The 72,089-nt window shown below is 44.5% G+C and overlaps 2 protein-coding genes across 3 annotated transcripts; one reads left to right on the forward strand and one right to left on the reverse strand.

Annotated features, from left to right (window-relative positions):
- Positions 1-18,683: 18,683 nt before the first annotated feature.
- On the reverse strand, positions 18,684-25,719 carry lig4 (ligase IV, DNA, ATP-dependent). Its single transcript, XM_055637406.1, is given in 4 exon segments — positions 18,684-20,726; positions 20,728-22,857; positions 25,072-25,215; positions 25,513-25,719. Coding segments are annotated over 2 exon segments (2,739 nt in total). The 5' UTR covers positions 22,819-22,857; positions 25,072-25,215; positions 25,513-25,719; the 3' UTR covers positions 18,684-20,078.
- Positions 25,720-26,136: 417 nt separating this feature from the next.
- On the forward strand, positions 26,137-49,719 carry abhd13 (abhydrolase domain containing 13). Of its 2 annotated transcripts, none has more exons than XM_055637407.1 (2): positions 26,137-26,259; positions 48,379-49,719. In XM_055637407.1, exon 2 carries the CDS (start codon positions 48,401-48,403, stop codon positions 49,430-49,432), a length of 1,032 nt encoding a protein of 343 aa, XP_055493382.1. In that variant the 5' UTR covers positions 26,137-26,259; positions 48,379-48,400; the 3' UTR covers positions 49,433-49,719. The 2 variants fall into 2 exon arrangements, with proteins under 2 accessions (XP_055493382.1, XP_055493383.1); XM_055637408.1 differs by having other exon boundaries at positions 26,161-26,259; positions 48,384-49,719.
- Positions 49,720-72,089: the final 22,370 nt, after the last annotated feature.

A 72,089-nucleotide genomic window follows, 5' to 3' on the forward strand; every position in this document is an offset into this window, starting at 1 on the left:
TTTCATTTTCCAATAATATCAAGCATTACAAAACGACCAAATCCCATTGTTTTGTTACATCTGATGGAAAGAGAGGAAAACACACTTGTGGTGTTTTTTCTCCGTGGTACTTTAATTATTTTAACTGCTGCCTATAGGATGGGGATAAGGCCACTGGACAGATGGCTAAAAATATTATTATAAAGTTTAGCAGAAATATCCATCCGACGGAATTTTCTTTTACTGATGTGTCTTAACTATGAAATGCAACTTTACTATTCATGGTAGCCCTGTCTTGTTTATGGTCTCCCCATCTTTAAATCCCCTGCAGGTTTACCCTTGCATGCACTTACTTCCATAACAATGGGTCATGGACTGACTTAAGACTTTGAGGAATTTTCTTCTCATGTGCTTGCAGCTGAATAATCTTCCATTCCTGGAGATTTCAGAACAAACTTCATTGGTTGCATTTTTTTATTATTTCAATTGCTTACGGTTACATGCATAAATATTCAATCCCAATTTATGTAAACGAGATGCAAATAGAACCATAGAGTCCTTCAGCCTGCAAACATCTTGCCAACGTGTCCCATCTCCACTAGTCCCACCTGCCTGCGTTTTGCCCATATCCCTCAAAACTTGTCCTATCCATGTACTTGTCTAATTGTTTCTTAAACGTTCCAATAGTACTTGCCTCAACTACCCCCACCAGCAACTTGTTCCATACACCCATCTCTGTGAAATAGTTACCCCTCAGGTTTCTATTAAATCTCCCCCCCACTCCTCACCTTAAACCAATGTCCTCTGGTTCATAATTCCCCTACTCTGGGCAAGAGGTTTAACCAATCTATTCCTCTCATAATTTTGTACACCTCTAAAAGATTACCTCTCCTCCGCCTACACTCGAAGGAATAGGGTCCCAACCTGCACAACCTCTCCTTCAGAATAGGGGAATCAGGGACCAGAGGACATCAGTTTAAGGTGAAGGGGAAAAGATTTAATAGGAATCTGAGGGGGTCATTTTTTCACACAAAAGGTGGTGGGTGTATGGGACAAGCTGCCAGAGGAGGTAGTTGAGCCAGGTACTATTGCAACATTTAAGAAACAGTTATACAGGTCCATGGATAGGACAGGTTTGGGGGGATATGGGCCAAACGCAGGCAGGTGGGACTAGCATAGCTGGGACATGTTGGTCGATGTGGATAAGTTGGGCTGAAGGGCCTGTTTCCATGCTGTATCACTATGACTTTAAATGTAGAGGAAAATGTTAATTCCATTTGTAGAGACACCAGTTTTATTATTAGTGAAACTAGTGCCTGAAGCAATGGAAATAACTGTCAATTTGCTGGTGCTAAAAGCACAGGAGCTAAGTTCACATAGTGGTTATTTTTTGAATGAATTCTGCTGAAGCTGTTTGGTACACAATCACTTTCGAAGGTCCCTGGTCATCACCCAGGACACACTACTGAACTCCACACTAACAAAAAAACAATCCTTAGAAAAGCACATTGCTCAAAAACGTATCTACGCCACTGAAAAATTACACAATCCTGCAGCTCTATCCTTTGTGTAACAATTAAGATAGCCTTCGAAGATAAATGACTGCTACAATTCTGCAAATGACTGTGCCATTATATATTTGCAATGCACTGCTCCAAAGGCCATGTTTAATAGATGATTCCAGATGTAAAAAGAATAAGCCTCATTACTCCTTAACAAAGGGTTGTAGATTTTCTTTCAGTTGCAAATACTGATGGATCATTCAAATTGATACCATTTCAATGTTAAATGATTAGAGATACAATGCAAAAACAGTTCCTTCAGCCCTTCAGTTCCTTCAGCGATTCTGCACTGATCAAAGATCACCCCATACACTAGCATGACCCTATGCATGAGGGACAATGTACAATTTACAGAAGGCAATTAACTTACAAACCTATATATATTTGGAGTGTGGGATGAAACCGGAGCACCTGGAGCAAACCCACACGGTCACAGAGAGAATGTATGGACAGCACCCATAGTCAGGATCGAACCCGCATATCTGCTGCTTCTTCTTCTTGCGTATGGCGTGTACAGCCGAAAGTTGTAAGACAACTGGTTCTGTTTGATCTTCTGTTTGTGCACGCCAGGTTCAGTGCATTCATTGAAACAGGGTAGACCACATGAAGGTTGCAATCTCCCACCCCGTATCTGGCGCTGTAAGGCAGCAACTCTACCACTGCGCCATCATTCTGCTCTGGCACTGTGCCATCCTTAAGGGCCTGTCTCACTTAGGCCATTTTTTCAGCGAATGTCACAGTCGTATAAGGTCGCCGAAAAGGCGGCGACTGGACCCCCACTACGGCAATGTCTACGGCAATGTCTACAACAAGCTATGACAACCTACCAACTAGTCGACGTCAAGCTACAGCAAGCTACCGACAATTGGCGACCCATTAGGACATCCACCTATGACCACACCTATGACAACCTACGACAACCAAAGTCAACCTATGTCCACCAGAACCAGCTACAACAAGCAATGACCCTGTCAGACACAACTGAAGTCGCCGATACCTGTCGCCGGTTGTCGTAGGTTGACATATGTAGTCGCCAATGGACTTCTGCAATGTCAGCTCCCAGCGACAACCAACATCACCTGCCGACAACCTGCATCATCCTGGTGGCAACCTACGACAGCACCCACGACGGGAGAAGACAAGTTACGTCAAACCCACAGTTGCCGAAAAGTTTTGAACATTTCAAAATCCAGCAGCGACCAGAAAAACGTTACGACTCTTTAGGCGACTTGAAAAGACAACTCATGACCATACAGGCGTCACCCCGCCCGCGAGCATGTGGTGATAGCCTAGTCACCTGTAGTCGCCGAAAAAAATCGCAAAAGTGGGACATGGGCTTTACTGTGTGTGTAACGACCTGGCGAAAATAAAACGAGCCTTCTGGATTCACAGTATGTGCTGTTGACCTGCAAGCCTGCAGTAGATAATGATAAAAAGATCTCAAAGTGAGTTTGAATTTACAGATGTGCAAAGTACGAGCCACACAATTTAAATCAATTGAACAGCGCACAGCAGATAGAGTTGCTGCCTCACAGCGCCAATGACCCCGGTTTGATCCTGACCAGATATTAATCCATGGTATTAATCCAGGGATCTGCAAAATGACGATTCTTTGTGAAACGGAGGCACAAGAGACTGTAGATCGTGAAATCTTGAACAAAAAACATTCTCAATGAAATCTGTGAAAATACATGACTGCATCATGGCAACAATGCTTCTCTCAATCTTTGTTGCTGGAATGTTGCATCTCAACCCCAACACTCTTCAGAACAAATGGGAAGCTGTTTGGTGATTGTCGTGACTCGTGAATTAAAGGACGAAGCTGGTTGAGATAAATGTCTTTATTAATCTGGAGAAACGGACATTCTCTTGAAGACTCACACTACATCGTTTTTATACTCTGAAGATCAAAAGGTAACAACAGGTGATTCAATACAACTTAAATGTCATTGATATTTAAGTCTGTCATTGATATTGTTTACTTCAAAAGTCTGGCAAAAGGCTCAGTTAAAGTATACTTTTACACTTTTGCTGCCAACACACCTTTAACCTGTTCCATGCCACCTGCAAGTATACTTGAGTCATGGCCAATAGTGAAAATACAAACACCAATGAACAGGTTAAATGTTCCAACATCTTTGCTGGTTCAAGGTTCAAATGCATGGTCTAAAAGCTTCAGAGGACAGAGAACCCAGATGCCCACATTAGTGTTGTGAGGGATAACTCTCTTGAGAACACAGATACCACAATTATTCATAGACGGACAGAAATGCTGATGACCATGCTTGCTGTCCAAAGTGACAAAATAAGTCTGGTCTGGAAGCCTCCTTCATCTTCATCACATTGGTGTAAGTAACTTAAACGGAATAATTTCTGGTTTGATGCAGGCTAATGAACATACCCCATTGTCTTACACTCAGCTGATTATATGAGAACAGACTGTTTGCAAAACTTTTAACTTCAGACCAATGACTGCTTTTAAGCCCACTTGTGGGAGAGAGGCATGTAGTGTGGACGATCTCCGCAGAGGCATAGATGTGGCACTGGTTGTAGCAAAGCGATGGCAGAACGTCGTCTGACACACGAGCGACCAAACTGCTTTTAATGAACATTAGAACAGATATTGTGAAAAATGGTAGACACAAAATGCTGTAGTAATTCAATGGGACAGACAACATCTCTGGATAGAAGGAATGGGTGACACCTCCTCAAGCCCCTTTTGTTTCACACATGGTCTTCAACCTCACAATGTGGAGCACTTGCGAGCAAACACATTGCTCTGGAACACCAGCGAGTATCTTCCACTGCTTTGCTCAGCTACATCGTCCTGGAATGAGAGAGGATTTTGTGCCAAAACTTCGAGCATGTGGACCACTTCACAAATCTCATAAATCACCACTCAGAGAAGGGCAACATTACAGCCATAGAAATGTGCAGCGCAGAAACCAGCCTTTTGGCCAAACTCGCCCATACCAACCATGTCTCTTCTATTGGAAAAGCCCACACGGTCACAGGAGAGAACGTACAAACTCCGTACACAGCACCTATACTCAGGATCGAACCCAGGTCTCTGGTGCTACAAGGTAGCAACTACAGCTGAGCCACCATGCTGCCCTGATGCATCAGTGGAAGAGTATTTTGGGAACAATGAACACAACTCCATATGTTTTCTGATAGTTATGACTAAGTATATGTGGACCTTGGGGAAAGGCACTAAATTGGGGTAGATTAGAGCATTATTATGCAGGTGCTACGGAGAGTAAATTAAGTACAGTAATTATTGGGTAAATCCACATCTGGCAGATGGGAATCGTTTAAGGCTGAGCTGATCAGCATTCAAGCAAAGAATGGCAAGATAAGGAACCTTGGCTGATCAAAGAGTTTATAAATTTGGTCAAATAGAACAAAGGTAAGGAAAGATTTAGGACAATAAAGTCAGACAGAGCCTTTGAGGAATCTAAAGCAAGCAAGAGAGAAAGCATTAAATCGAGATGCAACACAGCTTGGTTTGGGAACTCCATCCAGGACTGCAAGAAATCGCAGAGAATTGTGGAAGCAGCCCAGACCATCACACAAACCAACCTCCCTTCCGTTGATTCCATTTATACCTCACTCTGCCTCGGCAAGGCCAGCAGCATAATCAAGGATGTCGGACCCAGGCCACTCCATCTTCTCCCCTCTCCCATCGAACAAAACTTATAAAAGTGTGAAAACGCACACCACCAGATTCAGGGACAGTTTCTTCCCAGCTGTTATCAGGCAACTGAATCATCCTACCACAACCAGAGAGCAGTGCTGAACTACTATCTACCTCTTTGGTGACCCTCAGACTATCCTTGATCGGACTTTACTGGCTTTACCTTACACTAAACGTTATTCCCTTATTATGTATCTATACACTAGGTATGTTACAAAACCTACCTGAATCGTGGCTGAGCATCTGCCCCACCCCTTGTGTGTGATTTTGGCGCTGTTTAGAGGGGGCGGGTTTAAAACGCGATTTTTACTAGGCTGTTCCAATCGAAAATGTTCAGCCTAGTAAATCATTAACGGAAAATCGCTGAAAGACCCCGTCGCAAAAGGTATTACTTTTTATGGCCTTGTATAATATTTATAGTAGTTTAAAAATCACTCTCTCACTCCGCAACCTCTCGCAGCCCCAGGGTTTTATAAAGCAAACAATTAAAGGTATGTACCTTATTTTTACATTAAATGGGGCATGTATATAACCCTGTAAATAAAGTTTTCTATAGCGAGTAGTTCATTTTGGGCTCTTTATATCCCGCAGTATTTTTCTGGGCAGTTGAGGGCACAAATCCAGCGCAATGTGAACGTTCTAAACCAGCGCGTTCACAGGAACCCACTAGAAAGCAGATTTAAATTGACTTTAATTTACAGCAATTGAACACTAAATTCCTTCCATTTGGCCTATAAATTGATGTAAATTAGATTTAAAAATCATGTTTTATTGTGAATTATTTGTGAATATTATTTGGACACTTGGGCTATTTAAAAATGTTAATCATTTATTAAGAAATGGATAGATGTTTAGATCTAGTAAGTGAAGTTTGAAATTAGCTACAATTGGGCAACTAACTAATTATATGCTTTAATTTCAGGTCATCCAAGTAAGATTATTTTATATTTGTTTCAGAATGCTTCAATCTATGATAACTGAAAATTTCATTCAGTTCTCTTAATTTTTAAAAAGGTTATGGGCTTTTGACAGCACACGATCACAGCTTTTTTTGTTATGTCCATAGAAAATCAATAGGGAACAAGATGCTAATTTCCGAGTATGAAAATGGCCATAACTTTTTTATTACTTGAGATATGAAAGTGAATTAGGTGTCAAATTAAACTTATTGTTGTGCTTTATCTGATGGGATAAATTGCAGACTTGATTTTTTAAATCTCAAAATTTTGTAACATTGCTATATACACTGTAAATGGCTCGATTGTAATCATGTATTGTCTATCTGCTGGCTGGATGGCATGTAATAAAAGCTTTACACTGAACCTCGGTACACGTGATGTCTATGCTAATCCCATTTGCCAACATGAGGCCTGTATCACTCTGCACCTTTCCTATCTATGCACCTGTCCAGATATCTTTTAAAGTTTATAATTCTAACTTTCCCTACCAATTTACCATTATACCAACCACGCTCTGTGCGAAAAATGTGTCCATTTAGATCTCCATTAAATTTCTCCATTCTAGCTTTAAATCTATGCCATCAAGGTTCAGACACCCCTACCCCAGAAAGAAGACTGACATTCTACCCTCCCTATACCAGGGAATGGTCTGCAGCTTCCTCAATGGTCTCCTCAGAACTCACAACACCACAGTGTGAGTCAATTACCCTTCATGCTGAGGGCAGTGATGAAGAAGATTTATATACATGTGCAGTACTGAAGGAGGGTGATACATTAGTTCTGTATTGAGATTAGGTGATACAGCCAGAGCAGGCACATTGGGCGGCATGGTGGTAGACCTACTGCCTTACAGCACCAGAAACCCAGGTTCGATCCTGACTACGGGTGCTGTCTGTACAGAGTTTGTACGCTCTCCCCGTAACCTGCGTGGGTTTTCTCAGAGATTTTCGGTTTCCTCCCACACTCTAAGGATGTACAGGTTTGTACATTTATTGGCTTGGTATACATGTAAAAAAATGTCCCTGGTGTGTGTAGAACAATGTTAATGTGTAGGGATCGCTGGTCAGTGGGGACTCAGTGGGCCAAAGGGGCCTGTATCACTAAACTAAACTAGGCAGCAACCTTTTGGAGAAAATACTGTGGCAGAACACCAGTTCCCTTCATATTTATGGAATTTATTTGAGAGTACTATTTTAGGGGGTTGTTTTTGGTATGCTGCCAAATATTTATCTCCCATTCCAACAAATTATCAAATAGTTTGCATTTAGGATCCCTTTCATGCATTGCCAAGTTATTTCCCTGCACTTTTTACACTTTTTCTTGCGGCAATGCTACATCTCAATTCTACTCGTCCGAGGTGGGTGATCCGCATTGCCAAGAACAAAGGGGGACCCAACGTGAGGGGGATCAGTGGTAGAGTTGCTGCCCTACAGCGAATGCAGCGCCGGAGACCCGTGTTCGATCCCGACTACGGGTGCTGTCTGTACGGAGTTTGCACGTTCTCCCCGTGACCTGCGTGGGTTTTGTCCGAGATCTTTGGTTTCCTCCCACACTTCAAAAACATACAGGTTTGTTGGTTAATTGGCTTTGTAAATGTAAAAAAGAAAATTGTCCCTAGTGGATATAGGATAGTGTTAATGTGCGGGGATCGCTGGTCAGGGCGGACATGGTGGCTGAAAGGGCCTGTTTCTGCACTGTATCTCTAACCAAACTAAACTAAACTAAGGGGACCTGGCGTGCGGGGTCCGCTAAGAACAAAGGGGGACCTGGCATTGGAACTCCACCGAGAACTAAAGTGGAGCCGGCGTGGGGGGCTGAGAACTAAGAGGGAGCTGCGTGGGGGCAAAGAATGGGCGAGTACATTTTGTAACTTAGTTGGCGCCTTTGTGGCCACTCTTTTGTGTAATTTGTGTGCAGAAACAAAGAATTTCACTGCACCTAGCTGGGGCAAGAGACCATAAAGTATCATCATCATCATCATCATCATCATCCTGCTGATGTGAATCTAATCAACAAGAGTAATGGAAACCATTGAACCTCTGTCACCTCCATTCCAGAACTAATGTCACTCCAACCTCGGAAGTGGGTTGTATAGTAAAAGTTTCAACTGAGCCCATTCCTTGATGCTGAAGAAGGGTCTTGACCCAAACCATCGCCCATTCCTTCTCTCTGGAGATGCTAACTGCCCCACAGTGCTACATCAGCATTTTGTGTCTATCTTCGGTTTAAACCAGCATCTGCAGTTCCTCCCCACACATGTCTTGCTTTGTCCTGGCTGCATGTCCTACAGCAATCATAGTCCCTGACATCTGTTTCAGTATTTTTTACAATTTCATAAACGTACTTTTGCCTAGATTCATTAACATTCTGTAGCCTCCTCATATTTCACATTGACGTTATTCACGTGGTATTAATTTGGAAAGAAATGTCAATGAAATAAATTGTGATCATTTGTTAGAATTCCTGACCATTTAAAGACTGCAGTGAGATCGATGTGATCTTGTGCTCTTGAGCTCAGTGCCGTTTATTCCACTGAATGCAATGTGCTGCTTAAGTATTATGGACATCTTTTCAGTAGTCAATGAGGGTTGAATCTGTCATTTTACATTATATTCTCATCAAATGACTGGAAATTTGTTTTTCCTCTCTTTTTTGGCAAAGAGGGTGGCACTATGGTACAGTTAGTAGAATTGCTGCCTCACAGTGCTTAGAGACAAAATACACTGCCTCTTCAGTTCTTAGATAGACAAAAAGATTGAGTAACTCAGCAGGTCAGGCAGCATCTCTGGCGAAAAGGAATAGGGAACATTTCTGGTCGAGACCTTTCTTCGTCTGGAGAAGGGTCTCGACCCAAAATGTCACCTACTCCTTTTGTCCAGAGATCCTGAGTTACTCCAGCTTTTTGTGCCTACCTTTGGTTTAAACTTAGCATCTGCAGTTCCTTCCTTCACTTCAGTTCTTAGGTTGAATCCTGACCTTGCTTGCTCACTGGGACCACAAAGGTTTCCTCAGGAGCTCTGGTGTTCTCCCACATCCCAAAGACGAGAGGGTTAGCAGTTAATTGCCCACTGTAAGTAAATCGGTGGTGAAGTACTTTTTTGTACTAAGAAGTATAAAGGATAACTTACATCTGGGACCTTGCGGCGCACAAATTGGCCACCACATTCCCAATTTTAGAATAACAATGTTTTGAAATGTACAAATGTAATTGAAGCTCTTGCTAAGGCATTAATTCAGTCCTGGTTAAATCATCTGTCCCATATACACTACACTTTGTCAATTCTAAAGGGCTTTGCGAAATTCTAACATTGTGGAAGTTTTGATAGGCACAAAGTGCTGGAGTAACGCAACGGGTCAGGCAGCATCTCCAGAGAGAAGGAATGGTTGAGGTTTCAGATCGAGACCCTTCTGCAGCCTCAGGTCTTCTTTGGGTCTCGACCCGAAATGTCATCCATTCCATCTCTCCAGAGATGTTGTCTGTCCCGCTGAGTTACTCCAGCATTTTGTGTCTCCAGCATCTTCGGTGTAAACCAGCATCTGCTGTTCTTTCCTACACATTGTGGAAGCCTTTTTCTTTTTATTTAAATTGAAAGAATACCACACCAAACTCATGGTATACAATGAAGCTTTGATGGACCAGTTGCTAAAAGACAGGTTCACAGCTTCTTAGGAAATTCAGGACAGATATCAGTCGTGTCTGTGTCCATCACCCACACAACAAAAGCACATTATAAAAATCGTGGGTTCGAAATCCCATCAGGCAGACCAGAGTTTTGTGCACCACACAATGGCATTTAATTTAAAATGTCTTTATTGAACGCAAACATTTGCTTCATGCACAGGTTGCACACTTCTTAAATTTTGCTCCAAGACCTCCAGCAATTTGTCAGACAATCCATGAGGAGCACGTAAAATAAATGTGTGCATCCATGTCCATTTGTAAACAGCATTTACCATTCTCACATTATCAAGCTTAAATGAAGAACTGGCTTCTGCACGAAGGGCCTGTCCCACTTTCGTGTCCTTGGCAGGCAAATTACACGACCTCGTGGTCGCGTTGAGGCGCACGGGCATCGTATGGCCGCGCGGGGCTGGTCCCACTTAGAAGAGCGGAGGGGTATGTAGTTGTGCGCGACATCGCGCGGGGCTCCGAAATTTTTGTAGTGAACAAAATCTTTACGAGCCAACGACCTGTCATGGAACTGATGGCCAAAGTGGGACAGGCCCAAGACCCAGCGCGACGCAAAGTCTCACCTTCAACAGCAGCAGAAGCAGACAAACGATCGCCGAGCTCGGCCTGGGGCTCACGGCCGTTGCAGTCCGGATCCGCCCCCACTTCTACTCCCAGAGCGGGGCAAGAAAATTGAAGATAACACACAAAATGCAGGAGTAACTCTGCGGGACCGGCAGCATCTCTGGAGAGAGGGAATGGATGACGTTTCGGGTCAAGACCCTTCTTTTCAGACTGAAGACGAGTCTCGACACAAAACGTCACCCATTGCTTCTCTCCAGAGATGCTGCCGGTCCCGCTGAGTTACTTCAGCTTTGTGTCCATCTTCAAATGACGTCACATGCCCAAGACGGCTGTGCGTACGCATGAAATTGCGCCCGACCTTCGCGGGACCGTCTCTGCTCAACGCGACTATGAGGTTGCGTAATTTGCGTCCCACGGACACGGAAGTGGGACAGGCACACTTTAGTTACAGCTTTCCTGGGTCAGTGACTGGTTATCAATGTTCCAATGTAGCTTGTGTGGGAAGGAACTCCGATGGCGCTGTTACTAGCTGCCTCCGCCCACGGTCTGGCTGCCTTTTTTTATTTTGTTATGTTTAGAGTGTGTTTTTTTGGTGTTTTCTTCGGTATTTTATGTGGGGGGAAGCGGGTACGACAAGTGGGAAACCGTCCTTCAGTCGCTTCCTGGCGAGGATGCGGCTATTATCCGAGTCGCATCCTCGCCCTCGCCCTCGCCCGCCCCCCCTCGCGGCCTACCTGCTGGATTGGCGCGGCCTTTCCTGCCGGGACCGGACCAGAGCTTCAGCAGTGGCGGCGAGGCACTGGAAACATCGCGGAGCGGGCGAGACCTTCCTGCGATCGCCGTTTGGAGCTCCGGAGTGTTGGGCCGCTGCTCCAACATCGCGGAGCTGTGGGTGCGGAGCTCCCAATGCGGGCGGCGCTGACTTTAATATCGCGGAGTCCGGGCACCCTTTGCCTGGGATCGCCAGCGCGAATCTCCGCCCAGCGCGGCCTGTGGACATCGGGAGCCGCGGACTCCGGTGGAAGGTGGCCGACGAGAGGTTCCCGGCTTGAGGGCCTGAACATCCCGTAGTGGTGACTACGGGGTGCTCAGGAGGCCCCGACCACGGGTGAACATTGGGGAACATCGGCGAGGAGGTTGACTGGACATTGGTTCCTCCCTCACAGTGGGGAACTTTGGTGCTGCTGTGGGGATGTTTGTGTTGGGCACTACTGTGTTCTGTGTTTTGTGGGGTTTTTTTGTACGACTAAGGGGAAAATAATTTTGTTGTCTCTTCATTGAAGACAATGACAATAAATTAAATCAAATCTAAATTAAAATCAACTGCAGATGCTGGTTTAAACAAAATGCTGGAGTAACTCAACGGGTTGTACAGCATCTCTGGAGAGAACAATGGGTGACATTTCGCGCTGAGTCCTTCCTTCAAACCTGAAGAAGATCACCAGGTGGTGCCCATAATGGCTGACCCGCCAACAGCTTGTCGTGTCCCTTCTCTGATTTTATTATTTTAAATATGTCTTAAATGTATGTTTCAATGTTTCTTGGTTAGTTTATGTGGGGGAGGGGGATTGGGGGAAACTTTTTTCAGTCACTTACCTCGATGAGATGTGAGATTCTCCATTTTGCATATCTGCCCTCCCTGCGGTCTAACAACTTGGATTGGTGTAGCCTTTCCTGGAGACCGGCCCGGAGCTTCAAGCTGCGGGCGCGGCTCGGACTTACCATCTCAGAGGGGGCGGTCCTTTGCCGAGGGTCGCCAGAAGAAGAGCTCCGACTGTGGACTTCAACACCGTGAAGCCCGCGGTCTCCGGTAAGAAGAAGCCGACTCGGGAGTTCCATGCCGCAGTGTTCCGATCCGTCCCGACGTCGCAGTTTCGATCATCCCGATGAGAGGGTCTGGACATCGAACCATCAGCAACGGCAAGTGCGGAGGGTTCAAGACCCCGACCACGGTGAAAAAAGAGGAAGATGACTGAACGTTATTGCCTTCCATCACAGTGAGGAATGTTGATTCCACTGTGGTCGATTATTATGTTACATTTTATTTTATGTGAGTATTGTGTTCTTTTCACTTAGTATGGCTGTATGGTAACTCAAATTTCTCTGTACCAGTTGGTTAAGGGACAATAAACGCAAACTTGAACTTGACCCGAAAAGTCACCTATTCCTTTTCTCCAGAGATGCTGTCTGACCTACTGAGTTACTCAAGCATTTTGTGTCTGTCTTCCAAAGTAGTTTGCGAATTATGTTATTTGACCTCAATCATAACTCTGCAGTCACTTTACTCCACCTGATGCAAACATGGATCGGATTATTAATTTCACCATCTCCGCCGACCCTGCTGTCTTTCTGACCATGGCATTCTGATCCTTGATATTGCTACATGATGACAGTGACCTGAAAAAGAATCTCAACCCGAAAGTCACCCATTCCTTCTCTCCAGAGACGCTGCCTGTCCTACTGTGTTACTCCAGCTTTTTGAGTCTATCTTCGGTGTAAACCAGCATCCACATTTCCTTCCTCCCTATTTTCCTCCCCGGTCCCTGGCCACCCCTGACCCTCCCACAACCAACCCCTACCTCTTGATGTGATCCACAGCTGAGCTGATTCACTGTTCCACGATGGTGTAGAGCATGGAGGAACGGCTACTTACACTTGCTCTCATGCATCAGCTCTTTCTCTTGTCTGCAGTTGTGCAAAACTGGTGGGACTTCCAACTGCTCCAGTTTAATGAGGAATTTCAGGAACTTGAAGAACATTTCATGAATCGCTGCAGGCAGGACTCCAGCCAGAAACCATCCTGGATTTAATAGGAATCTGAGAGGTAACTTTTTCACACAAAGGGTGATGGGTGTATGAAATGAGCTGCCAGAGGAGGTAGTTGAGGCAGGGACTATCCCAACATTTAAGAAACAGTTAGACAGGTACATAGAGAGGACAGGTCTGGAGGGATGTGGACCAAACGCAGGCAGGTGGGACAAGTGTAGCTGGGACATGTTGGCCGTGTGGGCGAGTTGGGCTGAAGGGCCTGTTTCCACACTGTATCACTCTATGACAATAAGATAACTGTGGAGTTCGGTGGAAACTTTTTTTTTCAGTCTCTTACCTTGCCGGAGATGCGATTATTTTCCAGACTGTATCTCCGGCCGCTCTGCTACTTAACATCGATGGAGCTGGTTTTCATTGTTGATGCACAGAGCAGCAATAATTTTGATTTAACTTCAAGAGGCACAATCTATTTCTACAAATTGCCATTTTGGAAATTAAACTTTTCTTTTAAGGTTGAATGCTTCAGCAGAACTTCAGCTATATGTTGTGCACTTGATTGCTTACAGATTTACCTCCCCAAATATAAAATCCATGGCCTCTCTTTACAGATCCCCTTGAACATACTAGAAAGAGATTATGAGGTGGAGCAGATCATATCAATAGCTGTTTACTAAGAATTTACTCAATAGCTACTGTCAATTTAGAATTCCCGCGAGAGAAATTGGATCACAAAGCCTCAGAATGGCTGCAGCATTTGATGTATATTGCAGTCTTCTTGTGACATTGGTGCAGTACAGTGCTTTACGCACAAGAAATGGGGTCTGAGCAATGGACATTCAGCCACACCAGTGCTATTTCGGGCTGTCCCAAGTAAACTTGCAGCATTGTTGGAGGCTTGCATTGGGCATCATTGTAGGTAGCTTTTCCAAAATGATGTGAAGGCTTGCTGAAGATGTCCTGGATGTGATTCTTCCAAGCCTTCAGCTTGAGCTGGAACACTTGGAGCAGGTGAGGTCATTATATCTATGCCAGGGAGGATGGGCAAGGGACTGGTCTTTGCGAACAGCCATCTGCTGCAGGCAGGACACCAGCCAGGGAGTATCCTGGAGTAGTCTGCCTGCAAAGGAACATGGTACAGTAACCCTGAACCTCTTAACCTCTGGGTTATTCCAGAAAATAGTTGATATCTAGCTCATATCACAGAAATCAGCCCACTGTGATCTGTGCTCTGACAAAGGCTCAGTAGGAAAGAAACAATTAATTTAATTTGTTCTTGAGTCCAGAACTTAAGGCAACACAGATAAACACACAGTGTAGTAAACTCATAATTCCACTGGAGAACAGATACTTGTTTGATTGTGCAGCGTGGAGCTAACAAGCCCAGGCTCGGCCACCGGCAGAGCGAGGAGAGACGTCAGTGAGTGAGGGGGACGTCGGTGAGTGAGGGGGACGTTGGTGAGGGAGAGGGACGTCGGTGAGGGAGAAGGATGTGGTGAGGGAGAGGGATGTGGTGAGGAAGAAAGACGTCAGAGAGCCGTTGTAAGTGCTAGCGGTTGTCCGAGGACTGGTGTGCGCCACCAAGAACAAAGAGGGAGTCAGCGTGGGGTAGTGAGTTGGGCTAGCAGGAAAAGGATCTATATTGAATACTTTGTTTAAGATGGAACTGCAGATGCTGGACAATCGAAGGTAGACAAAAATGCTGTAGAATCTCAGCAGGTGAGGCAGCATATTGAATATTTTACGTGGCAACTCTTGCATACTTCTATCTGCAAAACAAAGAAGCTCACTGAACCGGATAATAAAGTATCTAATCAATCAATATTTGAGCTGCCATGTAGGATGGCCAGATGGTTTGGGTGAGTAAGGGCAGACCAATGAATCCAAGTGCTAGAGATCACAATTACAAATTGAGCTGTTATTCATCAGAAATAATCGGAGACAATCATAAGATCCTCAAACAGAAAACGTCAGTGATGTTCCAAGGTGAGTCTTTCACTCTGCAGGCATTATGGAATTTTCCATAACGATGCCATGTTGCAGATACAGTGTATACGACTCCAGAATGTGGTAGGGTACCAATTACATCAGGAGATAGAAAACACATGTAAGAAAGGCAATGTTACTGTGGTCATGGAGGAGCTCAATATGCAGGTAGACTGAGGAAATCTAGGTTGGTGCTGGATCCCAAGAGAAGGAATATGTAGAGTGCCTACAAGATGGCTTCTTAGAGCAGCTTGTGATCAAGCCCATTAGGGAAAAGGTAATTCTGAATTTGGTGTTGTATATTGAACCAGATTTGATTAGGGAGAATAAGGTGAGGAAACATCTAGGAGGCAGTGATCATAATATGATAGAATTCACCTACAGTTTGAGAGGGAGAAGCTGAAATCGGTTTTATCAGTATTACTTTAGAGTAAAGGCAACTACAGAGTGAACTGGCTAAAGTTGATTAGAAGCAGGAATGATGGTGGAACAGCAATGGCACGTTTCTGTGAGTAATTTGGAAAACGCAGGAATTTTTCATCCCAAAGAGGAAGATTATAAGGATAGAATGAGGTGACCGTGAACATCCTTATGCATCTGTAGTTCCTTCCAAGACATAGCTGTGGGAAAGTAAGGGTCAGCATTCAGGAATCGTTTGCCATCATCTTCATCTGTGCACTGTGGACCGCTTGTCTGCATTCATATATAGTCTTTGACTGGATAGCACACAAACAAAAACTTGTCATTGTACCTTGCTGCATGTGACAATAATAAACTAAATTAAACAAATTAAATCTGTTAATTGGATCTACCTAGCAATGAGTGCATGACGAGCATTCTCTTGTTGTATCACTGTAAAGTGTGAGGGAAGTTGATTGTGTCTCTGTTAGAGAAAGAAATGAAGTTCCTTGAAACCTTCCTGGTGTAGGATGGAGGTGTAAAGGGACTGGACCTCCATGATGTTCTCAAAACCGACTGAGGTTTTTGCCAAAATCTTCACCCTCTTATTACTAAGGTCCAAGGTTCCCACTTGGTTTAAAAGGGCATCAAATGTACCAGTGCTAAAGATGAGTAAGGTGACATTACTCAATGACTACCGACTGGTGTTGATGAAATGCTTTAAGAGGTTGTGTGTGGCGCATGTCAACTCCTCCCTCGCAAGAACCTGGATCCACTATCATTTGTCTACCGTCACTATCAAAAAATGGGAAATGTAATGTTCTCCACTCTGCACTGGGTCACTGGGACAACAAGATCACATATGTCAGGCTCTGTCAGTGTTCAACATTATCATCAGTTGTTCAACATCATCATCCCCACCAAAGAACTGAAGCCCAAGGACCTGGATCTCTGAGCATCCTTGTGCAACTGGATCCTCGACTTCCCCATCAACAGAGTACAATCAGTATGACTTGGCAACAACATTCTTCATTAGAGTCATAGAGTGATACCGTGTGAAAATAGGTCCATGCCCACACCGGCCAACATGTCCCAGCTAGACCAGTCCCACCTGCCTGTGTCTGGTCCGTATCCCTCCAAACCTGTTGTATCCATGTACCTGTCCAACTGCTTTTTAAACTTTGGGATAGTCCCTGCCTCAACTACTTCTTCTGGCAGCTTTTTCCATACACCCACCACCCTTTGTGTGAAAACGTTACCCCTCAGATTCGTATTAAATCTTTTCCCCTTCACCTTAAACCTATGTCCTCTGGTCATTGATTCACCTACTCTGGGCAAGAGACTGTGCATCTACCCAATCTATTCCTCTCATGAATTTATACACCATTATAAGATCACCCCTCATCCTCCTGCACTCCAAGGGTTCGAGTCCCAGCCTACTCAGCCTCTGCTTATAGCTCAGACATCTTTGTCAATCTTCTCAGTACCCTTTTCCAGCTTGGCTCCTTGATAACCATGGCCACAGATTGCACCTTAGGGTGTGTGTTCAGTCCCTGCTCTACTCACCGCATATTCATTTCAGACACAGTTCCAATGCCATTTAAATTTTGTTGATGACACAACCATTATTGGGCTGATTATGGGTAATGAAGAGTATAGAAGTGAGATTGATAATCTGATGGAATAATACCAGAATAACATTGCTCTTAACGTAAGCAAGGTGGCACGGTACTGCAGTGGTAGAGTTGCTGCTTTACAGTGCTTGCAGCGCAGGAGACTTGGGTTCGATCCCGACTACGGGTGCTGTCTGTACGGAGTTTATACGTACTCCCCGAGATCTTCAGTTTCCTCCCGCACTCCAAAGACGTACAGGTTTGTAGGTAAATTGGCTTGGTAAATGTAAAAATTGTCCCTTTTGTGTGTGGGATAGTGTTAATATGCGGGGATCGCAGGTCGGTGCAGAGCCGTTCCACATTGTATCTCGAAACTAAACTAAACTAAAGACTTTGGAGCTGATTGCTGATTTTAGAAGAGGGAAGTTAAGGATCCACAAATTTGTTTTCATCGAGGCATCTGTGGTGGAGTGGGACAACAACTTCATGTTTCTGGGTGGCATTGAGGGCATGTGCAACAGTTTATTTTTAATTAGACCAAGTGCAGACCCGTTGGGTCTGTTCCCCCAACGTGCGGTTGTGTGGGGGGTGGGGCGGCATGCAGCGTCACACACACTAACTATCCCCCCCCCCCCACACACACGCTAATTACCCCCCTTGATATTATATTAATATTAATTTGCTCCTTTAGCCCCATGACCACCCCATCTACTGAGGCATAGCCCCCAACTTGCAGTCACATCTAGAGAGGGGGGGCGGGGGTAGAGAATGAGGGCAGAGAGAGAAGGGGCAGAGACAGAGAGAGAGGCAGAGACAGAGAGAGAGGGGCAAGAGGGAGAGGGGGGTGGAGGGGAGGAGAAGAGGGAGGGTGGGTGAGTGGGTGAATTTTTGTTTAATTCCTGTAAATGAATAGCCATTTAAATCATCTTGCGAGTGGGTTTTTCAGGGACGCGATCGTTTGGAACGTTGCGGTTGCGGTGAATTTAAACTCCATATTGGAAGGAAAAATACTGAAGGTTCATTTGGGGGAAAAAAATCACATTTTCGCAACGTAAAATGTGAATTAAAGGCATCTTAAGGAGCACTTTTATACATAAAATAAACGGCTTTCCTTTACCTGTCCTGTACGTGAAATCCGTCCCTGTTGTCGACGTTGATGGCTTTAGAGAATGATTTTTAAATTACTCCAGCGCTGAACTTGCCGGGCGATTAAAACAAAAAAATTCACAGAACGGCCGTCGGAACAATTCTTCAGCAAAAGCTTGCACTCCGAGAAAACATAATCCAGGCCAGGTAGGAAAAAACTGCATTTTAACTCCGCCCCCCCCCCCCCCCCCCCCCCCCCCCCCCCAAAGGCGCTAAAATTGCGCACACGACCAGTGGCAGAACTGCACCGCAACTGGAGGTAAGTTTTGTAACATACCTAATTATTATAGTGCAAAATAAGTAATTCATACACATGTCATATTTTAAACAAGTTCTTTATTGAATTATTTCAAAATACAAGTTCTTTAAACTTAGATAAAATCAGCACAAATATATATAGACTAGCATGCATACAAGTTTGAAATTCACTCACTATAATTTAATCACATACTCAATATATTCATCTTAATATTAATTTTCTCCCTTTGGAAAGAGAGGCAATCCATTATACTTAAAAATATATATTTTCAATATTTTTGGTGATGCACAACCACGATTCTGTTCACTCCTCTTTAGAAATTAGATTTCCAAGTAAAAAAGGACAGGGATAACATTTTATGAATGACCCGAGTTTTGAAAATACACTATTTATATATGTATTGGATACATTCTCAAATCATGACATTTATTTCAGAAATTAATTGGTGTGAGAATTGTCATTAGATATTTGCTGTGAAGAGTTTGTGGCCTGCCATGCTCATGTTAGAATAAACGTGATTTAGTTTGAAGGCAAAATTGAAGAAGTGCTGCTTTATGTCCTTGTGGCATTGAAGAAAATCAAATATTCTGATGATACTTAGCCTCATGGCTAAGAACCGCAGTAAGGCAGCACAACTCGGAAATCAAGTTCCATTAATATTTTATTATACGCGATCATTTTAGTTTATTGCTGTGCGTGCAAAATGCATCTCCATAAATTTGGGTGTGATCATCTTTGCACATACACAAGTGCCCTTGGCACATCTGGCAAAACTGATGACCTGTTAACTAAATGCGGCTGACAGATAACTTGATATTGTGCTTTCATGTTGATCCTTCCTGCTGTTAAGATGCCTATCGGTTGAGTTTAAACGCGCAAAAATTAAAGAGTTGGATTTAATCAAACACATTATGTTGGGGTAATCGGCATGTTGACTGATTAACTGTCCGATATCATCCAATGCATGTAATGATGGGCATTGTAGTTTATGAAGTGTATGAAGAGGCTCAACTTTTTGAATGAGTAGGAGCCACGTAGCAATCTCTGCCTGGAAAAATTATGTATTGACAAAAAAGAAAAGCATTTATAAAACAGCGGTTCAGACACAATCTGATCTTCAGTTAAGTTCTTTGCAGGTGGTGAAATTGGATGACTTTACCTCAGAGCCCTACATTGCTCAGGTTAAGAATAATCCCAATGTGTAGGAAGGAACTGCAGATGCTGGTTTAAACTAAAGGTAGATACATAACACTAGAGTAACTCAGTAGGACAGGCAACATCTCTGGAGAGAAGGAATGGGTGACGTTTCGGGTCGAGAAGACGGTTCTCGACCCGAAACATCGTCCATTCCTTCTCTCTAGAGCTGGGGCCTGTCCCACGGAGTTATTCCAGCTGTTTGTGTCTATCTTAAGAATAGTCCCACTCTTACTCATTGTTCCATGACTTTTAACGATCTTCTAAAGTAAGTAAACTTTCTCGTCTTGCATATATCCTGCTTTCACTGAATCAGACACCCACGATTCCACAACAATTTTGAATTTCTTTTTAAATTCTCTCCTACACAATTTCAGTTCCCGGAGACGTTGTGTATCGTTACCAACGATTACATGCGAGACACCTTCCTGCAGACATGTGACGCATTTTGCTCCACGAAATCGCAGCTCCAAAACCCTCAAATCTAAGCTTGTGTTGTGGGTCTTTGTACTGCAGTCGCCAACTGTTCTGTATAGGTCTACATATATAACACAGTTTCTGAACATATTTACAGGCGATTGGTCCCATCCGTATCGCTGCTCCAAGTCAGCAATAGTTTTCAATGTTAATTTCTGCTCTGGTTTCACCATTCTTTGGAAAATTTCTTGCAACTGAATTTTATCAAGATCAGCAAAATAGCTGTCTCCATAGCAATCATACTCCTGAGCAAAGTATTCTTTTGTTGAAGGCGACATGTGAATCATGTACTGGGGTTGCCAAGGTATAAAATGTCTCTTTTGCAAACAATCGATCAACCAGTCAGCTTTCACAATATCATGCTCATTAGAAGTGACAAGGTTTCTGACGCGGATATTGGCAGTGCCAACAACAACACAGTAAGTGTCTGGTCCCAGGATTCTGAACAACCAGTCCTCCACACTCAGCAATCCCCTTTTCCAGCTCAGCTTTGGCATAGTGGTCAAGGCCATTTAAGACACAAAATTCAACATCCTCAAAAATATTAGATACTTTGCTGACATTCGATAGATCTTGAGCCTTAAACTGTTCTGCAATACCAATCAACTTTTTGGATTTTGCCAGAGCTTTACGCTTCTTCTTATCTGGCTCATCGTCATTGAGGTCAACGTGCTTGGACGCAAGTTTCCCAGATGCTTTATTGTGCAGTTCATCCAAATCATGCAAGGTCATACAGTCATACCACTGCTTATCATCTCTGATCTTCTCAATTCGTGGAAAACGCAAGGTGCAACCTGTTTTATACCCATCACTCCTTACAATTTCAGCTGCCTTAACTTGAAGGACAACCGAATTGTAGGGCTCAATGTACACTTCTGGTTTTTCAGTAGCACACAGAATATTTGGTGGGGAATTGCTTTTACGGTAAGGTTTCCAGTGCTTATCTAGTTTCAGACCAAGATCGTAAAGCTCCTTCATCGTGTATCCACAACCTACACGGCAAATGGTGTGGAAGACGGATGGTTTCTCACCAGGAGCAGGAACCTCTGCAACGGCACACAGAAAATGAGACACCATTCCACCACGCTGGCCTTTTCCAAAGTAGCCACCAACGATTAAGATGTCAAGCTCATCCATCAAACCATCAACATATTCTGGTTTAATCTTTAACCAACCTTCACCACGTTTGTCTGGCTTATAAACAGATAAAGGATCCTTTACCATAATTCCTTCCTCCCGTTTATCTATAGCATCATTCAAGGCATCCGCAACGTCTTTTTTTGTGTTTATTTCCATTTTTTCCACAATCTGTAAGCGACCTGGCGCTGTTGTGAATACAGTGAGAAGGACTTCGTGTCTTTTTCTCAGAGTTTCATTTGCCAGCTTCTGATCATTTACCATGAGCACATCGAAAACACAGAAACAGGTTTGTAATTCCGAATCCTCCACCATCCGTTTGATGTCAAACTGGTTTCCTTTTTGCATGAAGATTTTGGTATTGGGGTTGTAAGCCATCATTTCTCCATCAAGAATACAATTTTGCACCGTGCTGCTGAACGCCTTGTGGATAAATGGCGTGAGAGACCCTTGCAATGAGGAGGCACCAAACTGTTGGCTGTAATCATAGCTGTTGCGCGAAAAATATTTATAAACATCTCCATCTTTGTGAAGTTGCATACGCTCCCCATCCAGTTTAGTTTCCAAGTAAAAACCTTGATTGTGCATCAACTTTTCAATGTTTTTCATGTTAGCAACAGCGGCGAGCATTGGCTTAAAACCAGAAAACAGCGTGATGGAAACATCGCTAAGGGATACTGAGGGATCGTGAAGTTGTCTACATATTTTTTCTAAATCCGTGGTCACGTTGTGAAGCTCTGTTGCATCTGCATGGAATAACTGAAATATAGTTTGCTGACTGATACCTAATTTCATGTCCTTCAAGATCATTCGAATAAGCCACTTTTGCTCCAGAGCAGAACTCTGGCATATTAACTGCAGCAGACTCTTTTTGACCAAGTCTTTTTTCTTAACAGCATTGTTAAGTGCAATAGAATCCAAATGGTCATTTACCTCCTGAATAGTCAGAGTGCCTTTGTTTGGGCACCTCTGTTTCAGAACAAAATAGGCAATCACAGCAAAATCACCTGCATCTCCATACGAGGCCGTTGGAGTTCTATAATTTAAGAGTTTAAGTGCATCTTTTCCCTCTTTTGACAAACCGAGAACTTCAATGTAAAGTTTTGCAAGCATAGTTTCTTTGATTCCATACGACATTCTCTCCCTCTCCAGCTGAGGCAATACCAGACGCATTGCTGGGTAAAAAGAATCAGTGGTGTTCACCTCGTTTTTATGAAGAGCATTATGAAAATATCTCCATGAATCCAGGAAGTCTTTGAAATACTTGCTTTTCTCAGGCCTGGATTTGCTTTTCTGTATTTTCTCCAAAGTTAAACAGAAATCACAGAAGGGAACTTCAGAGGCCACAGTCTTGACGAGCGAATTATTTGACACAGATGCTGCAGACATGATCAATCTGTGATAAAATACTACGCTGAAGGATGTAACCTGCAAATTTAAAAAGCATAAGGTGATACAGCTTTTCTTTGTACCTTAAAGCGAATAAACACAAGAAGATCTGATTTGACCTAGTTTTAAAACAAAATGCTCCCTTTGGCAAGCAAAATCGGGGGTTTTGCATCCACCCTACATGAACCCCATGTTACAAGTGATGCTTACCACGAAAACCATCCGTATCTTGATTTTCTATTACACATCTTTTGCTCATACGACAAGAAAAGAAAATTGATAAGGAATTGTGTTTATTCATTAAGTTTCCATATATAATTCCATGAAAACAAATCTTTTTCCTCACTCAAATTTTTGGGTATGTTTTATGAATGATGTAAGAGCAAGTTAATGTGCCTGAAAGGCCAAAATCAGGGGGTTGCCTGCACAACACTTAAGAGATTTATAGACATGAAATGTAGGAAAGAACTGCAAATGCTGGCTTAAATCGAAGGGAGACACAAAAAGCGGGTCAGGCAGCATCTCTGGAGAGAAGGAATGGGGGATGTTTCGGGTTGAGACCCTTCTTCAGACTTGAAATCCATCCTCCTACCTCAGCTAAAAATTATGCTTCTTTTAAAAGAAACAGCTTTTCTTTTGCAACAGCTAAAATATTAAACACCTCTAATTAGTTGTAGAAACAAAGAAATACTGATGCTTGTTTGCAAATAAAATGCTGCAGTAACTCAGCGGATCAGGCAGCATCTCTGGAGAACATGGATAGGTGCTGTTTCACGTTGGGACCCTTCCTAAAACATTACCTGCCAATGTTCTTGCCTGACCCGCTGACCTGAAACGTCACCCATTCCTTCCATCCAGAGATGCTGCCTGTCCCGCTGAGTTACTCCAGCATTTTGTGTCTATCTTCAGTGTAAACCAGCATCTGCAGTTCCTTCGAGCACAAGAGGCGCCCAACGCGGGGGGGGGGCCTCTGAGAATAAAGAGGGATGGGGATGGGGGGGGGGGGGGGAGAGAGAAGGAAAGGAAGAGGGGCTATATTGAATACTTTTGCAACTTTGTCTGCACCTTTTACGTGGCGACTCTTTGCATACTTGCATACCGTCTTCAAAACAAATAATTTCACTGTCCCAAGTACGTGACAATAAAGTATCAATCAATAAATCAACTCCTCCGTTGTAGTTCTGTACAATGGCAATTTTCCCACTTCTCTCTCAGTCCTGGCATAGATGTTGATACCTACATATTCTGCCTCCACAAATGCTGCTTGGCCTGCTCAATTCCAGCAATCTTATTTTGTGCCAGATTCCAGCATCTGCAATCTCCTTTTTTGAAAATGTGACAACATTATCTTTGAATCAAGGTAGGCCAGGAATAGATATAGATATAGATAGATAGATATGCCATTTATTGTCACTATACATGTACAGTGAAACTGAAAGCTGCTCGTACTCAGTGCATACATACAATTTAGCACAAAAAACAAGAAACAGAAAAAACAAAAAACAGAAGGGAGATGGGGGGGGGGGAATAGGTGCACAAATTCTGCGGCGCTACATACATATATACAGATGGAAGTCTGTGTTGGGCGGTGTAGTCAGTGCACGTGTGAATTTGAATTTATAGTAGATATAATTCTCGGAAAGCAACTATTCCTGAGTCTGTTTGTCCTGGATTTGATGCACCTATAGCGCCTTCCAGAGGGCAGCAGGTCGAACAGTCCAAACGCAGGATGGGAGCTGTCTTTGATGATCTTTGAAGGTAGGTCAGTAAGCGCAGATGGGCTAGTGGGAATTAAGGCAAATTAATTTAGGCAACAAGGTCTTTGATAATTTCAAGTCTCCAAAGATCAGTAAAAGAAAAGTCTTCAGAAATGGTTAATAGGTCTCGTTCATGGGGTAGCATCCATGTTCTCCAGAGATGCTGCCTGATCCGCTGAGTTACTGCAGCATTTTTTTTGCAAACAAGCATCAGTATTTCCTCGTTTCTACAACGAATTACAGGTTTTTAATAATTTAGCTGTTACAAAAGAAAAGCTGTCTCTTTTAAAAGAAGCATAATTTTTAGCTGAGGTAGGAAGATGGATTTCAAGTCTGAAGAAGGGTCTCGACCCGAAATCATCACCCATTCCTTCTCTCCTTGCTCTTACATAATTTAAAAAATCCAGACAAATGAGTTGAAAAGAACATTCATAGAATGTAAAACAGAGATGAAAAATGATAATAATATTTTACAAAAGTTTCATACATGACTTACCTAAAAGAAAGCTGTCCACAAAGATTTAGTGGATTACGTAGTGCCTGCAGTCCGTTATTGACAACTGAAGATCTCGACTCGTGTTTCACTCTTCAGCACTGTGTAAGCAAGCTGGATAAGCAGTCGCAAGGATTGCAAATTAAACTGCGAAAAGTAAGCAAAAAGTAGACGAGTGGCTCAATCGTTTTATAACATCAAACACGAAAATGATTTGTCACACAAATCGATTTGTCAAGGAAAGAGGTGAAGGGACTGGAAGGTCAGGAGGACGGGGAGATATGGAATTATATGGTGGACAGAGGCTGTGGGAGAGGGAGGGGGGGGGGGGGGGGGAGAGAGAGAGAGGGGGGGGGGGGGGAGAGAGAGAGAGAGAAATGGGGGAATGGGGAGATGGGGGACAGCCAATGCAGGGGGAGTACAAAGTGCACATATTACACCTACCCAACACCCACCCTAGTCCTCTCTAGTCTGAAGAAAGGTCTCGATCCGAAACGTCACCCATTCCTTCTCTCCAGAGATGCTGCCTGTCTGTCTTCGGTGTAAACCAGCATCTGCAGTTCCTTCCTACAGACCAAATATCATATAGTTCTCCGACTGATATCACTGTCCTCCTGATTAATGTTACTGATTACTAATGTTACTAATGTGCCTCCTTGCCCCCTCCCCTTCACCATTTGCCACCTCCCCTTCACCATTTCCTGGATCAAGGCCTGCTTCGTTTTTTTTGACACCTTACCCTCCCACATCTATGTGTGTCCCTCTCCCCTGTATCGACCCGAAGAGTCACCCGTTCCCCATGGTGTCCAGAGCTGCCGAGTTCCCCCCGCACCATGTACCTGTCTCCAGTGCCCATCAGTGTCCTGTTGCAGTGTTGTTGTTGTTGTTGTTGGCGCTGCTGCTGCTGCCGACATAGACGTTGACGCCGCTGGTACCGTTGACGTTGACGCTGACGCTGCCGCAGCCGTTGACGTTGACGCTGCCGCAGCCGTTGACGTTGACGCTGCCGCAGCCGTTGACGTTGACGTTGACGCTGCCGTTGACGCTGCGGTTGGTTGTTGTCGTCGTCGACGTCACCCCCCTCGCTCTCCCTCTCTCTCCGCCCCCGACGCCGCAAGATGGAGGCGGCGAGCGCCTGAGCCGCTGCGGAAACCCACCCCCGCCCACCGCCCGTCCCGCACCATGGAGCCGGTAAGTGATGCGAGGCGCCGCCGAAACCACTCGCGAGGGTCGGTGGCAATGGAGATTGACGGTGGTCACTGACGTTGGCCCGCTGCTTCTCCCGCTGTGGGCCCGGACTGCTGCGGTCCCTATCCCCGGCCTAGACCAACCCCTATCCCCGGCCTAGACCAACCCCTATCCCCGGCCTAGACCAACCCCTATCCCCGGCCTAGACCAACCCCTATCCCCGGCCGACCCCTATCCCCGGCCTAGACCAACCCCTATCCCCGGCCTAGACCAACCCCTATCCCCGGCCTAGACCAACCCCAATCCCCGGCCTAGACCAGCCCCTATCCCCGGCCTAGACCGTCCCCTATCCCCGGCCTAGACCAGCCCCTATCCCCGGCCTAGACCAGCCCCTATCCCCGGCCTAGACCGACCCCTATCCCCGGCCTAGACCAACCCCAATCCCCGGCCTAGACCAACCCCTATCCCCGGCCTAGACCAACCCCTAGCCCCCCTATCCCCGGCCTAGACCGGCCCCTATCCCCGGCCTAGACCAGTCCCTAGACCAGCCCCTATCCCCGGCCTAGACCAACCCCTATCCCCGGCCTAGACCAACCCCTATCCCCGGCCTAGACCAGCCCCTACCCCCGGCCTAGACCGTCCCCTACCCCCGGCCTAGACCAACCCCTATCCCCGGCCTAGACCGGCCCCTATCCCCGGCCTAGACCGGCCCCTATCCCCGTCCTCCATCGTCCCCTATCCCCGGCCTAGACCGGCCCCTATCCCCGGCCTAGACCGGCCCCTACCGGCCCCTATCCCCGGCCTAGACCACCCCCTATCCCCGGCCTAGACCAACCACTATCCCCGGCCTAGACCGACCCCTATCCCCGGCCTAGACCGGCCCCTATCCCCTATCCCCGGCCCGGCCCCCATTATCGGGCCTAGACCGTCGGGTGAATTGCCGTTTCAGCTCATTAAAGCCAAGTCAAGTCAAGTTTATTTGTCACATACACATACGAGATGTGCAGTGAAATGAAAGAGGCAATAGCCAGAGAAGGCCTCTCCTTGTATAGGCTCTACTCATGGTACTTTTATTGACAATGTAAAAGGACATTTATGTCCCAGATAGCAAATGCATGTTGCAGATATTTGTGTGTACCTAGTGTAAAGCTTCATATGTAGAAAGGAACTGCAGATGTGTAGGAAGGAAGTGCAGATGCTGGTTTAAACTGAAGATTGACACAAAATGCCAGGATAACCTAGCAGGTCAGACAACATCTCTGGACAAAAGGAATAGGTGACATTTCAGGTTGAGACCCTTCTTCAGACTGGGAAGATGCATTTGTATTTTAGTATAAAGAAGAACTGCGCTGTGAACAGTTGTGTCAGAGGTTTTGGTAGTTTTTGTTTAGGGTTACGTGCTTCTTTTTCCAGGATTACAAACATGGCGTATTATTTTGAATGGTTGTTGGGGACAGCATACGAATATAGACAACTGTCCACGTTGTTGTTAAGATCATTCGTCAGTCTCGCATAGCATACAAGCTCTATATGAAAATAACTGACATCAGCTGAAAGGTGATTGTCGAAGCATGTAAATAAGTAGACAACAGATAATCGTTGTATCTGATAGAACACAATTTGGGATTTAAAAAAGAAGCAAACCACTGGAGGAGATGTGTAGGAAGGAACTGCAGATGCTAGTTTAAACCAAAGACAGACACAAAATGTTGGAGTAACTCAGTGGGTCAGACAGCATCTGTGGAGCAAAGGAATAGGTGATGTTTTGGGTCGAACCCCTTCTTCAGACTGAGAGTCAGGAAAGGTAAACGAGATCATGACCTATAATGATTGCCCCTACACATTGATATAGGGAGATATAGAACAAATGAATGATAGATATACAAACAATAATGCTGATCAAGGAAATGGGCGATTGTTAGCTGTGGGCTAGGTGGTAACAAGTTATGCAGACAATGAAACTCACCAGGATGACAGTGAAACTAGTACAGGAGTGGGAACGGAGAGAGAAGAGATGCAAGGTTTACTCGAAGTTAGAGAAATCAATACTCATGCTGCTGAGTTGTAAGCTGCCCAAGGAAAACATGAGGTGCTGTTCCTCCAATTTGCGTTTGAAAATTTGTCCAAATCCTCTTCCCAGGACAAAGGTCAGTATGGGAATGGAAAGGGGAGTTAAAGTGTTTAGCAACTGGGAAATCACCTGGGCCCAGGCGGACCGAGCTACGGTGTTCAGCGAAATGATCACCCAGTCTACATTTGGTCTTGCCGATGTATGAGTCCACACCTGGAACAACAGATATAATAGATGAGGTTGGAGGAGGTGCAAGTGAACCTCTGCCTACCTGGACAGAGTCGAGGGAAGAGGTATAGGGCCACTGGAGGAACTAAGTGGCCAGGTAACATCTGAAGAGGGAAGGAGATGTATTACATTTTGGGTTGGCGCCCTGCATCAGGACTGAGTTTATGTATGTGTGTTGAAAGCTGGGGGGGGAAGGGCGTTGACTAGCCAATATAAGGAGGTGAAAGAAACGGTCTAGCAATTGCAGTTTGAGTTGGGAGACAATGGCTGGTGGGTGAAAAGTAGATAGACATGGCAAGGGGGAAAAATGTGGGCAGATGGGTCCAGGTGAAGGGAGGTTGGATGTAGATGCTTAATTCTGACTGGACTGATTAGTGCGGGACATCACTAAGTCTCCTTGGTGATGGAGGGGAGTTGAAACGGCATACATCTGGGAGGTCAGGATTGCCATTGTGGACAGAGTCCAGGTGTTCCGCAAAAACGGTCACCTAGTCTGAAATGAAAATGCTGGAGGAACTCAGCGGATCAGGCAGAATCTATGAAGGGAGTAGATAAATATTGCAGGTCAGGACAATTCTTCAGACTGAGTTATTTGTCCGATGGTGGCTTAATATTAGTCTGTGGGGTCCATGGTCAACGGATGGGTTTGGGGAGGTGTCTGAGAGTTGACACCTGGCCTCAGCATTATGTAGTCCAGTCTGCCAGACTGCAACAGCACCTTGTCAGTGGGTTTGATGACAATATTGGAATTACCGAGTGTGTGGGGGACTCCACATTTCAAGGTGGTTGGATTGGAATAGGGCGAGTGGATAAGTCGAGATGGTCAATGTTGTGCCTGCAGTTGGAGGTGAAAAGATCAAAAGAGGGAAGAAAACCCGCCGAGTTACTCCAGCTTTTTGTGTCAACATCTATGGAGGTAGAGGTGATGGAACAGGAGCTTGATGTCTCAGAACTCATGCTGTTTGAGCGGTGCAAGGGTAAAGCCTTTGTTGAGGACATACCATACCATTAGAGATGGGGAGGTGAATGGGGACGATGAAAATTTGATAATCAAGTTTGTGGCTGGTGTCAGACATAGGGTGGGGAAATGGGGCTCAGAGGAGTACTGAAGAAGTGCTACGGGGAAGGTAGTGGGAAGGGGCTCGGAGGAATTACCAAGGTGAGAGCAGGAGGAGGGGATGGCTCGGAAGACACGGGTACTTGAGGAAGTATAGGAGTGAAGGGTAGGGGATATAGAGCGATACAGTGATGAAACAGGCCCTTTGACCCAACTTGCCCACACCGACCAACATATCCCATCTACGCTAGTCAAATCAGCCTGTGTGTGGCCCATATCCCTCCAAACCTGCCCTTTTCCATGTACGCGTCTAATTGTTTCTTAAAAGTTGCAATAGTTCCAGCTTCAACTACCTTCTCTGGCAGCTCGATCCATACACCCACCACCATTTGTGTGGAAAAGTTACCCCTTTGATTCGTATTAAACCTTTCCCCCTTCACCTTAAAGCTATGTTCTCTGGTTCTCGATTCCCCTACTCTGGGCAGTGCAGATGTGCGTCTACCCGATCTATTCCCCTCATGATTTTATACACCTCTATAAGATCACCTGTCATCCTTCTGCGCTCCAAGGAATAGAGTCCCAGCCTGCTCAACCTCTCCCTATATGTCAGACCCTTGAGTCTTGGCAACACCCTTGTGAATTCCTAGATACCTCTGCTCCACAACACTCCCAACGCCTTACCATTCACTGTGTAGGTCCTGCCCATGTTGGACTCCCTAAAATGCAACACCTCACATTTCTCTCTTATTAAATTCCATCAACCATTCCTCAGACCACATGACAACCGATCAAGGTCCTGCTGCAATTTTTGATATTCATCTTCACTATCTGCAGTACCACCCACTTTTGTATTATCTGCAATCTTGCTCATCTTGTCATGGCGTGGTTAGCATTAAAGGAAGGCTAGCAGGGAGCTGGTCGTGTTAAGGTTCCTGGTATGCGGGTGTCTGGAGATGCTGACTGAACTGGTAGTCGACCCCTCAACCTGGATCCGTCCTGACCCAAGACGTCAGCTAGCTATTCCCTCCACATTTGCCACCTGATCCGCAGAGTTCCTCAGAACACTTAATTTTTTTCATAAGATACCAGCATCTTGCTGCAGCAGAGATCCGGGTTTGATCCCTACTACGGGAGTTGTCTGTATAGAGATTGTATGTTCTCCCCGTAACCACATGGGTTTTCTCCAAGATCGTTGGGTTCCTCCCACACTCCAAAGGCCTATAGGTTTGTAGGTTAATTGGATTTGTATAAATGTAAAATTGTCCCTAGTGTGTGTACCAGACACGTGCCGTGAGTAATTATTCAGGGTAGGCAGTCAGGCGGCTTTTAAATAATCTTAAACCGCGCATGTGCAGATTGTTCTCCTCTCCATAAGCTGCACATGCGCGGTTTTATAAAGTCTTCAAAAGCTATATCTCTTAAAGTACCGTATTTCCCGGCAATGAAGACGCACCCCATTTTGAGTTGCTAAATTTTGAAGGAAGGCTGGCGGGACTTAGAATTTCTCATGCTCAAAAAAATTAAAATAATAAATAAATAAAATAACGATTCAATTTGCCCAAGGCTTCCAGATCTCCTCCATTCTGTATGACTGAATGGGGGGGATGGAGGAAGACGGCAGGTGGAGAGATGGTAGGAAAAATGGGAGCACACCGGGACAAGTTGAATCAGTTGTGATGTTATTGAACGATTATTCATTGCCGGGAAATACGGTATTTAAAAACATAGCTCAAAGAAATGTACTTACCACATTATTTGTACACAAACTCCATTCTTCCCTCTTTGTTTCTTAAGAGAATGGCAATCCATGTTTGAAAAACCTGCCAAGAAACTTAGGCTGCTGCGAATGCGCAGTACATAGTCCACGGTGCAAAGTAGAATTTCAGCTGCCTTCATCTCCCTTTGTCCTTGACGACTTGAAGCAGCGTCGACGGCACGTGAGCGGCACAGACATTCGCGTCTTACAAGTAGTGCGGATGAAAGGCACGGGAGAATTATGCCTACCTAAGAGATCGATCTGTTAGGGAGGCATAATTATCCTGTGCCTTTACTATTTATATTTAATAATGACCATGTTATAATTTTAGTCAGGGTAGGCAGTGCCTACATTGCCTACCCAGACGGCATGTGCCTGGTGCGTACAATGGTGTTAATGTGCGGAGATCGTTGGTCGGTGCGGACACGGTGGGCCTGTTTCTGCGCTGTATCTCTAAACTAAACTAAATCTAAGTCGCATCAAGAACTTGGAGGTTGTATGTGAATCTTTGTCTGCTGCAAGATGAAAATGAAAATTTCTCCCTATGAAAATCAAAGTATTCAACATGCTGGAACTCTTAAACTGAAAATGCTGGCATTACTTAACAGACATGGAAAGGGAAACAAGGTCAAAATCTTTGGTTGAAGATCCTGTAACAGTTTTTCCAGTTAATCCAGTGTCTTATTCCACAATTTGGCCTAAAGTCAAAGCACTGAAACAGGCCCTTTGGCCCAACTCATCCATGCTGGCCAATGTGCCCATTCACATTAGTCCCATTTGCCCACTGTTGGTCCCATTTTATGTCTACATGAAAATACAAGCTTTAGTACAGCAGTAAAAAAAAAGGATAGTACAATAGGAATATTGTCTAATCCATCCTCCATCTGCTTGTCTGAACTTACACCTAACATTTTCTCATTTTGTTATTTACAAGGATTTTTTGTTGTTTTAATTAAGTCTAGATAATTGCTTTAAGTTGTCACTGGTGAGAAAAATGTATTAAAAAAAAGTTGAGACTTTTTTTTTTCCAAGAAAGAATCTTTGAGGGGAAAAATTGCATGAGGACCAAGCAGCAGGATCAGTTGGATGTTTCAGCATAGGCAGTGATGAGGGTATAGTGGGATCAAATGGCACGTGTTATATCATTATTTAGTAATCTTGTTCTAACAACATTAATAGAACTGCCTTTGGATGTTCGCAATGTGTATTATGCAATTCATACACAAGCTTAAAGAGCTTGTGTATTTCCATTTTCCCTCGTGTTAATCACAATTTGCCTTTGTCCTAAATATTCTGGCAAGTGTTCACTACAGCGGAGACAGCAAGGGCTACCGGAAATTGGAGGAGCAGCACCTCGTATTCCGCTTGGGCAGTCTGCACCCCAGCGGCTTGAACATTGACCTCCAATTTCCGGTAGCTCTTGCTGTCTCCTCCCCTTCTCAGCTCTCCCTCAGCCCTCTAGCTCTTCCCCTTCCTTTCTTCTTCCTGCCCCACCCCACCCTACATCAGTCTGAAGATGGGTTTCGGCCCGAAACGTTACCTATTTCCTTCGCTCCATAGATGCTGCTGCACCTGCTGAGTTTCTCCAGCACTTTTGTCTGCCTTTGATCCAACTAGTCGACAGTGAGCAAATTGCCCTCCAGAACAATTTGCCCACCCATTCCTTCTTTCCTGAGATGCTGCCTGGGCAGCTGCATTACTCCAGCATTTTGTGTCTATCTTCGGTTTAAACCGGCATCTGCAGTTCATTATCTTTTCTATGGAACTATTTTCCAGCCCCCCCACTCCCTCATCTTGACTATGGAAATTTTCAAATAGCTCCTGCTTTCCTTCTCAAGATTCAAGATAGATTTAATTGTCACGTGGGCCTGATGGCACAGTGAAATGAATTTCCATACAGCCATACAATAAAAATCAACAGGACACAACACACTATAGGGTTTGACATAAAACATCCCCACACAGCAGAATCAAAGTTCCCCACTGTGTGGGAAGGCACCAAAGTCAGTCTTCTTCCTCCACTATTCCCCGTGGTCAGGGCCTCCCCCAGCCCTCCGCAGTTGCTGCTACGGGCGGCCCGATGTCCAGGACCGCACGCCGGGGTGTTGTAAGTCCGACGTCGGGGCTGCGGGACGTCCTCAGCGGCGTGAACACAGAGTCGGCCCCCTCCTACCGGAGTCGGCGGCTTCCAAAGTCCGCAGGCCGCACCGGGTGGAGACTGCTGCTGGAGACCCTCTGCAAGGCGCCCCAGGACTCCACGATGTTTTTCAGCTCCGCCCGCGTTGGAAGCTCTCCGCACCAGAGCTCCACGATGTTGGAGCAACGGCCCAATGCTCCGGAGCTCCAAACGGCGACCCAGGTAGATATCGCCCGCTCCGCGGTGACTCCAACGCTGCGCCGCCGCTGTAGCAGCCCTGGTCCGGTCCCCGGCAGGAAAGGCCGCTCCGATCCAGCTGGTAGGCCGCGAGTGGGGGGGGGGCGAGGACGCGACTCGGAGAAATAGTCGCGTCCCCGCCAGGAAGAGACTGGGAGACGCTTTCCCCCTTACCCTGCCCCCCTCCCCCACATAGAAAAGTAAAAGTTTCCCCCTAAAACAGACTTTGGACTAACTGAAAAAAAAAGAAGATAGAAATGACAGGCTGTATGTAGAGGCTGCTGCCAGTCCAGCGCCCCTAGTGGCAACTCTATCACCTCTCCCTTCCCAGTTCTCCCACCAGTCTTACTGTCTCTGACTATATTCTATCTCTGTCCTACCCACTCCCCTGACATCAGTCTGAAGAAAGGTCTTGACCCGAAACGTCACCCATTCCTTCTCTCCAGAGATGCTGCCTGTCCTGCTGAGTTATGTTCCAGCATTTTGGGTCTATCTTCATTCCTGTACACCTCTTGCTTGCTCCTGGCCCAGATCGCTCCAAATCTTTGCAGTCCATGTACCTGTCCAAGCGTCTTTAAAATGCCATTTACCTGCCTCTTCCAATTCCTCTGGCAGCTCATTCCATATATGCACCACTCTCAGTGTTGGAAAGTTGTCCCTTTGGTTGCTTATAAATCTTTCTCCTCTCACCTTAAACCTATGCCCTCTAGTTTTAACCTCCCACACTGGGACAAATATTGCGACTATTCATCTTATTCATGCCTCTTTGATTTTACGATACGATACGATAGAACTTTATTTATCCCAGGAGGGAAATTGGTCTGCCAATAGTCATAAATACTTATGAAACATGAAATTAAAGTGATGAGTTGAAAGTCCAGGATTGGGGATGTGCAAAGATTGGGGGGAAGGGGGAAGTAAGTCTATGCCATGACCTCCATAAGGTCATCCCTCAGCCTCCAATGTTCCAGGGGGAAAAAAAGACAGCCTATTTAACCTCTTCATATAGTTCAAACCCTCGTGACCTGTGATAACATTCTCAAACCTTATTTGCACCCCTTCCAGTATATTGGCACAGCGGTGCAACTAGAATGGCAGATAGCACATAGAACAGCACAGGAACAGGCCCTTTGGCACACAAAGTCTGTATTAAACATTATGCCATGTTAATCTCCTCTGCCGACACATGATCCATATCCTGCCATTCCCTGCATGACCACGTGCCTATCTAAAAGCCTATTCAGTACCATTAATGTTTCTGCCTACGCTGGCAATACGTTCCAGGCACTCTGTGTATTTAAAACAGTTGCGCCCGGAGAAAGCCCACACAGTCATGGGGAGAATGTACAAACTCCGTACAGATTGTATCCACAGTCAGGATCGAACCTGAGTCTCAGGTGCTGCAAGGCAGCAACTCTATTGTGCCACCATACCGCTTCTGACCTTTATTCCAATCATCTGCCTATCAACCCCCCTCAACTTTGTCCACCTTTTAGCTGCCACCCTTAATCCTGCTTCTCCCCTTCAGTCTGAAGAAGAGTCTCGACCCGAAACGTCACCTTCCCATGCTCTCCAGGGATGATGCTGCCTGACCATTACTCCAGCAATTAGTGTCCCTTTGGAAAATCATTAACGTTTTGGTCATTAATAGGCCAGTATGCACAACCCATGTTCTGTCTTGGTTAATAGGTGGGAGAGATGTCCATACAACGGGTGGCACTTTAACTTTCACTATCAATTAAATATCACCATTGGTAAGCCGAGGAGCCTCTTTTAACTTTGCTAAGTTATCCCAAAATGTCAGATTGGCATCAATTCTCTTTAATGCAGACAGTTCATTTACAACCATCTGTTTCTCTTGCAGCTGGCAAAGGCTCCTTGTATGCTGTATGTATTGCTAGTCCTCCGGTTGCCTTTATTACCAAAGATCAAGATGGTCCACTCCTGTAAAATGCAATGGACTGACGTGTAGTACGGAACGGAGCGGGACGTCTGCCATTTTAGCAAACCCGACCTAACTTCCGTTATGCCTCTCGCAGTATAATCAGCAAAGATCATAGAGCGGAATCGGGTCGGGTTGGTTTCAGGTTGAGACCCTTCTTCAGTCTCGTCCCGAACGGTCACCCATTCCTTCCCTCCAGAGATGCTGTCTGTCCCGCTAAGTTACTCCATCTTTTTGTGTCTATCTTCGGTTTAAACCAGCATCTGCAGTTCCTTCCCACACACATCAGTTTGTCCAGTCGAGGGCACAATTGGCGATCGAAATACAACAGCGAATTTTCAAGGATGATTAATGCTCCAGTTTATGTACTTAACTTTATCCTGCGTTGAAACCGATCCCGGGTGTATTAATCACCAGTAAATACACACTTCATTCCCTTCTTTTCATTACTTGTATGACAGTTTCTAAAATCGATGCAATAAATGACAGAAATTACCACATTGCACCACTACAGTATACAAGAGAACGCACCAACCCTACACAATGCTTTAGGGCCCGTTTGAATGGGTGAAAAATACAGCGATTCCGAATCTCGCTGCACTTACCCCAGTAGAGTTATTTTCTTTACTCGTTTCAATGCGCGTAAAAGCAAATGACAATACAACATGAAGATTCTTGCGACAAACAACCAAAAAAGCTTGTAATGATTAGCATTTTATTAACATTTCACCTTTTCATTTTGGATTGAATAAATAAAAGTGATAGACGTTTACACAGAATTCAAATTTTTTTAAAATTATGGGTAGCATTTTGGAGATTTGTAGAGAAATGGAACACTTAATGTTGAGGCACAGTTATTGTAATACGACACGTAAAATGCCTGTGTTTTAAAATCTAAATATTTCTTTGCTGTAAAATAAATAGTTACACATGGTCATGGCTGATTACCCTATATTCTACTAATTGGTATTCATATATATTTTTTAATAAACACGTAAATGATAAATTGCAGGAACAACGTATTTTTAAAAGAGTTTACTTCAGTTGTGATTAGTTTGTTAAATGCGCCCTCTTTAACGGGTATTGTGGTAATCATAAACGGTGTAAACCATTTGAAATAGAAATCAATTATGTTTTCTCAAAACAAAAATCGAGGAAAAATGTCCTGAGTGCATAAATTCCTAATTCTCAATCAAGAAACTCCATCAAGAAACATTGGATTATAATTTGATTTTAGACGGCCAATACGATCCATTAGGAACCGCTACAGTGCTACGTGCTGGAATGCACTTAGGCAAATGAAATGCATCGGTCTTCAGCGATTTAGAACTGTGTTCTGCATTGCAACAATTTCATGCATATTGAGCTAGGAGCTGAAGCTAGCGTCTGCAGTTTTAGCATGGCACAATTATAGGTAATCAAAAGAAAAATAATTAACTTCATCTAACACCTGGGTGAGAAGGGTCTCGACCCAAAATGTCACCCATTCATTCTCTGGCCCGAACCGCTGAGTTACTCCAGCTTTTTATGTCTATCTTCGGTGTAAACCAAAGATCGTACAGCTGAGCAAGATGGTCCACTCCAAAGAACATAGAGTGGACTCCATGACCAAAGATCATAGATTGGAGCTGAGACGGTTACGGAAATGGCGCTGGAGATTACCCATGACCTACAATGGCTTTTTTTGACTAGTGGACTATCTTGCTCCACTCTATGATCTTTGTTTATTACTGTCCTAGTCTGGCCAACTGGGACGGTGTCTTTTTTTTTTTTTTACTTCCTTGTTGGGAGGGGTGACTCGTTAACCTCCTTGTGTCTGGATCTATAGGTTTTCTCCTCTAAACCTCTCCGGCCATTGTAATTTCTGTCTACTGGAAGAGGGATTGGCGACAAAGCTTCCAACTTTTTGGAGTTCTCTATGAAATGCTCTCTAATATATACTGAAATTAGGCCTCAATAAACCAACATGTTTGAGAAACTCGACACTGCAGCATGAGATTTTCTTCATGTGTGCCATCCCTATCTGAGCCATTATTAAGAGGGCGACTGGGCTGTAAATCCACTAATGCCTTCTCTTTTGCAATGTGGATATGTTTCAAGGCTTCACTACTCTTCCTATTCTGAAGAAATCTCTCCAAGAGCATCGTTACCACTATCATGAGCATATTATCTAATTATCTCTACTTCCCTTCTTAAATAAAGAAACCGCACTGGCTACTCTCCAAACATGGCCTGCGACTAGAGAAGATACAAAAACCTTTGTCAAGGTTCCTGCAATCTCTTCTGTTCCTCCTCAATTCTCCATCAGGCCCTGTGGATTTATCCATTTTAATGCTCTTTAAGAGCACCAACACTACCTCGTTGATCTCAAACTGCCCTAGAATATTAGTAGACACAAAATGCTGGAGCAACTCAGTGGGAGATGCAGCATCTATGTTCCTCGCATTGATCTCGCTGTCCACAATGTCCTTCTCCTTGGTGAATACAAATGCGAAGTACTAATTTAGAACCTCACCTGCATCCTCTGACCTCAAGCATAAATGTACTCCTTTATACGTGGTTGCTCTCTATTTTTTAATGTACATATAAAATGCCTTGATTTTCACCAATTCTAACTTCTAACTGAGTTTATTGTCACCGTGTACCTAGATACAGTGAAAAGCTTTTGTTGCATGCTAACCAGTCAGCGGAAAGACAATAGATGATTACAATCGTGCCATTCACAGTCTACAGATACATGATAAGGGAATAGCATTTTGTGCAAGTTAAAGCCAGTAAAGTCCGATCAAAGATAGAGTGTCTCCAATGAGATAGGTAGCAGGGCTAGTTGTGCTAGGATGGTTCAGTTGCCTGATAACAGCTGCTCCTCCCTGAATCAGGAGGTGGGCATTTTCACACTCTTACACCTTTTACCCGATGGGGGAGGGGAGAAGAGAGAGTGGCCAGGGTGCCACTCGTCCTTGATTATGCTGCTGGCCTTGCTAAGGCAGCGTGAGGTATAAATGAAGTCACTGGAAAGAAGGTTGGTTTGTGTGATGGTCTGGGCTGTGTCTTCAATTCGCTGCAATTTCTTGCAGTCTTAGATGGTGCTGTTCCCAAACCAAGCTCTGATGCATCCCAATACAATGTTTTATTTCTTGCTTGCTTTGTATTCTACAAAGGTCCTATCTGGTTTTACTTTTCTAAACTTCTTTCCTTTTTTCTATTTTACCAAATCTATAACTTCTTTGGTCATCCAAGGTTCTTGCCGTCCTTATCCTTCTTCTTTTTAACTGGAACATGCCGGTTCTGAATGCTGATTAGCTTAGCCTAAACGATTCCCATCTGCCAGATATGGATTTACCCAATAATTACTGCACTCAATTTACCCTCCGTAGCACCTGCCGAATAATGCTCTAACTTACCCCAAGGTCCACATATACTTCTTCATAACTATCATAACACTTATGGAGTTGTGATTATTATTCCCAAAATACTCTTCCACTGACACATCAGAGCGGTGCAGTGGCACAGCGGTAGAGTTGCTGCCTTGTAGCACCTGAAACCCGGGTTTGATCCTGAGAATGGGTGCTGTGTACGGAGTTTGTACGTTTTCTCCTGTGACTGTATGGGTTTTCTCCAGGTGCTCTGGAGAAAACCTGTGCAGGTTTGTAGGTTAATTGGCTTCTGTACATTGTCATTAGTGTGCAGGGTAGAACTAGTGGATCATCGGTTGGTGTGGACTCGGTGGACTGAAAGGGCTGTTTCCATGTTGTATCTCTAAACTCTAACTCTGTAACCTGGCCAGGATATTTTCCCTGTACAAGATTCAGTATAGTTCCTCCTCGAGTTGAACTATCTAGATACATTTTCAGGAAATCCTCTTGGATACACCCAACAAATTCTATCACCGTCAATATTGCTGAAGTCAAAGTCGCCGACTTTGACAACCCTGTTGTTTTTACATCTTTCTGTAATCTGTCTACATACATGTTCCTTTATATCCCACTGGCCATTGGAGGGCCTATAGTATAATGCCATGAGAGCAATTGCAATCTTATTTTTGAGCTCTATCCATATCGCTTCAGTGGATGAACCCTTCAGTATGTCCTCCGAGTGTTGGCATGATATTCTCCTGGATTAGTAAAGCAACTCCACCTCTTACCTTCCTCTCTATCACATCTGAAACATCAAAACCCTGGAAAGCTGTCCCTCTCACAACCAAGTTACTGTAATGGCTACCACATCTGCTTATTCCTTTTCGTGGTGGCCACCACCAACTTTCTGCCTGTACTCTGGGAATGACCACGATGCTTGCATACTCCCGAATGAGCCTGCTTTCATCCAGCCATAGCACAAGTGTCCTTACTAGGTTAGTGAGCATTTACAGCTAGATGCAATTCCTAGTGACACTGAAAGACTCCCACATGGTACAGGAGGAGCATAACAATGTCCTCCTCACTACCATTTTCACTCAACTACCACCAGAGGAACTTATGAAACAAAAACACCTCACATTATCTGACCCTCAGCCTCCTCTCCAAAGCCTCAAGCCTACGCCTCAGCACTTAACCTCAGCATGATTGCCCCCAATAGGCCACACTGCCACCGCTTTCCTTCTTGGATGCCGTACCTCTCAATGAGCTCATCAAATGGTTTTTTTAAATGTCTGCACTGCTCTGCCTCCGAGCTGACCAAATGTGAACACGCTATTCCAACTGCGGTCTCGCCAGCTGTAACATTATGTCCCATTTCTATACTAAATTCACTGCTGATGAAGGCCATTGTGCCAAAAGCCGCCTTCTCCACCCTATCTACCTGTGACTTTACTGTTGGGGAAGTATGTACCTGTACTCCTTGATCACTCTGCTTGATGACACTCCCCAGGGCCCTACCGTTCACTTTGAAGATCCTGCCCTAGTTTCACTTTCCATAATGCCACACCCCATACTTATCCGAATTAAACTCTCTTTGTCACTGGCTTTGATAAAGTTCTGCATTTCAGGCCAAAGATCCTATAGTGGAGCAAGATAGCTTACTCCTGCGAAATGCAATGGGCTGACGTGTAGTACGTTACGGAGGGGATCCTGGGCATTTTTCCCCGCCCATTTTAGTAACCGGAGCCTACCCGACCCGACTCGCAGTGTAATCAGCGTTGCGGGGCAACAGTTTGTGTGTGTGTGTGATATAGGGTTAGATTCATAATTCTGTCAGTTCACACTTCTGTTAATTCTTGTCAAGAATAAAATTTGGCTCTGGTAATTGTCTTTTTTAATGTTTTTTAAATCATTTCTTTTTAAATGGCTCACAAGCAGTGCTTGAGTTGATTTTGTAGTAACCGGAACCTACTGGACCCGCAGGGTAATCAACGTTGCGGGACAACAGTTTTTGTGCGTGATATAGGGTTAGATTCATAATTCTGTTAGTTCATACTTCTGTTAATTCTTGTTAAAGAATAAAATGTTTATAAACACACATACATGAATGTGATATAAATGTATTTAATCATATAACACACACAACTGTATTTCTTCTGATTTTTGTATCCAATAATGAACTTTATTTCAGACTAGACAAGGGACATTAAATAAGAAACATTGTAAACCTCCCCGCAACTTCACACACCAGGCCTTCTCCCCCCCCTCAACTCTTTCCCCCCCCCCCCCCCAGCACTCCCTCGCCTCCCCCCACACTACAATGTCTCCCCCCTCCTATGCCCCTCTCCCCGCTGCCCTGGGCCGCGCACCCCCTCTCCCCGGACCGCACACCCCTTCTACCCGCTGCCCCGGGCCGCCCACCTCCTTCTCCCCGCTGCCCCGGGCCGCCACTCCCCCGCTGCCCCCGGACCCACACACCCCTTCTACCCCCGCTGCCCCGGCCCCACACCCCCTCTCCCCGCTCCCCGGGCCGCACACCCCCTCTCCCAGCTGCCCCGGGCCGCACACCCCTTCTCCCCGGGCCGCACACCCCTTTTCCCCTCTCCCCGCTGCCCCGGGCCGCGCACCCCCTCTCCCCGGGCCGCGCGCCCCCTGTCCCCGCCCAAATCAAAGAACAAAGCGAAGATACGGGAGTGGAGGCGGAAGTAAAGATCCGATCTTTGGCCGGAAGCAAGATGGCGGAATAAGATGGCGGAGGCTGGTTGCTAAAATGGGTCCTATAATCACCCATGAATCTGCCCATGACCGTACTACGTGTTTGCGTGAGAGTAAGCCACCTTGCTTCAGGATCTTTGTTTCAGGCTGCCCTGGAAGATTAGATTGCATGCAATCCAGGGAGAGGTAGCTAATGATTTAGAATTGGCTGCATGATAGGAAGCAGAGGGTGGAATTGAAAGAACACTTTTTTGGACTGGAGGCAAGTGACAGATTCTATGCCTGTTGCTGTTTGTCATCTATATCAACAATTTCAATGAAAATGTGCAAGGCATGATTAGTAAGTTTGCAGATGACATTAAAATTGGTGGTATCACATTCAGTGAAGATGGTTATCATAAATTATACTGGGTTCTTTATCAGTCTGGCAAGTTGAACGTGCAGTAGCAAATGGAGTTTAATTCAGATAAGTGTGAGGTGTTACATTTTGGGAAGTCAAACCAGGGCCTATTCATGCTCATGTTTTCTATGTTTTGAGTGTATTAAAGAGTCATAGAACCCAACAGCAAAGTAGGCCATTCTGTTAATGCCAATTAAAAATGGACAAAATTGATCTGAAGAAGGGTCTTGACCTGAAACGCCGCCATTCTTTCTATTCAGAGATACTGCCTGTCCCCCCGCTGAGTTACTCCAGCATTTTGTGTTTACGGTGTAAGCCGCGGTGTGCAGTTCCTCCCTACACAAATTGATCGCACACTAGCTTTTGATTCATAGCCTTGTAGATTATACATCTTCAAATGCCCATCAGGGTTCTTTAGGCGTAGGAAGGAACTGGAAAAGGAATCGATGATGAATTAGGGTTGAGGCACCTATTCCTTCTGGGGTCCTTTAGGTGATGCTTCTGTCTCTGATAACTTTTACGACTATGAATCAAGAAACTCCACTACTTGTTGCCTGAAAATTATGTTAATAGTCACCCTTGCAACTTAAGATGAAATCAGTTGTATATTACACAAAAAATAAGGAAGTAGAACTTGGCCCTGTAGAAGCATACCACACACAGCCCTAAAACTCCAAACTAAGAATCATCAATTCAAAGAGCATAGAAACAGGAACTTGACCCAGCAAGTCCACACCAGGCACCTATTTGCACTACTTTTGTATTAATCATATTATTTTAATTATTACTATATTGCCACCATTCTGCCCCTGCCATGCACAACACTACCACACACATCTATCATTTACAGCAGTCAGTTCACCTAACAACGTAAATCTGTGGATGTGTGAAGCAACTCATGCAGTCATTGGAAGAAAATGTAAACTCCACAGACATCATCCTCGATAAGAACTGAACAAAGGAACCTTGAGCTGTGAGGCTATCAATCTATTAACTGCACCACTCTACTGGCCATTAGCTATTCCTTTTTGTCTTCTACTGCTTATTCACTAATCTCTTGATTTATCAGTCTCCCTTGAAATGCTGATATATACCATCCCTCAGATAGTTTCCTGTAATTTGCACACCACTTATGATGGGATGACCATCTGCAGGTTCTAGTATTTCAAATTATTCCCCTTATCTGACAAAGCTTACATTGTGTCCCTCTTTGACAAGAGATGCAAAGTATTTATTCAAAGCTTTACACATTTTCTACCCCCATTGGGCTGTCATTTGGATCCTTAAAAATATCTGACTTTTTCTTTGTTATCTCTTATTACTCAGGTTAATTATAGAGAACCTTCCTTGACTGCTATCCAAATATTTTTCATGCATTCTTTTGCCTTCTTAAATTCCTTTTAAGTTTCACTTCTGCACTGTATCCATAATAAACTTCCATTTTTATTTTCAATTCCATTCTGTATGTGTTTTAATTTGTTAAAATATTGAGAACTTCCCCTTCACCATCATATTTCAATTGGAACATATTTTTGCTGAACACTTACTGTAACCTACTTTGAACGCTTCCAAATGCTGCAACACAGATTTATCTTGAGGTATGTATAGGAAGGAAACTGCAGATGCTGGTTTTAACCGAAGATAAACAAAAAAAGCTGGAATAAATCATCAGGACAGGCAGCATATGTGGAGAGAAGGAATGGGTGACGTTTTGGGTCGAGACTCTTCTTCAGACTAGTTTAGGAAAAAGGTAGCTGGTTCTTTAAAAAAAATCCACCTTGGCCATGGATATGACTACATTTATTTCTTGTCAATCTTCGCACGTGACAGAAATGGATTCTTCGGCCCAACAGTCCATACTGCCCAGAAAGTACCTCAGTTATCGGTACTCGGTCTATAACTTTCCAACCCTTGGGTGTTCAAGTGCTCATCTAGATATTCCTTAAATGCTGTGAAAGTACTTGCCTTTACCATCACCTTCGGCACTGCATTGCAGATTCTAGGCACCCTCCGGGAAAAAGAAATCGTCCTTCGGTCTCCTCTAAACCTATTGCCCTTCGTCCAAAACCTTAATCCTGCCGCTTTAGACATGACTGCTAGAGGAATATGGGTCTCATTATCTGCCCCTTGTAGGCCCCTCATAATTTGGTACACCTCTATGAAAGTTTCTCCCCATCGTCCTCCACTTCAAGGAAAACAAATCCTGCTTATCTAGACTCTTCTAACCCTGCTGAATCTCCTCTTCACCTTCTATAGTGCAATCGTATTCATCCCATAATGTATGCATATGAAACTCTAACTGTGGCGTAGCCAAAGGTTTATAAATGTATGTTGTAATCTCTCTGCTCTTATATTCTGAAACTAGGTTAATTAAGGCAAGTGTCCCTAACTCCACCTTCACCATTTTATTTTCTTGTCCTGAGATATTCAGGAATAAATGTACTCAGATGTGACACAACATTGCTAACTATCACAAAATCGGAAACCTGGGTGTGTAGCTCTTTCAATTGGTGGCAGTTTCTACACAAAGTTGTTCAATGAGAGGTTTCTTGGAAACTTTACATTTTACTGGATATGCATGCACAAAGGAACGTTGTATTAGCATTGGAGATGTACTCATTCTTTAGGGAACGGGGGTTCTCCTCTTCCATTGTAGATGAGGCTCTCACTTGGGCCTCTTTGTAATCTCGCAGCTCCGCTCTTGCTGTCCTCCCCCCACCCCCCCATTCATTACAAAGACAGAGTCCCCCTTGTCCTCACCTTCCACTCCATCAGCCGTCGCATACAGCGTATAATCCTCCGACAAGGGTCGCCACCCCCAACGGGATCCCACTACTGGCCACATCTTCCCATCTCCACCCCTTTCCGCAGAGACCGTTCCCTCCGCAACTCCCTGGTCAACTCGTCCCTTCCCACTCAAACCACCCTCTCCCCAGGTACTTTCCCCTACAATTGCAGGAGATTGAACACATGTCCCTATACCTCCCCCCTCCACTCTGTCCAAGAACTAACAGTCTTTGCAGGTAAGGCAGAGGTTCACTTGCACCTCCTCCAACCTCATCTAGTGTATCCGCTGTTCCAGGTATGGACTCCTGTATATCGGCGAGACCAAACGCAGGCTCGGCAACCGTTTTGTAGAATACCTCCGCTTAGTCCGCCTAAACCTACCTGCTCAACACTTTAACTCCCCCTCCCATTCCCACGTTGACCTTTCTGTTCTGGGCCACCTCCACTGTCAGAGTGAGGCCCAGCGCAAATTGGAGGAGCAGCACCTCATTTAATTGCTTGGGCAGCTTACACCCCAGCGGTATGAATATTGACTTCAAGTAGCCCTTGCTTTCCCTCTATCTCCATCCCCTGCGCCTTCCCAGTTCTCCTACCAGTCTCTCTGTCTCTGACTACATTTTATCTCTGTACCACTAACTCCCCTGACGGTCTGAAGAAGGGTCTCAACCCAAAACGTCACCCATTCCTTCCCCAGAGATGCTGCTTGTCCCGTTGAGTTACTGCAGCATTTTGTGTCTACCTTTGTTGTATTAGCAAAGGTATACAGAGATTTCTGCTACATCGCATGCTTCATCCAGTGAATTGTATATAATGCAATTGATCAGCCAGGGAACGCTATTTGTATTACACGGGCCAAATTGATTATAACGCGATTTTGATTGGAAACGAGAGAACCACTTAAAAGTTACTTTGGAAATTGACAAACAGAAAACAAGATGAGGAATAACATGTTTCTATGTGGAAAAACAAAGTGCTGGAGGAACTTAGTAGGTCAGGCATCTAGGAGGGAAATGGGCAGGTGACATTTTGTGTTGGGACTCTTCTTCAGACTAATTATTCCAAGGAAAGGTCCCGACCCAAAATGTCTGTTCATTTCCCATCTAGATACTGCCTGACCCACAGAGTTCCTCCAGTAGTTTTTTTTTAAATTCAAGATGCCAGCATCTGCAGTCGTGGGTTCCTTGTTTCTATACTACCTCTTCACACTAATTGGACACTCTTGTCTCTGAAGAACACAGTCTATCAGTTTACTACAGGTTGCCAATTGCCTCTATTGACATGTGAAAGGATACTCTATTGAATGATGTAACGTAGACTCTTTAGTATATTTAGCTTGTAGTCATAAAAATAAACCTAAAGCTATTAAAAACATTTTCTTTTTGAGGGAAAAATGTTGTCATTGCAGGTCTGAAATTCTATAACTCCATTTCCCGCATTGCCACAATTATTTTTCTGTAAGGAGGTTTCTTAAGTGCCTGTCCCACTAAGGCTATTTTTAGGCGATTGCCGGCGAAGGTCATAGTCGTAGCAGGTCGAAGAAAAAACAGTGACTGGACCCCTCCTTAGACATAAAATTTGAAATAGAATCATTACTTTAACAAAAAAAAAGGAAATCAGCACCAGCGACAACCTACGTCACCAGGCGAGAACCTACGTTAACCTGGCGACAACTACAACTGCACCTACGTCAGGAGAAGTCAAGTACGCTCATCGGCGTCAAACCCACTGTCGGCAACTGTCTCCGAAATGTATTGGATGACTGAGGAGACAACTCACAACCACACAGCCTAGTCGCCTGTAGTCACCTAAAAAATAGCCTGTGGGACAGGCCCTTTAGGAATACAATCAATCAATCAAAGACTTTATTGTCATTCAAAAATATATCAATAAATGCAAGTCTGAACAAAATTTTGTTGCATCTGGCTCACTGTGCAACACAAAATAACAAAAGGATAAAATAGATAAAAAGATAAAATGGATAATTGTGGCAGCACATTACATGGAATTCAAGAGTCTGATGGATCGGGGGAAGCAGCTGTTGCAAAACCTGGCCGTTCTGCTCCTTATACTACGATACCTTTTGCTCGAGGGCAGCAGAGTGAACAGTGCATGATGGAGGTTACACAGAAAAGCTGGAGAAACTCAGCGGGTGCAGCAGCATCTATGGAGCGAAGGAAATAGGCAACGTTTTGGGCCGAAACCCTTCTTCAGACTGCTTTCAGTGCATGATGGAGATGTGTGGGGTATTTTATAATGTTGTTGGCCTTGGGCAAGCAACGTTTGCACACAATGTCCCGGATTGAAGGAAGAGAAGTCCCGATAATTTTTTCAGCCGTTCTCACCACTCTGCACGGACTTCTAGTCGGAGGCTTTGCAGTTCCCAAACCAGACAGAGATGCAGCTGGTCAAAATGCTCTCTGTGGTGCCCCTGTAGTAAGTGGTGAGGACGGCTGAAAAAATCATCGGGACTTCTCTTCATTCAATCCGGGGGAGATAAACTCTTCTCACCCGGCGCAGAAAGTGCAACCGCTGCTGCGCTCTCTTAACTAGTGATGCGATGTTTTGTGACCAAGTCAGACTGTTTGTGACTTTTGAACTATAGAAGAACCACCTGTATATGCAAGAAAGGTGTTTTGTACATTTCTTAGCACTGGCCATAGGTCTTGTATAGACAAAATTAGTTTGCATTGACCGAGCCTCATCTGCAGTGCTGTTCACAATTCGTATTGTCATATTGATTTTTTTGATGGAGCCCCTGCTGTAGTTCCCTTGGTGGAGGGGAGGTCTGTATCCGTGATGGACTGGTCCACCACTTTTTGTAATGTCCTTTGTTCCTCGGTGTTCAAGTTGCCAAACCAGGCTGTGATGCAACTCTCTACTGTACACCTGTAGAAGAATGTTTATCGACCTGCATGATCAATTTAAATGTTTATTTTCATATGTTTTAAGTTCTAAATGTTCTTATCTTTTATTTAGATTTTACTGCTTTTCATTATTAATAAAGCTGATATGAAAGGTTTTATCATATCACACAAACTGTGTACTCTATGTAAAATGTTCAGTTTGATTTTTATTATCCTCTGAAGTAGTAGATTACATTTCAAATAGTTCAAATTATGAAGCAATTTTATTTTGTCGTCCTCTGCAATCTATAATCCACATAGCTGGTGAAATAAAACACAGTCTGAAGGAACTCAGCAGGTCAGGCATCATATGTGGAGGGAATAGACAAACAGGGTTTCTGGTCTTAATGCTGAAGAAGGGTCCATTCCCTCCACAGATGCTACCTGACCTACTGAGTTCTTCTGGCATTTTGTGTTTTGCTCAAGATTTCAGCACGTGCAGTTTCTTGTATATTCATTATTTCAATCTTTTAACATTTATTGTACAGCACCCATTGAAGGATTTATCTGTGTATTTTCCTTTTTTTTAATAGAACAGATGTCCCTGAAAGACTCATGTGTCTGAAAGAGACTACGATGGAGAAAACGTGGAAGTCATGGACCTATGTCAGGAAATGGCTGATTGTCTTGGTGTCATGGTCTTGGAGTTTATGCCGGATTTCTCTGCTAGCTTTGATTTTGACCTTCCACTTATATGGAGGCATCCTTTTGCTTTTTTTGATCCTTGCCTCAGTTGCCGGTATATTGTATAAATTTCAAGATGTACTCCTCTACTTTCCAGAACAGCCACCTTCTTCACGTTTGTATGTTCCCGTACCTACTGGGATCCCACATGAAAACCTTTTTGTGAAAACCAAAGATGGAATCCGACTTAACATAATTCTGTTGAGATATACTGGAGATAACGCATCATATTCACCAACCATCATTTATTTTCATGGGAATGCTGGTAATATTGGTCACCGGATACAAAATGCTCTGTTGATGATGGTCAATCTGAAAGTTAATGTATTACTTGTAGACTATAGAGGTTACGGAAGGAGTGAAGGGGAACCGAGTGAGAAAGGCCTTTACTTGGATTCAGAAGCTGTCTTGGATTATGTCATGACCAGACCTGATCTTGATAAAACAAAAGTAATCTTATTTGGTCGCTCCTTGGGCGGCGCAGTGGCTATTCACTTGGCCTCGGAGAATCCACATCGCATCTTTGCAATTGTTGTTGAGAACACATTCCTCAGTATCCCACACATGGCCAGCACTTTGTTCTCCTTCTTTCCCATGCGGTATCTCCCACTCTGGTGCTACAAGAATAAATTTCTGTCCTATAACAAGATCGCACAGTGCAGGATGCCATCGCTTTTCATTTCTGGATTGTCAGACCAGTTAATTCCTCCAGTCATGATGAAACAACTGTGTGAGCTGTCAACATCACGGACTAAGCGATTAGTCATTTTCCCAGATGGAACTCATAATGATACCTGGCAGTGCCAAGGCTATTTTGCTGCTCTTGAACAATTCATCAAAGAGTTATTACAAAATAATTCACATGAAGAAGTAAAATCCACATCTAATGTAACAATAATATAATTTTTTTTCTGTATTTGATGTAAATTTGAAATGTTTAAGTACAGAAATGGCGAGGGTTAACATGGGAAGCTATTGGCTGTTTTATCACCAAAGGTGGAATTTTTATTACATGTTTCAGTGCATGAGAAAAGTATACTGATGTTTCCTACACAGCTCTGTTGATCTGATCAGCTAAGTTGTTCAATGCTGTAATGTAAGAAGGTTTCCTTTAATGAGCACCATATGAACGAAGCATCACTTTATTTATTCCCCTTTTGAATTAAAATGTTTTGATTTTCTGTGAGAAATGTTGTACGTGAATTTCTTTTTACATGTGCCAAAATTCCCTATACACCAAATGCATACTTATCTGATTCAGAATGTGACTAGAGCGTTCCATGCACAATTAAGTTTAGGGTAGTTTATCCTAAGTTTAATAGTCCTAAATGAAATTGTACTGTTCCATAAAAAAAATAATTATATATTTTTGGAAATTTTATTTCTTTGACTATTTTGCTGACCTTAGGATTGAATATTTCAACTTTATACTTGGTCCGTGCTCTATTCAGAAACCATTACCTTTTTATGTAACTAAATGTACTCTACAAATAACAAGGATGGATATCTTTGTGTCTATCTTCAGTTTAAACCAGCATCTGCAGTTCCTTCACAATACACAAAGATAATTTCTCTTTAAATTTTAAATAGACTAAATTGTTGTGGATTCTTGGGGAACCTGTCTACCCATCCAATATGAAAAGCATGATCCATGAGGAACAGCTTATGCAAATTCTACAATTTTAACATTAAAATCCAGTATAATAATTATTGGGTGGTTGACCTGAAGAACATCTTAATATATTTTCAAACCATGCATTGTTCGAACCAAGTCCAAAATTTCCAAAATATCACTTTTCCTTGTTACTCTGCTTCTGATTTACTTGGCCAAGTCTATTGTGGCTAAAAAGAGTTTGAACTGGTTTTACAATTTTTAAAAACCCTGCATTCAATAATAATTTCAATCCTGATTAAGGTATTCAGAAATACAAAAGTTGAAATCCACTGTATCATAAGGTTCATGAACAGTATTCTACAAGCACTGACCTGTACTGATTCTTTCTCTGATAATTTTTTTTAATGGCTCCAATAACAAGAACCAGTTTTGGAAGTTTCAAAGCTTAAAATAAAAAAAGGTTTGGTTTAGTGTAGAAATACAGCATGGAAACATGCCCCCCAGACCATGGGGTCTGAAGAAGGGTCTCGACCCGAAACGTCACCCATTCCTTTTCTCCAGAGATGCTGCCTGTCCTGGTAAGTTACTACAGCTTTTTGCATCTATCTTCGGTTTAAACCAACATCTGCAGTTCCTTCCTACACTCTTCAGAACATTGGGTCCATGACGACCAACGATCAAACATTCACGCTAATTCTATGTTATCCCACTTTCGTAACCACTCGCTACACACTAGGAACAATTTACAGAGGTCAATTAACCTGCAACCCTGCATGTCTTTGGGATGTGGAAGGACATCTTGAGCACCCAGAGGAAGCCCACGTGGTCACAGGGGGAACCTGCAAACTCCACACAGACAGCAGCTGAGATCATGATCATACCTAGGTGAGGCGGCAGTTCCACCAACTGTGACGCCCACATCCAATATCTGATTCCCAGCATCCAATTTCTTTTTGAAGAGTTGAGGTTCTTGATATTACCGAATAAATTATTTGAACCTTTAGAAAACTTTGGGAAAGTTGCTTCAAGTCAAAACATTTGGGCAAAAAGATGGCATAAGAAGCGACTGATAAATGCAATGAGCTGAGCAGAGTTTGGACCTAGTTGTTGAAATATGTGTTTGGAATATATTTATTGAGAAATGCATTAGATTCTTTCTTCTCTTTGCCACTAAATATAGTCTTTTAACTTCTAATTATTCCATGATAATGTAGTTATTCAACAGAGGTGATTTATGCAAAGACGTCCCATTGAAAATGAATGTGCGCCTTGTATGATAATGCATTTAGTCACTTGCTCTACTCTACACCAGGAGTATTGATAATTTTAAAGATGTGTGCATGAGGCACAAAAAACTTGACTTTTTTAAAGTTCAGAGTTTTCTGTAGCCCTGCATTTTATTTCGGCTTAACTGCTTTTTTTTTTTGTGGTCTCAGCTTACACTTAGCTGTTCTGCAAGGCTTTTATATTCGCATTTGCAATCTCAGTTCTTCTAGAAGATTTGATTGAAAATGAAATTCTCAAGTTTGTAGCATGTTTAAGAAATATAGAAAAATAGGTGCAGGTGAAGGCCATTCGGCCCTTCGAGCCAGCATCTTCATTCAATATGATCGTGGCTGATCATCAAATGGAGTTTGTAGCGGGTTACCTTGAGACCTGGAGACTAAAACTGAGTGTGGCAAAAACCACCACAACGGCCTTTCACCTGAACAACAAGGAAGCTCAAAGCCAGCTAACCTCAATGGGTCACCCCTACCCTATAACCCACGATCATAATGCATTTCGTTGTCTCTGTACTGTACACTGACAATGACAATTAAAAAATTGAATCTGAATCTGATGTCCTACATACCTCGGGGTGAAACTAGATCGGCAGCTGACCGACAAGCAACACCTTGAAGCTCTCTGTGCTAAAGTATCAGTAAGGAACAACCTGCGTTGCTTGGCTGGAACATCATGGGGCACCAGGACATCTACTCTCCGAACCTGTGCTCTTGTACTCGTGTACAGCGTAGCTGAGTACGCCGCCCCAGCGTAGCATGATTCCGCAGCGCTCATACTAGCAAGCAAGATGCCATCTTCAACGACACCATGCGGATCATCACTGGCTGCCTACGCCCTACACTGATGGATCTTCTGCCGGTGCTAGCAGGTATTGCATCCGCAAACCCTTGCAGAGAGCACTTCACCCACAGGCTGGTGTGCAAGGCCCCATCAGACGCCAAACATCCTCTGCACCACCTTGCCCTGGACTCGCAGCAACTGGGACCTCAATGCCTGTCATCTCGTCGCCCCTTCTCCCATCACGCAGCAACCCTCTGGCTCCGGTTTCAACACACTAGGGAGCATGGAGAACCAGCTGGGAACAGGCTTCACGACTTCCGCAATTCACTGTTGCGCCGAACACCACAGCTCCACCCGGCTCGGACCTGCTTCTCAAAGAGTGGGTCGCCCTGAACAGGCTCCGTACAGGGGTCGGCCAGTTCAATGCCAACATGCATCACTGGGGGCTGCATTCAGCAGCCTGCGTGTGTGGAGCAGACCAGCAAACAGCACAGCATGTCATTTTCGACTGCGCTGTCCTTCGCCTCCCTGGTGGAGCGTTAGACTTCACAGCCCTCGCCAACAGCACATTGAACTGGCTACAGCGCATTGAGGGCATTACATAACCTCTGCTGCCTCAAACGGACGAAGAAGAAGAAGATCAAAGATCAGTACCCCGTTCCTGTTTTCTCCCCATATTCCTTGATTCCTTTAACCCTAAGAGCTAAATTTAACTCTCTTGAAAACATCCAGTGAATTGGCCTCCACTGCCTTCTGTGGCAGACAATTCCACAGATTCACAACTCTCTGGGTGAAGAAGTTTTTCCTCATCTCGGTCCAAAATGGTCTACCCCTTATTCTTAAACTGTGACCCCCAGTTCTGGACTCCCCCAACATCGGGAAAAAATGTTCCTGCATCTAGCCTGTCCAATCCTTTAAGAATTCTATATGTTTCTATCAGATCCCCTCTCACCCATCTAAATTCCAGTGAATGCAAGCCCAGTTAACCCATTCTCTCATCGTATGTCAGGCCCGCCATCCCAGGAATTAACCTGGTGAACCTATGCTGCACTCCCTCATTAGCAATAATGTCCTTCCTCAAATTAGGAGACCAAAATTGCACACAATACTCCAAGTGCAGTCTCACCAGGGTCCTGTACAAGTGCAGTAAGACCTCCTTGCTCCTAAACTCAAATCTTCTCGTAATGAAGGCCAACATGCCATTAGCTTTATTCACTGCCTGCTCTACCTGCATGCTTACTTTAAGTTACTGATGTGCAAGCACACTGATGTCCTTGTCACCAAAGTGGATAACCTCGCATTTTTCCACATTATACTACATCTGCCCACTCGGCCAACCTATCCAAGTCACCCTGCAGTCTTATAGCATCCTCACCATAGCTCACACTGCCACCCAGCTTTGTGTCATCCCCAATTTGGAGATGTTACATTTAATTCCCTTGTCTAAATCATTATATATTGTAAATAACTGTGGTCCCAGCACCGAGCCTTGCGGCACCCCACTAGTCTTCTTAGACCAGCTTGTACTGGAGCCTACCAGGGAGAAGGCAATTCTGGATTTAGTGTTGTGTAATGAAACGGATTTGATAAGATGACTCGATAAAGGAGCCATTAGGAGGTAGTGACCATAATATGATAAGTTTTAATCTACAATATGAGAGTGAGAAGGGAAAATCGGAAGTGTCAGTATTACAGTTGAACAAAGGGGACTATGGAGCCATGAGAGCGGAGCTGGCCAAAGTTGACTGGAAAGATACCTTAGCAGGGATGATAGTGGAGCAACAATGGCAGGTATTTCTGGGTATAATACAGAAGGTACAGGATCAGTTTATTCCAAAGAGGAAGAAATATTTTAAGGGGAGTAACGGGGCGACTGGCTAACAAGAGAAGTCAAGGACAGTATAAAAATCAAACAAGTATAACGTAGCAAAGATAAGCGGGAAACCAGAGGATTGGGAAACTTTTAAAGAGCAACAGAAGATAACTAAAAAGGCAATAGGGAGAGAAAAGATTTAGCTCTTAGGGCTAAGGGAATCAAGAGATATGGGAAAAAGTCCAGTACGGAGTACTGATTGTGGATGATCAGCCATGATCATATTGAATGGCTCGAAGGCTTACTCCTGGACCTATTTTCTATGTTTCTATGAGTCGGCCAACATCTGTGTAGTGAATAGACAAGCCAACATTTTGAGGTGGCAACATTTATCAGACTAAAGATAGATCGTGACCGAAAACAGCATCTGTCCATTCCTTTTACTGATGCTACCTGCCCAATTGAGTTTCTTCACCACTTTGTTCAAGGTGCCATTTAAATGGGCCACACGTTAACTTGCTTTACAATACAGCAAAGATGAGCGGGAAGCCAGAGGATTGGGTAACGTTTAAAGAGCAACAGGAGATAACTAAAAAGACAATACGGAGAGAAAAGGTGAGGTACGAAGGTAAGCTAGCCAAGAATATAAAGCAAGATAGTAAAAGCTTCTTTAGATATGTGAAGACGAAAAAAATAGTTAAAACCAGAGTTGGACCGCTGAAGACAGAAACACGTGAATTTATTATGGAGAACAAAGAAATGGCAGACGAGTTGAACGTGTACTTTGGATCTATCTTCACTAAGGAAGACACAAACATTCTCCCAGATGTACTAGTGGCCAGAGAATCTGGGGTGACGGAGGAACTGAATGAAATCCACATTAGGCTGGAAATGGTGTTGGGTAGACTGATGGATCTGAAGGCTGATAAATCCCCAGTGCCTGATGGTCTGCATCACAGGGTACTTAAGGACGTGGCTCTAGAAATCGTGAATGCAATGCTCATCATTTTCCAATGTTCTATAGATCCAGGATCAGTTCCTGTGGATTGGAGGGTATCTAATGTGATCCCACTTTTTAAGAAAGGCAGGAGAGAGAAAACGGAATTATAGACCAGTTAGCCTGACATCGGTGGTGGGGAAGATGCTGGAGTCAATTATAAAAGATGAAATAGCAGCACATTTGTATAGCAGTAACAGGATCGGTCCGAGTCAGCATAGATTTACGAAGGGGAAATCATGCTTGACTAATCTTTTGAGGGTGTAACTAGGAAAATGGACAAGGGAGAGCCAGTGGATGTAGTGTACCTGGACTTTCAGAAAGCATTTGATAAGGTCCCACATAGGAGATTAGTGGGTAAAATTAGAGCACATGGCATTGGGGGTAGGGCACTGACATGGATAGAAAATTGGTTGGCAGACAGGAAACAAAGAGGAGGAATTAACAGGTTCCTTTCAGAATGGCAGGCGGTGACTAGTGGGGTACCGCAAGGCTCGGTAGATTAGATTAGATTCCTTTATTGTCATTCAGACCTTTCGGTCTGAAAGAAATTACGTGCCTGCAGTCATACATATAATAATAAATAACAAAACACACAATAAACACAAATTAACATCCACCACAGTGAGTTCACCTGGCACCTCCTCACTGTGATGGAGGCAAAAGTCTTAAAGTCTCTGTCTCTTCCCTCCTTGTTCTCCTTCTGCGCTGAGGTAATCCAGGCTTCCGTTGTTGTGACCCCGCTGGATGATGGTAAGTAAGTCCCGCGGCTCAACCGTGCTCCGGGAACGGGCCGGTTCAAGCTCCGTGGCCCGGGGTGGTCTGGGACTGTAGCTATTTACAATATACATTAATGATTTTGATGCAGGAATTCAAAGTAACATTAGAAAATTTGCAGATGACACTTGCAGGTGGCAGTGTGAACTGTGAGGAGGATGCTGGGTGACTAGGACAGGTTTGGTGAATGGGCAGATGCATGGCAGATGCAGGTTAATGTGGATAAATGTGAGGTTATCCACTTTGGTCGCTAAAACAGGAAGGCAGATTATTATCTGAACGATGTCAAGTTGGGAAAAGGGGGAGTACGAGATCTGTGGGTCCTTGTTCATCAGTCACTGAAAGTAAGCATGCAGGTACAGCAGGCAGTGAATAAAGCGAATGGCATGTTGGCCTTTATAACACGAGGAAATGAGTAATGGAGAAAAGAGGTCCTTCTGTAGTTGTACAGTGCCCTGGTGTGACCACACCTGGAGTATTGTGTGCAGTTTTGGTCTCCAAATTTGAGGAAGGACATTCTTGCTATTGAGCGAGTGCAGCGCAGGTTCATGAGGTTAATTCCCGGGATGGCGGGACTGTCATATGTTGATAGAATGGAGCAGCTGGGCTTGTATACTCTGGAATTTAGAAGGATGAGAGGGAATTTTATTGAAACATAAGATTATTAACGGATTGGACACACTAGAGGCGGGAAATAATGAAAAAAAAATTCACCCAGAGTGTTGTGAATCTGTGGAATTCTATGCCTCAGAGAATGTTTTGAAAGCATTATCATGCATCAGAGTCATAAAACTGTAGCTTAGAAATGGGTTCTTCAGCTCAAATTGTCCATGCTGTCCTTGATAGCTAACCATGCTAAACACATTTGCACATATTAGGGCCATTTCCCCCTACTCCAATCACATCCAAATACCTGCCCAAATGCATTTACAAGTTTATTTGTACATACCTCTGCCAATTGCTCTTAGCAACTTATTCCATGTAACCACCATCCTCAGTGCTGCCATCTTCAGTGAGCAATGAACTGGAACTCCAAGATCCCTCTGCACATCAGTGCTGTTAAGGGTCTTCCATTAGCTGAGCACTCTCCCCTTACATTCAACCTCCCAAAGTACAACACCTCACACTTGTTCAGTTTAAACTCCATCTACCATTTCTCCACCCATTTCTGCAACTGATCTACATCCCGCTGAATCTTCTGTCAGCCTTCCTCACTGCCTGCAACTCCTCCAATTTTGGTGTCATCAGCAAACTTCCTCACCAACCCACCTACATTTACATATATCATAAACACAGATCCCTGGTCACAGACCAACAGCCAACACATCAACCTTCCACCACACATGCTCAGATACCTCACATTATCTTCAATTTCTAGGCCTCCATTTCATCTTCTTTACCATGGACCTTCAGTCACTTTAAACCCCCATTCCCCAACCGGAAGGCCTTGGCCCTCTTGTTCTTCCATGAACAGAGAACATATCTGTTCCCTTCAACTTACACTTTCCTCTGCCTGGCAGAACTTGTCCTCACCAATAAAAACTGTTCTTTTGACTCCTTTCACTTTCTTCAAGTCAAAGATGTAGACACGGGCACTCGCATGAGCCCCAGCTATGCCTACTCTTTGTTGGTAACTTTGAATAGCCCTTGTTCCAAGCGTAGGCCAGCACCATTCCCCAACTCTTTCTCTGCTTCCTCAATGACTTCATTGGGGCTGCCTCCTGCACCATGTAGAACTTGTCGATTTCATCAACTGTACTACTAATCTGAAGAAGGGTCCCGTTCCGAAACATCACCTATTCCTTTTCTCCAGAGATGATGTCTGACCCGCTGAGTTACTCCAGCTTTTTGTGTCTATTTTTTACTAACTTCATAGCAAAAGGATTTAAGGTTTTGAGTATAGGAGCAGGGAGGTTCTACTGCAGTTGTACAGGGTCTTGGTGAGACCACACCTGGAGTATTGCGTACAGTTTTGGTCTCCAAATCTGAGGAAAGATTCTTGCCATAGAGGGAGTACAGAGAAGGTTCACCAGACTGATTCCTGGGATGTCAGGACTTTCATATGAAGAAAGACTGGATAGACTTGGTTTGTACTCGCTGGAGTTTAGAAGATTGAGGGGGGGATCTTATAGAAACTTACAAAATTCTTACGGGGTTGGACAGGCTAGATGCAGGAAGATTGTTCCCGATGTTGGGGAAGTCCAGAACAAGGGGTCACAATTTAAGGATAAGGGGGAAATCTTTTAGGACCGAGATGAGGAAAACATTTTTCACACAGGGAGTGGTGAATCTCTGGAATTCTCTGCCACATAAGGTAGTTGAGGCCAGTTCATTGGCTATGTTTAAGAGGGAGTTAGATGTGGCCCTTGTGGCTAAAGGGATCAGGGGGTATGGAGAGAAGGCAGGTACAGGATACTGCAATATGGATACTTATCCATATCTCCGCTGTGTCCCACAATTCTGCTCTCATTCCCCCTACTCCCAGATAATAGAGATCCCATTGTACTCGCCCTTCACCCCTCCAGCCTCTGCTGCCAACACATCATTCTCTGATATTTCCACCACATTCCATGCGATCCCACCTCCAGTCACATCTTCCCTTCCCCACCTCCTTCCGCTATTCATAGAAGCCACTCCCTCTGTGATTCCTTGGTTAGGTACTTTTCACTGTACCCAAAGGAGATATAATAACTGTCCCAACACTTACTGTTTCACCCCCATCAAGGGACCCCAATAACTTTTCCTGGTGAAATTAGTTTGCATGCATCTCTTCGAACCTTCTCCACTGCATTCAAACTGAATAACCACTTCTCCACTGCATCCAGAGTTCCCCATGTGGCCTCTTCCACATCGATGAGACCAAGTGTAGACTAGACAACTATTTTGGTGTCCACCTGCGCTTAGTCCACCAAGAACACATGGATCTCCCATTGCTCACAATTTGAACTCCTGTTACCATTCCCATCATGACCTTTCTGTCTTTGGACTTCTCCTTTGCTAGAGCATGCAATCTGGAGGAACAGCACCTCATATTCCACTTGGGTAGCTTGCAACCCAATGGTATGAACATTGATTTTTCCAATTTCAATTAATATCACTCTATCCCCTTTTTCTTCCCTGTATTCCCCACACCCCTATGCATTTCTACCATTATCCCCCACTCTTTTTTTTCCCTCTTTCATTCACTCAATTACCATTATCGAATCCTCTATTTCCCTTTTATCCTCTTTCCCTTCCCCACTGTCCCCTTTCACCCACATCCATCTCTCTGACTTTATCTTTCATACCCCCCCCCCCCCCAGCCCCTTATCTGACACCCTTTTGTTTCTTTCAACATCTAGCCTTTGTCACCAACTCCACCAATCTGCCAATTAATTGCCTTCACCTCTATCCACCAAGCTTTGCCCCACCCTGACCTCTCATTTTCAGTGTTCTACCTGATACCACTACCAAACTGAAGAAGGGTCCCAAACTGAGAAGTCATCGATGATAGATACAAAATGTTGGAGTAAATCAGTGGGACCGGCAGCATCTCTGGATAGATGGAATGGTTGACCTTTTGGGTCGAGACCCTTCTTAGGACCATCGGACCTTGCTCCCCAGACCTGAAAAGTCATCTGTCCATTTCCTCCACAGAAGGTGCCTGACCTGTTGAGTTCCTCCAACCGGAATCGACCTGGGGCTCCAGTCGCAGAGTCTCTGGATTCACCATCACGGGCCTGGCCAACTTTGGAGCACAGAGAGCTGTGGTGGCGTGCGGTGCGACCCGACTTCGAAGGCTCCGGCTGCAGGCCCTGTGAACGGTAACATCGGGAGCTCGCGGGTCCCTGGTGGGAGACCGCTTTTCGGAGTTCCTGCAACGGCAACTTCTCCCGCCCGAATCGAGGGGTGTAAATCGACCTGGAGCAGGGCCTTACGTCGCGCGGCACGGCTTAAACAGCCGTGGGGCTTACCATCGGCCACCGGGGGCTCAAACATCAAAAACCTTGATCAGCTCGATGCAGCAGTTTGATTTCTTGACTGCGGGAGAAGAAGAATAAAGAATATAGAATGGTGAAGAGATAAGACTTTTGCCTTCCATCACAGTGAGGAGGTGTTTGGAGATTCACTGTGATGGATGTTTGTGTGGAATTGTGTTAATTGGGTGTTTTGGTTTGTTTGCTCTTATGACTGCAGGAACGTAATCTCGTTTGAACATTGTATGGTTAAATGACAATAAATGTCTGCCTGTCTGCCTGTCTGCCTGTCTGCCTGTCTGCCAGTCTGCCAGTCTGCCAGTCTGCCTCTCTGCCTCTCTGCCTCTCTGCCTCTCTGCCTCTCTGCCTCTCTGCCTCTCTGCCTCTCTGCCTCTCTGCCTCTCTGCCTCTCTGCCTCTCTGCCTCTCTGCCTCTCTGGCTGTCTGTCTACCTATCTACCCAAAAACTCAAGGGGGAGCGTGAGCGGTTTAAGAACCAACAGAAGGCAACTAACAAGACAAAAAAGAGAGCATAGATGATATATGAAGATAGGCTAGTCAATGCTATATTTGAATTGAATACTTTATTGTCACATGTGACAAGTCACAGTGAAGTTCTTTGCTTGTATACCCAAGGTATGCAAATAGTCAGCCCTAAAGAGCACTTCCGATGTTACAAAGTACCCCCGCGCCAGGTCCCCCATTGTTCTCCTCCCCTCCCCCTCCTCGTGGCAGTTGCCCCATGCCAGGTCCTCCTTTGTTCCTTCCCGAAAAGAGGGATAACCTCTCTTGATGTCCTAAAAGAGGATATCAAAAGTTTATTCTGAGTAAGTTTCTTCAGAGTACGTTTTTATAGAGTAAGAGAGCCAAGAGTGGACATTGGACAATTGGACCATGACCCTGGAGAAGTAGTAATGGGGAATAAAGAAATACCAGACTAATTGAATATGTTTTTTTGCATCAGTCTTCACAACTGGAGACCAGCAACGTGCCAAATAGTCAAGAGACTGGTGGAGCTGAAGTTAGTGGAGTTGCTATTACTAAGGGGAGTTGTGATTACTAAGGAAACTGAAAGGTCTGAAGATTAAATAGGGAAGAATTTGTTAAATGTGTCCAAGAGAACGTCCTTGATCACTATCTCGATGGCCCTACTAAAGAGAGTGCAACACACTGCCTCCCCTTAGGGAACAAGATAGAGCAAGTGGCTAAAGTGCCAGTGGGGAGGCACATTGGGAACAGTGACCATAACCTATTATTTTTAGAATGGTAATGGAGAAATTTCCCTTTCACCTGACTTTGTCTAAAGAAGGATCTCGACCCAAAACTTCACCTACTCCTTTTCTGCAGAGATGCTGTCTGATCCGCTGAGTTACTCCAGCTTTTTGTGTCCATCTTCGGTTTAAACCCGCATCTGCAGTTCCTTCTTACACATTTTGTCTGCTCCATTGCATAATCTCCTCAAGATGCTGTGTGTCTACTTTGAAGATGTTCTCCTCCTCTCTGCTACGAGCGTTCTGCAAGGTCCACTCTCACTGCTTCTCTGTGATTCCTCCTGCTCTCTGACCCGTTTCCCTCTCCCCTGAGTCTGAAGAAGGGTCTCAACCCAAATCGTCATTTATTCCTTTTCTGACCCGTTGAGTTACTCCAGCTTTTTGTGTCTATCTTTGGAGAAATACAGGACTTAAGGTACTAAATTGGGGCAAAGCCATTTTTTGAGACAAGAGGTGAGAACTTCAAAGATGCTTGGGTCAGACTAATTCAAAGTTAAGGGATGTCTGGCAAGGGAAGACTTTTAAATGTGTGATCGCAAGAGTTTAGGTACAACATGTTCCTGAGGGAAAAGACTGGCAAACTTGAGAAATCCTGAGTACAAGAGACTTTGAGGCGCTGGTCAGGAAAAGGCAGCAGACATACGACAGATTTAGTCGGCCAGGATCAAGCAAATCATTCCACAAGTAAAAATGTTGGAGTACACTTCAGAGAGAAATCAGGACAAAAAGAGGCCATGAGATGGATCTGGCAGGCAAGATAAAGACTTGTGAGGTCTGAGCTCCCCACCTGCTTTAAAAGGGCATCAATTATACCAGTGCCCAAGAAGAATAAGGTGACGTGCCTCAATGACTACCGACCAGTGGCACTAACACCGGTGGTGATGAAATGCTTTGAGAGGTTGATCATGGAGCAAATCAACTCCTACCTCGACAAAAAACCTGGACCCACTGCAGTTCGCGTACCGCCACAACCGATCAACAGTGGATGCGATCTCACTGGCCCTCCACTCTGCTCTGGACTACTTGGACAACAAAAACTCATATGTCAGGCTTCATCGATTACAGCTCGGCATTTAACACAATCATCCCCTCCAAGCTGGTTACCAAACTCGCAGAACTGCGCATCCCTCTGGAATTTGATCCTTGACTTCCTCATTCACAGACCACAGCCTGTTCGTATTGGTGGAAATGTGTCAGCCTCGATAACAATCAGCACGGGAGCACCTCAAGGCTGCGTGCTCAGCCCCCTGCTGTACTCACTCTATACTCATGACTGCGTAGCCGGTCATAGTGCGAACTCCATCATCAAGTTCGCTGATGACACCACTGTTGTGGGACGTATCACTGATGGGGATGAGTCCGAGTATGGAAGAGAGATTGAGCAACTATCCATATGGTGCCAGCACAATAACCTGGCCCTCGACACCAGCAAAACCAAGGAACTGATTGTGGACTTTGGAAGGAGTAGGATGGGGACCCACAGTCCCGTTTATATCAATGGGTCAATGGTTAAAAGGGTCAAGAGCTTCAAATACCTGGGCGTGCACATCGCTGAAGATCTTTCCTGGTTCCAGAACACTAATGCAATTATCAAGAAACCTCATCAGTGCCTCTACTTCCTGAGAAGATTACGGAGAGTCGGTTAGTCAAGGAGGACTCTCTCTAACTTCTACAGGTGCACAGTAGAGAGCATGCTGACCGGTTGCATCGTGGCTTGGTTCGTCAATTTGAGCACACTGGAGAGGAAAAGATTACAAAAAGTAGTAAACACTGGCCAGTCCATCATCGGCTCTGACCTTCCTTCCATCGAGGGGATTTATCGCAGTCGCTGCCTCAAAAAGGGTGGCAGTATCATCAAAGACCCACACCATCCTGGCCACACACTCATCTCCCTGCTACCCAGGTAGAAGGTACAGGAGCCTGAAGACTGCAACAACAAGGTTCAGGAATAGCTACTTCCTCACAGCCATCAGGCTATTAAACCTGGCTCGGACAAAACTCTGATTATTAATAATCCATTATCTTTTATTTGCACTTTCTCAGTTTATTTATCCGTGTATGTATATATTTATATTATGGTATATGGACACACTTACAGTATCTACTATGTTCTGTGTGCTGAATCAAAGCAAGAATTTCATTGTCCTATACAGGGACACATGACAATAAACTCACTTGAACTTGAACTTGAAGATCACAAGTGATAGGAGCAGAATAAGGCCATTTGGCCCATCAAGTCTACTCCGCCATTCAATCGTGGCTGATCTATCTCTCCCTCCTAACCTCATTCTCCTGCCTTCTCCCCATAACCCCTGACAACCGTACTAATCAAGAATCTATCCTTCCCACGCACATTATAAATACTATTGCTAATTGACCACTCAAATGTTTTCCTCTCGTCACCGAAGTGAAGAGGAGACCACTATTTTTGTGGTAAACCTTATAACACCAAAGAAATATCCTGTATCTTTGCAAAATAAACATTTTTATTCCAAAGTAATCAAGACAGGTTTTGTGAGGCAAGTAATGAAATGTAACAAGATAAGTTGGGAAAGTAGTCTCTGATGGGCGCACAATTGCCAATCTTGTAAATCGGTTATTCACAAGAAATAATGGGAACTTCTTCTTCTTCTTGCGTATGGCGTGCACAGCCTGAAGTTGTAGATCAACTTGTTCTATTTGTTCTTGTTTGTGCACGTCAGGTTGATTGCATTTGTGGAAACAGGGTTGACCTCGTGAAGGTTGCAATCTCCTACCCCAATAGTGGGATGGAAACTGGGATGAAAAAGTTAGCGATGAAAATGACAATGTTACAACGAAGGAAAGATTTCCACGCACAATATATGATCTGCTCTCCTTCCATCCGTACTTTGGCAGTGTGGTTCTGTTGCCTTAGCAGCAGTATAATTCCAAGCAGTGTTTTTGCACTGCAAGCAAAAATCTCAGCTATGAGAGATGAATTAAGGAACATGCACGTCCCAAAGGGGATCATTTGCAAGTTGTTTTTGATGGGGATGATCAAGTGCGAGTCAGCCAACTGGCGCAGTCCAGTAAATCAAGTGCACTACAGCTAATTATATCTGAAAGTATTCCAGTTTGGGCAGACCAAATTACTTCCCATCAGTTGCACTGTGGTGAATGTTTTTAAATTTTGCTCTATCAGGTTAGTGAATGTCTTGATAAAAGGCAGCACATCAGATAGAAATTAAGAGAAAGAAACATAAAAAGTAGGTTTCTTCCTGTATAAGGTTTGTGTGTGTCCTGGTGAGATTAGCATTGGATTTATTCTGTGTGCAAGTAGTTTGCATTATTTGCAGATTGTGCCGTTATGCATTTGTGCCTCCTAATCTCGGGGAGAGGGGAGGGGAGGAGAGGAGAGGAGAGGGGAAGAGGGGCTGGTCTTCTCCGGGTGCTCCGGTTTCTTCCCACACTACAAACACGTGCAGGTTTGTATGTTAATTGGCCGGTAAAAATGGTAAATTGCCCCTAGTGTGTGTAGGACAACGTTAGTGTGCGGGGATCGCTGGTCGGCATGGACTCGGAGGGCCGAATGGCCTGTTTCCGCGCTGTATTTCTAAACTAAACTTCATTGCTGAAATAATGTTAGGTCTGACTAACAGTACATTACCTCCTCCCCTTTTATTCCAGTCTGTCTTGAATGGAAAATTCTATACTCTGGTTGATTCAGTTATCAGCCTGCCCAAGATTCACCATCTTGGTGATGGCAACAGTATTATATAGACCCCCCCCACCCCCCCCCCCCCCCCCCCCCACCTCCCCCCCCCCCCCCCCCCCCCCCCCCCCATATTGATTAAACATTTAGAGTAATTCAGCTCAGAAATGGGCTGCTCATCCATGCCGACCACGATGCCCCATCTAAGCAAGTCTCATTCCTTATGTTTAGCCATATCCCTCAAAACCTTTCCTTTCTATGTCCCTGTCCAAATGTCTTACAAAATGTTGTTATGGTACCTGCCTCAACTGCTTTGTCTGGCTGTTCATTCCATATACCCACCACCCTGTGTGTGAAAAAGTTGCCCCTCGGGTTCTTATTAAATATTTCCACTCACACTTTAAAGTTATGCACTCCAGATCTGGATTCACTTCCCTGGGTAAAAGACTCTGTATTCATTTACCTATTCCCTTCATGATTTATACACCTCTGTAAGATCGTCCCTCAGCCTCCTGCACTCCTAAGAATAAAGACCAAGCCTGCCCAATTTCTCTCTATAGCCCAGGACTTTTTGTACTGGCAACATCCTCGTAAGTCTTCTTTCAAGCTCAAATGACATATTTCCTATCACAGTGTAGGAAGGAACTGCAGATGCTGGTTTGCACTGAACTCAGCGGGACAGGCAGCATCTCTGGAGAGCAGGAATGGGTGATGTTTCAGGTCAAGACCCTTCTTCAGTGAGAGTCAGGGGAGAGGGAGACACAGAGATATGGAAGGGTAAGGTGCGAAATCGAGACATCAAAGGGGATGTCACCCATTCCTTCTCTCCAGAGATGATGCCTGTCCCGCTGAGTTACTCCAGCATGTTGTGTCTATGCTAGAGCAGGGTGACCGAACGTGAACACAATACTCCAAGTGCAGCTTCACCAATTTATTATATTTGCTAACATTTCGATGATATCTTTAGTTTTTTGTCACCCTTTTTTAGTTGAGCATCAGTGGTGATGTCAATATTTATTGCTGATCCTGAAGTGGCTTTGAGAAGGTAATGGCAATTCAAGGGCCTGTCCCACTTACCCGATTTTTTTAGGCGACTGCCATAGTCATAGAAGGTCACTAAAAAAACGGCGACTGGACACCCCCCTACAATAATGTCTACGACAACCTACCACCTCGTCAGTGTCAAGCTACGTCAAGCTACCAACAATCGGCGACGCAATCATCGCGACTTAGAATGTCCATCTATGACCACACCCACGCCAACCTACGCCCACACAGGAGACAACCTACGACAACCAAAGTCAACCAACCTCCACCCGCGACAAGCTACGACAAGCTACAACCTGTTGGCGACAACTGAAGACTTCTCTTGACGCCGGTACCTGTCGCTGGTTGACGTAAATTGATGTAGGTAGTTGCCAACGGAATTCACCGAGGTCATGACCCGGCGACAACCTACGTCACCCAGTGACAACCCGCGTCATCCTGGCGACAACCTACGAGAGCACCTACGACAGGAAAAGACAAGCTTCGTCAAGCCCGCAGTTGTCGAAAAGGTTTGAACATTTCAAAATCCAGCAGCGACAAGAAAAAAATGACGACTCTTTAGGCGACTTGAGGAGCTACTCACGACCATACAGGCGTCACCCCGCGGCCATGTGGCGACAGCCTAGTCGCCAAAAAAATTGCCTGTGGGACAGGGGCTTCACTTTCTTGAACCACTGCAGACTGTCTAGAGAAGATAGACACAAAATGCTGGAGTAACTCAGCAGGCCAGGCAGCATCTCTGGAGAGAAGGAATGGGTGACATTTCGGGACAAGGCCCTCCTTTCAGTCTGAAGAAGGGTCTTGACCCGAAACGTCACCCAATTCCTTCTCTCCAGAGATGCTGCCTGTCCCACTGATTTACTCCAGCATTTTGTGTCTACCTTCAGTTTAAACCAGCATCTGCAGTTCCTTCCTACACACGACAGTCTAGTGAAGGTGCTCCCACAGTGCTGTCGGCTGGGAGTTGCAGGATATAGCCCAACATCGACGAAGAACTGGTGACATGTTTCCTAGACGATCGTTTGGAATCTGGAGTTTTCTGCCTGTTTAAGCGGTACAATCAGATACCCCAACAACATTTAAGAAGCAAAAAACAAAGTACTGGAGGAATTCAGTAGGTCAGCTAGCATCTGTGGAGGAAATGGACAGATGACATTATGTTAGGACTTCCAACATCTGCAACTTCTTATGTCAATACTTATGAAGTATCAAGCCAAGCACAGAAGGCCATGGACCAAAAGTAGCTCACTAGGATAGATGGATACGATAGAGAGCAGGAGCTCGATGGGCCTAAGTGCCTGTAGTTATGCTGTACAACTCAGTCACGTAGATTAAAACAATTGCACGTTGCCAGATGAAATAATGTTTAACTCTGAGCATTACTACTTTGCTGCTTCATGTTTGAGGAAGCATCCATTCAGACCAAGGTTAGAATCCTTTTACTTTATTAATTATTAACATGTAAATGCAGTTCCATTGTTTCTAATTTGACCTTCCAATTCCATGCCGACCCTGCAATGCTGCCTGTACAATGGGGCTTTCATGGTCAGGTCAAGATCCCTGCACTTACAACAACTGGGACCGATCTTCTGAGATATGCACAGCGAGGAACTTAAAGCTGTTGATTTTCTCCACCACCAACCTGTTGATGAAAACTGTTTCATGGATCCTTGGCCTTCCTCTTGTAAAGTCAACAATCAGCTCCTTAGTCTCACTGATGTGAAGAGCAAGGTTGTTGTTCTGGCTTCTATCAATCAGATCTTCTATCTCCCTCCTATACTCTGACTCATCATTACTCGTAATCCGTCCAACAACGATGATGTTGTGGGCTCTTTCCAGCTCGACAAAATGTCCCATCTCTGGGCAAGAGACTCTGTGCATCTATTCTTTATTCTTTATTCTTTGGGCTTTATTCTTTGGAGCGCAGAAGGTTAAGGGGGGACTTGATAGAGGTTTTTAAAATGATGAGAGGGATAGACAGAGTTGACGTGGAAAAGCTTTTCTCACTGAGAGTAGGGAAGATTCAAACAAGGGGACATGACATGAGAATTAAGGGACAGAAGTTTAGGGGTAACATGAGGGGGAACTTCTTTACTCGGAGAGTGGTAGCTGTGTGGAATGAGCTTCCAGTGAGGGTGGTGGAGGCAGGTTCGTTTTTATCATTTAAAAATAAATTGGATAGTTATATGGACGGGAAGGGAATGGAGGGTTATGGTCTGAGCGCAGGTATATGGGACTAGGGGAGATGATGTGTTCGGCACGGACTAGAAGGGTCGAGATGGCCTGTTTCCGTGCTGTAATTGTTATATGATTGTATGGTTATATGGTTATATCTACCCGATCTTTTCCTCTCATGATTTTTATATAACTGCAACATGACCTCCCAGCTTCTATACACATTACTGATTGATGAAGGCCAGTGGGCCAAAAGCCTTTTTGACCACCCTATTTACCCATGCTGTCTCCTTCAACAAACTATGAACCAGCACTCCTTCATCCTTCTGCTCTACAACACTCCCCAGAACCCTACAGTTCACAGTGTAGATCCTGCCCATCTTAGTCCTCCCAAAATGCAACATTTTACATCTCTGTATTAAATTCCATCAACCATTCCTCAGCCCACCTGCCCAACCAATCAAGAACCTGCTGCAATTTTTGGCAACCATCTTCACTATCGACAATACCACCCACTTTTGTGTCATCTGCAAACCTGCTACTCATGCCATGTACGTTCTCACCCAAATCATTGATATAGATGACAAACAACAAATGGCCCAGCACCCTGAGACACACTACTAATCATAGGCCCCCAGTCCGAGAAGCAATCTTCTACCAATAAGGGCGACAGGTGGCGCAATGCGCTAAGTGTTCGGCTGGCGACCGGAAGGTAGCCGGTTCGAATCCCGCTTGGAGTGCATACTGTCGTTGTGTCCTTGGGCAAGACACTTCACCCACCTTTGCCTGTGTGTGAATGTGTGTGAATGACTGGTGGTGGTCGGAGGGGCCGTAGGCGCAGATTAGCAGCCACGCTTCTGTCAGTCTGCCCCAGGACAGCTGTGGCTACAGTAGCTCACCACCACCGAGTGTGACTGAGGAGTGAATGAATAATGCGATGTAAAGCACCTTGAGTATCTAGAAAGGCCGTACATAAATCCCATCCATTATCATTATTATTAATAACCCCTGCTTCCTTCCATGAAGCCAATTTTCTATCCATTCAGCTATCTCTCCTTGAATCTTATAGAATCTAACCTTCCAGAGCAGCCCACAATGCAGAACCTTGTTGACAGCCTTACTGAAATCCATGTATATAACGTCTACAGCTCTCCCTTCATCGACCTTTTTGGTCACATCCTCAAATAACCCAATCAGGCTCGTGAGACCCGACCTCCGAAGTACAAAACCATGTTGACCATCTCTAATCAGCCCTTGTGTTTAAGAAGGAACTGCAGATGCTGGAGAATCGAAGGTTACACAAAAAAGCTGGAGAAACTCAGCGGGTGCAGCAGCATCTATGGAGCGGTTTTCGGCCCGAAACGTTGCCTATTTCCTTCGCTCCATAGATGCTGCTGCACCCGCTGAGTTTCTCCAGCTTTTTTGTGTAACCTCTAATCAGCCCTTGTCTATCTAAACGCATGTATATACTATCCCTCAGAATATATTTTGATATATTTTACTCCTATGTTTTGACTACCTGTAGGTGTTTTTAAGCATGTTTAATTTATTGACTTTCTTTCCAACAAATTTTAAATTAGTTAAATCTATTTGAACAGTTTACATTGTGCATGACAATCAGATATATTCAAAACCTTTGACATTTGATGAGCTGATTGAAGCCTTGCCAGTTTAGTTTAGTTTTAGCTTAGTTTAGAGATACTGCACGGAAAAAGACCATTTGGCCCACCGAGTCCACACCGACCAGCGATCCCTGTGCACTAATACTGTCCTACACACACTAGGGACAATTTACATTTCTTGCAAGCCAATCAACCTACAAATCTGTGCACCTTTGGAGTGTGGGAGGAAACCGAAGATCTCGGAGAAAACCCACGCAGGTCATGAGGAGAACGTACAAACCCCGTACAGACAGCACCCGCTGTCAGGATCGAGATCGAAGAGTGCTTATAGCTGTCCACCTTTCTGAACTATATTGGTCACTCAGGGTCAGCTTGTCTGTCATTGACAATAGGAAAGTATTGGATACATGGAGCCACATGGAAGGAGCTCAGGACACTGAAGTCAAACTTATCCTTCCTATATTATTAATCTAATTCACCACTCCAGGCTTTGCTGCTGCACATTAATATGGGTAAATTATTCTGTGGATTATGTGGCATCCAAGGTTACTTCAATTATCACATAAAGCTTGAGATGTGGCTCAGGGACTCTGGAGCAGAAAATACTTCCTGCAAATTGTATTGGCCTACATTAACCCTGATCAAATAACCAATTTTTGTTAGATTTATATTGTAGATGTTGCCTGAATATGTGATGCTTTGGAATGAGAACTGGAAGAACCAGGATGACATGGTGGCGCAGCGGAAGAGTTGCTGCCCTACAGCGATATCAGCGCCAGAGACGCAGGTTCGATCCCGACCATTGGTGCTGTCTGTATGGAGTTTGTACGTTCTCCCCCGTCACCTGAGTGGGTTTTCGCCAAGATCTTCGGTCTTCTCCCACACTCCAAAGATGTACAGGTTTGTAGGATAATTGGCTTGGTATAAATATAAAATTGTCTATAGTATGTGTAGGATACTTCTTTCGTGCCCATCATCTATGTTTCAAATGTTTGGCCAGACTCTTGCATAGTGGACATCCTTCTCATTCACCACTGCTAGATCTTCCAGGCAGCATTGATCACCAAGAAGTGGGCATCGTAGTAGGTGTGGCATGGATTGTACAGATGTTCCACATTCACATTCTGTGTCTGCCACATCTGCATCGCTTCATTTGCTCATGTTGGTCTTGCATCGGCCCATCCCTGTACGCAGCCTAATGTCGGACTTCCAGGTCTTCCAGTCACAACTGTGATCAGATGGTAGCTGTTCCTTGGTTGGGATTGGCATCTTTATGTGGTGGTGGTTTTCACTGCATTCTGGTTGCTTGAGGAGACTGTGACAGTGACTGGACTGTATGAAGGAAGCTCTTCCTTGACTTCAGCCATTTTGGGAAGTGACAGGAATGGCGGGTGTCCCCAACTTGCGTACTACGTTTAGTTCTACCGACAACTGACCTGCGGATTCCTCGTAGAGCAATACCGGCCACGACGTGCAAGCTATCCACATCCATTGGTTTTGGGCAGCCAGTGATGCATCTGCAGCTGTCATTACGGGCAGCTTCAATGCCAAGGGGCTTTCATCTGCAAAACAACAACTGATTGGAAAGCTCTGTAACGAGCATGACTGTGATGTCTTATGTCTAGGATTGTATTAATGGGCGGGGATCGCTGGTCAGTGCGGACTCGGTGGGCCAAAGAGCCTGTTTCAATGGTGTTCTATAAACTAAACTAAATTAAAACTATGGCTAGAGATAGTAACAAAAAAGCTGGAGTAACTCAGTAGGTCAGACATTATCTCCGGAGAAAAGGAATAGGTGTCTATGGCCGGAATGTGTGCATTATAAATTTGGCACAAATGCAAAATCGATGAGCTTTTCTCAACAAGGCCTTGGAGAGACTGTTGTGATTGACCTCAGCTTGTGAGTGCTCACCAATGCACATTATTACTTTCTATCTTAATGTGTACACTTCCTCTTCTGAATATCAACTCAGATTTAATTGTGGTACACATTCTGGTCAAATATTCCATCTTACATGCTGCCCAAGAAAGACATAAAATGGTGGAGTGACTCAGCAGGACAGGCAGCATCTCTGGAGAGAAGGAATGGGTGACGTTACAGGTCGCGACCCTTCTTCAGACAGAGGGGTCTTGACCTGAAACGTCATCCATTCATTCTATCCAGAGATGCTGCCTGTCCTACTGAGTTACTCCAGCATTTTGTGTCTCTCTTCGGTTTAAACCAGCATCTGCAGTTCCTTCCTACACATACATGCTGCCCACATTGACTTGAAAATAATATTGACTGGAGCCACTTGCATTGATCTTTAAGTGTAGGACCACGTTCCATCACACCAGGGATATGAAGAGAAAGGGTAGCTTGGCGTGGAAGGGTAGATTTTGGATAATGCACATACAAAATAAATAGACTTGAAGATACTATAATTTGTGTATCACCAGGTGGCAGTAGTACTCTATAAATGCCCAGATGTTAGTCGATTTATTAAACGGAAAACATTTAAGCAGCATCAGTAACTTGAAAAAATGTGAACATTCACAATTATTTTTGGCA

The sequence above is a fragment of the Leucoraja erinacea genome, chromosome 6, assembly GCF_028641065.1.
Source record: "Leucoraja erinacea ecotype New England chromosome 6, Leri_hhj_1, whole genome shotgun sequence".
Classification (NCBI taxonomy): Eukaryota; Metazoa; Chordata; class Chondrichthyes; order Rajiformes; family Rajidae; genus Leucoraja; species Leucoraja erinaceus.

Bases quoted from the DNA above. Each gene is read 5' to 3' on its own strand.
- abhd13 (XM_055637407.1), top strand. From the start codon at position 48,401: ATGTGTCTGAAAGAGACTACGATGGAGAAAACGTGGAAGTCATGGACC.